Source organism: Camellia sinensis, chromosome 14 (genome assembly GCF_055761805.1).
Source record: "Camellia sinensis isolate YWXY chromosome 14, ASM5576180v1, whole genome shotgun sequence".
NCBI classification, from domain to species: Eukaryota; Viridiplantae; Streptophyta; class Magnoliopsida; order Ericales; family Theaceae; genus Camellia; species Camellia sinensis.
In genome coordinates, this window is record NC_138974.1 from 86,632,325 (window position 1) to 86,704,413 (window position 72,089).

At 35.6% G+C, this 72,089-nt stretch overlaps 2 protein-coding genes, 1 long non-coding RNA gene and 1 pseudogene across 4 annotated transcripts; 2 read left to right on the forward strand and 2 right to left on the reverse strand.

The window, feature by feature from the left end:
* The first annotated feature begins 3,900 nt into the window (after positions 1 to 3,900).
* LOC114289643 (serine carboxypeptidase-like) lies at positions 3,901 to 15,554 on the forward strand (annotated as a pseudogene). Its single transcript, XR_014350294.1, has 10 exons — positions 3,901 to 4,187; positions 5,429 to 5,600; positions 5,718 to 5,837; positions 6,836 to 6,979; positions 7,078 to 7,228; positions 8,431 to 8,525; positions 8,628 to 8,762; positions 14,325 to 14,429; positions 14,913 to 15,048; positions 15,128 to 15,554. The product of XR_014350294.1 is annotated as a serine carboxypeptidase-like (transcript).
* Positions 15,555 to 23,024: 7,470 nt separating this feature from the next.
* On the forward strand, positions 23,025 to 34,629 carry LOC114289637 (serine carboxypeptidase-like). Its single transcript, XM_082905592.1, has 9 exons — positions 23,025 to 23,419; positions 24,725 to 24,896; positions 28,673 to 28,792; positions 31,268 to 31,411; positions 31,510 to 31,660; positions 33,047 to 33,141; positions 33,244 to 33,502; positions 33,979 to 34,112; positions 34,194 to 34,629. The coding sequence occupies exons 1-9, from the start codon at positions 23,073 to 23,075 to the stop codon at positions 34,335 to 34,337; spliced, it is 1,566 nt and encodes a 521-aa protein (XP_082761718.1). The 5' UTR covers positions 23,025 to 23,072; the 3' UTR covers positions 34,338 to 34,629.
* Positions 34,374 to 37,814, reverse strand: LOC114289644 (uncharacterized). The gene is made up of 2 exons (XR_014350501.1): positions 37,365 to 37,814; positions 34,374 to 34,973 (listed from the first exon to the last, which is right to left on the reverse strand). It is a non-coding gene; the product is annotated as an uncharacterized LOC114289644 (long non-coding RNA).
* A 24,179-nt stretch (positions 37,815 to 61,993) lies between these two features.
* LOC145807147 (uncharacterized) lies at positions 61,994 to 62,608 on the reverse strand. Its single transcript, XM_082905083.1, has one exon. It carries the CDS (start codon positions 62,606 to 62,608, stop codon positions 61,994 to 61,996), a length of 615 nt encoding a protein of 204 aa, XP_082761209.1.
* Between the last annotated feature and the right edge of the window lie 9,481 nt (positions 62,609 to 72,089).

A 72,089-nucleotide genomic window follows, 5' to 3' on the forward strand; every position in this document is an offset into this window, starting at 1 on the left:
ATTTAATTTTCAATACTACATTTTCAACATTTAATTTTCAATTTTATCTTTTTTCGGTACATCGGAAATGGAAAGAAGAAACAAAATAGCAGTAGGAAAGGAGAGAAAACAAAAGAACAAATCTAGGAGAAGCAGAGCAGGTCCTAAATTCTTCGATAGGCCATCCCGATCATATCTGCCACAACTTGGCTCTGAACTCCATCAGGAGGATCATCAATTAACACCAAACGCTCCAGTTGATCAGCCCCCAAATTTGCAAGGAAGTCAGCACATACCTTCACGCATGATATGGCAGATGGTGCAGTTACACCTATGGATCAAATGCCGAGAGTCCTCCACAATGCTGCGAAAAGAGCAATTCTGGGGAGGGCCTTTAGTAAGGAGAGCTTCAGCCGAAAAAGAATCAGTTTCCATGATAACTTCTTGCATTCCCTTTTCGAGCACAATCGTAAGCCCTCGATAAATACCCCACATTTCAGCTTCAAGACTGCGACAAGAATCCAATTTCCCAAAAAATCCACAAAGCCAAACACCAGCTTCATCTCTAAAAACACCTCCAAACCCACCTTCCCCCGGATCACCACGAGCGCATCCATCGGTATTAAGCTTGATCTTACCTGCAGGAGGGGGAGTCCAATTAACCAAAATAAAAGATGACCGAAGAGGATGTAAATTTAATTCAAAAGCTAGTTGAATCTCATTAACATAGTTATAGGTATAATAAACTGTATTTTGCCAAGAAGGATCCAGATTATCAAAGATTTTCCGATTTCTAGCCTTCCAAATTTGCCACACTGCCATCGCAAATATTAAACTCCAGCTAGAAGCCACATCAGGTTGAGGACGCAAATTCCTTTTAAGCCAAGCAAGGAAAGACCCCTGCTGATTAGGAACCAAACCATGTCTGCCAACCAAATGATCCCAAACATGTTGAGAGTGCAGACAACCACGAACCAAATGTTCAACATCTTCCAGATGGTGATTACACCTGGGACAGCTAGCATTATCCGATAATCCTCTCAACAATCTCAAAGCGTTGGTAAGCAATTTATCATGAAATACAAGCCATAAAAAACCTTTGAGCTTTTGGGAAAGTTTAAGCTTCCAAAGCCAGTCCATACACACTGTATTCTCCACAGAATGAGAAACAATGTGATAAGCTGAAACAGAAGTGAAGTTACCACTAGGGGATCCATTCCAAAAAGGCGTATCAGGAAATGTAACAAATTGGGGTAGATGAATCTTAAGCACCTCAGCAGAGAGAGCTCTCGGGAGAGAGGATTCAATCAAATTCACATCCCAATCCCCTAAACCATTCATGAGCTTGTCCACCGTGTCCATATTAATGGAAATATGATTCGGATATTGGGATGCTAAAGAAGCCTCCCCACACCACCAATCATGCCAAATAGAGATCTTGGAGCCATCTCCAACACCCCATTTAACAGCTTTTCTCAAGACATCTCTAGACTTAAGAATACCCCTCCAAGTGAGGGAGGAGCTCCTTTTGGAAGAATAGGACATGAACTTATCATTAAGCAAGTATTTATGCATCAACACCTTCACCCACAGGCTAGAGTCCTTACAAAGGATCTTCCAGCCTAACTTGGATAAAGGAGCACTGTTTTGGAGCTTAGCTTTACGAAGACCAAGCCCCCCCAATTTCTTGCTACTACAGACAGTAGTCCAGTTCACAAGATGAACTCTTTTTCTACTATCACAATCACCCCACAAGAAATTACGGTTAAGCTTATCAATAACCTTGCAGATACTAGAAGGGACAAGCATGATCTGCATAGCATAAGTGGGGAGAGCAGAAGTAACAGACTGAATTAATGTAGCTCTGCCTGTTAATGAAAGCAAATTAGCTTTCCAACCAGATAGACGACTTTGGATCTTATCAATAATGAATTGAAAGTGATTCCGATTACATCTGCTATGGAGCAAAGGAATACCGAGATATCTGCCCAAGTCTTGAGTGAGAGAGATGCCACACAGATCACTCAAGACCCTGGCTTTAGAGGTAGGCACATTAGGAGAAATGAAAATTTTAGACTTCAAAAGATTCAGCTTAAGACCTGAATTGAAGCGCAATAGCAATTTAACAAATAAACAAATAAATAAATAAATTTAAATTGCGAGACCTGAATCAATGGGTAGCCTAAAGCTAAATCCGCCTTTGACACTAGAAACATTTCGAAATTACTACTTGGATCCACGTTAATAACGAACAAATAAGCACTAGTAGTCTTACCTTAAACGACTTCGGCTTTGTTTGGGAAGCCAAATTTTGAATTTTTTTTTTATTAAAATAATCGTAAAAAGTAAAATATGTTTTTTAATTACAAAAAAATAAAATATCACATTCAATCCATAATCATTCCATTCTTTCTCTTATAAAAAAGTCAAAAAAATCAAAAAAAATCAAAAACCTTTTCCAAACGAGATTTTTTAGCCCCAAATTAAAATAGTTAAAAAAATCAAAAAATTAAAAAACTAATTCACTTCCCAAACGAATCTTTCACCTTATTTTCTTATTATATGACCCAAGAATGAAACATATAAATATTAAAAACTTTCTAAAGAACGTATGTATTGGCTGGATTATTGTAATGAAAAAGGTTTCGGAGATAAGGAAATTATGCACCCAAACCGGCACGGGATCACATGTACCAATTCCGCGTCCCATTTTCCAATCCCAGTGTCTCTCTAGTGCCATGTGTCCAACACCAAACGTTCAATTTAACTCCGTTAACTCTCTGTAAGAAAACTCACAGCACCAATGTCAATTTCCTCTGTTCCTCTTCCCTCTTTTCTTTCTTCTTCTATTTTCGTCTCCTTTATTCCTAGCAGCCACAAAACACAACCGACACCTCTTTTTCTTCTATTTTCTCTCTGCCACAGTGATCTCCTCTTCTACTTTATCCTTCTCTTCTTTGTTCCCTTCTTTTCTTCCTTTCCCTTTGGACATAAACCCAACTCAAACCAAAGTGTAAAACCACCCCAAAGATATATCTATATCTATCTATCTATCTATCTATCTATCTATTATAAAGTGAACACTTCCTTATGGTGTCTTGAAACATTTGTTTCTTATGCTGCCACGTGCCCACTTTTTTTCTTTAAAATAAAATTGAAAATTAGATAAATGAGTGAAGGGGACTTGAACCTTAAACTTATGTCAAGTGAATAAAACTCTTACCACTTAACTAGTCCACAACATATAATAAATATTTTACTTTATTTTTATTTATTTGAATTACGTGTGGCAACGGCTAGCACCTATTTTGGTGTCTTCAAACTTTCTCTCTTTATGCCGAACGGTGTCTTCAAACTCTCTCTTTATGCCAAGAACCTAATTTTCTATTCACAACAAGAAAAAAAAAATTATTCACAAAAAAGAAAATATATATCTATCTATCTTCTATCTTCTATCTTCTATCTATCTATACTACTATTATAAGTGAATACTCCCTTATGGCAACCACTAGTGTGTATGTGTGCGTGTGTTTGTGTTTGTGTTTGCCTCCCCCTTCTCCACGTCCTCTCTTTTCCCTTCTATGCTATTAAAACCCAAATCAAACCTAAATACACCCAAATTGAGTCCCAATTTTTAATTTGTTGATTCGTTTGTCGTCGATGGGTTCCAGTTACATCCAAGTCATGGGTTCAAGAATTGGTGCAGTGAGAGATTAAAAATACAAAGAAAAAGTTGCTCCTGAATATGGCGTACTGGATTTTGAAGATTCTTTGTGTAGGGTTTTGATTGCATTGTGTTTGTCCCATTGGCATTTGATCTAGTACCTATTCAAAATATTCAATTGAACCCTGTAATGTAAAACGAGGGTGGTTGTTCTGTCGATCGACAAAAAGGTGGTGGTTGTAGGCAAAAGGAATACAGGAATAAAGGGACAGACAATTGGGACAGAAAGTTGGGACAGAAGATCCCAACCCAAAGAAACCAAACCATCACTCTTATCTCTCAGGTCAGGACAGCACACAGCAATGGCACCAACTTTCTCTTGCCTCTGTCTTTCTCTTCTCTTCCTTCTTCTCACTCACTCTCCTCATCTGCAAGAACTCATTACACCAAACCTTGCCAATCTTTGTGACCCTGCAAATAATTCTACTCAATTCTTGGGTCACCATGCTGGTTATTATCGCCTTCCACACACCGTAGATGCAAGGTATGTTCAATTGTTGATTTGATTCTGATACGAATAAATGAGTCTTTTTTTTTTTTTTTTTTTTTTGGCAGTAAATTTTGTCTGTTTGCTGATGACGATCAATGAAACAGAGGACGGACGGACGGTCCTATATTTAGGAGTGTAAATTATTGCGCATGATTGAGTTTTATATTGGATAGAAATGACAAAGTGGTGTTAATAATTCTTTTCTAACTAAATTTTAATGGAAATCCTGTACATTATTAGGTGTCTTTATGGTTTTTTTTTTTTTTAATCCATTTTATAATACTATTTCTCTGATTAACGCTGTACTAAATTATTGGTATTCATTAACGTTTTCAAGCTATAGGTGCTCAATGCTTTTCTTTTTCTTTTTTTCCATTTTTTTTTATTATTATTATATAAAATTTTGAACTTTTGAAGTCAATTCTTGTAGGTTTCAATTTGTAATTGATGGAAAACCATTTTTCCCAAAGTTATTGCTGTCTATGGAGGCCCCCAAGTATTCTTATTTTGAAATAACAAATACAAAATTAGTCACATTTTATGGGTTTAAGAACTATAATTGGCTCATTTGTCCCACTTACAGAATCGTGTTGTTTTTAATTTATTTTATTTATATAAAAATAAAAAAATCATATTGGCAGTCAAGCACTAGAAAGAGGACCTATAATTGGTCAAAGAGCAATACTATAATTCCACATAAAAATCTAAAAAACACTTAGAATTTTACATGAATTAATGATTTAAATTTACTAATGCTGTGTTTGGTTGGGGGATTTGGGGAGGGATTTGAAAACGGAAAGAGAAAAAATGTGTGAAACTAGGTGAAATATAGGCATGTTTTATTTACATTTCACCTACATTTTTCATTTCTCTTTCCAAATTTCTCTCCAAATCCCCTAACCGAACACAACATTAAGGTATGAGCTCACAACACTCACTTTATCAATCATAGATTTGTTTTCCTCTTTTTTTTTTTTTTTTTTTTTTTTTGAGATCATGGAATTATTGTTGGTCAAAATAATGGGTGAAAAAAGAAAGGTTATGTCCATATCATCCGTAACTAAAAAACAAAACAAAAAAATGTCCCATTTTTTTTAAAAAAAAAAATATAAAATAAATAACATTGATATTTATGATAATTTTTTTGAATATGTAGTATTACTAAAATATATATAAAAAATAAAAAATAAAAAATAAAAACTAAGATATTCAAATGATGGGGGTGGTTGGTGCAGGATGTTCTTCTTTTTCTTTGAATCAAGGAAAAGCAACAAGAGTGCTCCAGTGGTTATATGGCTGACTGGAGGTCCAGGGTGTAGCAGTGAACTGGCTTTGTTCCATGAAAATGGTCCTTTTCATATTTCTAACAACTTGTCTCTCATTTGGAATGATTTTGGTTGGGATTAGGTGTAGTATTCTTTCTCTCTCTCTCTCTCTCCCTCTCTCTCTCTCTCTCTCTTGTTACATATGACAAAATTTTATATACCACTTGTTATGACTTGTGTTTGTTTTTTGGCTTTGTAGGAATCAAATCTAATCTTCGTAGACCAGCCAACTGGAACTGGTTTTAGTTACAGTTCTAGTGCAAATGACACCCGCCACAATGAAGAGAGTATTAGCAATGATCTATATGACTTCTTGCAGGTTTGATTAATAATTGTCTCTTCTTTTTGTATGGCATGAATCAATTACAATGAATAACAATCTCATTAGTAGGAATAAATTTATTGTATCAATACTATTGTCTTCCCCATTCCCTCCCCCTTCTCTTTGTACCCAACCCATCTCCACCATCAAGAGAGAGCCAAGATAGCAAACGAAGGAGGTTGTTGTAGTAGGGTGGGGGTGGCAGCCAGAGGTGATGATGGTGGCTAGGGTGGTGTATGATTAAACTTTGGATATGATTGAAATTTTATGATAAAATTAAATTGTAATTATAAAAAATATATATGTAAAAAGATGAGGGTAAAAAAAAAATTGAGTGCTATTAGCATCACCCTAATATGGCTTATTTACATTCAACATCCAAAAGCAAAGAGACCATCGCTATGTTATGCAACTACAAAAATCCCATTGGCAAATTATTGTGTATGATTTTATTTATTTATTTATTTTTGCGTAGAACTTTTGTGTAGTCAGCAAATTTTCCTTTTGGTTAATTAAATATCTAGAGTGTCATTTATTTTTCTTGTGGACTAAAGGTGCTCCAAAAGATTTTCTCAACTTAAACTTGATTCATATTTATCTCTATCATGCGTCTATGGTTGCCAACCAAACACCCTCTCAAAACAAAACTTCACTATGCTTTTGATCTATTCTAAAGTTTGGAATTAGATTTGTTAAGGGTGGGAATAAAGTGGCTGATAAATTTTTTTTTCTTTTTTTTTTTAATTTTTTATTTTAAAGGTGAGAACAAAGTGGAGTTATAACTCGCAAGGCCACTCAATGGTTGAAGGTTTCATGTTTGACTCACTTATATATAAATATTTAGACTTAATTGATATATGTGGTTTACAAGTAATTAAGTGTATTAAAATTTATTCATAAAACCCCTACGAGATGACGGAAAAAAATGGTAGAAGTTCTCCATCAATTAAAAAATAAAAATAAAAAATGCTAACTCTCCCCGTGTGTAATGTTAGGTATTCTTCAAGCAACATGGTGACTATGCAAACAATGACTTCTACATAACTGGAGAATCATACGCGGGTCACTACAGCCCAGCTTTTGCTTCTCGGGTTGACAAGGGTAACAAAGCCAAAGAAGGAATTTTCATTAACCTCAAGGTATATATATACATGTCTATATGAGATTTTTATTATGGTTTTAAATTTTTAGATTTTAGGTGATTGAATGAAGCGTGGGAATAAATGGATGAACAAAGGGATTTGCAATTGGGAATGGGCTGACTAATCCAGCAATCCAGTTCGATGCATACGCTGATTTTGCTTTGTACATGAAACTCATTAACCAATCTGAATATGACAATGTTACCGATTTGGTTCCTCCATGTGAACAGGCTATCCAAGCTTGTGGTAATTCTTCCATTTCCCTAAGTTTCTCTCTTCTTCCTTTTCTTTTTCTTCTCATTAATTTCATTTTCGAGTGTCGAGGAGTATTTAGTGTAAAAAAAAAATAACCACTACAATAGTTTAGAATATAAAAAGACAACCTGAGACTTCTAATAAAACGGAATCTACAGACAATAAACTGTATACAATCTTATTCTCATTTTCAAAGTTGTTTTAATGACTCGGACACATGCCATATGTTGTGCTAAAATAGCATGTCATTATTTTCTGTGTCAAATTTATTACAAACAATAAAACATATACGGCATATTTGGCCAACTAATCTTTTTGATGAAAATTATATCAATGTTATTATAATTGGAAATTAATTCATCACTAACTACAACTTTGTCATCTCAAGATAAATTAAGTGTGTGAGAGTTAATTTAAAATGAATAAATTAAGATAAATTAATGTGAAGATGAAAGTTACATTTGTGTACAAGTCAATTTATCTATTTTGTAAATTTAACATAAATTAATAAGTTAAGCTTATTAAAAAAAATAAAAATAAAAAAGGATAAATTACACTCACCTCGCTTGAGATTTAGAGAAAATATAGTCAACTCTACTCTTTTGAGATAATTACAATAACCCCTTTTTGTATGGATAGAGCTACTGAAACTAATGTCAATGATAGGTTGACACTAAAATAAACAAAGATTAATATATATTTAATATCATTTTTTTTATTTATACGATTAATGAATTACCGATGAAAACTGATTTAAGTGTTTTGAATTATGACCTTGAGGAATATCAGTATAATTACGTCGAAAGTGTAAAACTAATTGTATTTTCTTCCAATCTTAGGAGATGTGAGTCTAATTTACCTTTTAAAAATGATGCTTGATACGAATTTGGAAAAAAAAAATAGCATAGAAAATACATGGGCAGGTATTGAGTTTTCAGGGGCCCTAAGCAAAACCCTGACATTATATATTCACCTATGTTTAACTCCTATATATCATAATATAAAGTATATTTTTATTGTACTAAAATACCACAAAAAATACTATATCTTAATTGTTTGCCGAAAAAATTTGAAAATGTGACAGACATTTATACAACATGTTCAGTTTGTAGTATACTATTTTTTTTCATTTCATCTTGCAATTGGTAATTATTACCATTGTTTAATTAGTGTGAATTTTTTTGCATTATCAGCTACATGTGGATCAACTTCAACTTGCACAGATGCATTCAATGTTTGCATTGACATAAAGGATGAGGTCTTGCATCTCAATGGCAATAACCTTAATGTAAGAACCCCACACTATCCCATTCTAACGCGTTGTTTGGGTCATGCGATGTTACACACGCTTTTATAAATTATAACATTTGTGATGTTGATCTGTGTGCAGGTCTATGATATAAGAAAGCAACGCGAGGGGCCACTGTTCTACGTCTTCTCAAAGGTAGTTGAATTTCTGAATCAGAAAGCGGTTTGAGAAGCTCTTGGGGTTGGAGACATTCAATTTGTTCCGTGTAGCAACAGTGTGTTGAGTTGGCTACAGATTCTGGCCATGTGAAGGAAAGTAGCAGCCAGCTACAAGGTGGGGAAGCCATGAGGCCATGTGAGTTGGCCATGAGGCCATGAAGCCTCAATCTGAAAAGCCACCGAAATGGGCTGGCAGCCAGCTCAATTAATCTTGCATTGTAATCTCTATATATAGAGAAGCTAAGGAGAGTTGTAGTACAGCTGAGATAGCAGAGAGCAAAGAGAGAGAGAGAATTACAGAGAGTGTTGTAATTCTTACAATTTTGTTCAATATAGTAAATCTGCTGCCCGTGGACGTAGGCGACTTGCCGAACCACGTTAAATCTTGTGTGTTATTGCTTGTTTGAGTTCCCTGGTGTGCCCCCGATCCGCAACAATTGGTATCAGAGCTCGGGTTGCGAAAAATCGAATTTTTCCCGAAAGTGCCCAGATTTCGAAGTGCTCAAAATCCACTTTTGACCACACCAGGAGGAAGAACTCCCCGAGAGGAGTCCAGAACAGCAAAAACAGAGCCCAGAAGCCTCCACACGCGCTCTCACGCGCTCTCTGAAAAAGGCGCGTCAGCCCCAGTCTCGGCACGCGCCACCACGCGCCGTGAAGGCACCCGGCGCGTGATCCCAGTCTCAACCACGCGCCACACGCACGTCTCCAGGAAGAAGACGAGCCACGTGGCACCACGTCAGCGCCACGCCAGCACCGCGTCAGCGCCACGTCATCCTGCCACGTCAGCGCCCCGTGTCCGACAGACAGGCCACGTGTCAGACACGTGTCAGCCCAGTCAGCCTGAGCCGCTGACCAAGCCGCGTTGACCAGCCGTCAAGCCGCCGTTGACCGCGCCGCCTGCGCCGTTGACCGAGCCGTTGACCAGCCGTTGACCGGAGAAATTATCTGGTGCATCTCAGCGCACCAGATTCTGCAAATCTGACCCGTCCAAAGTGTTTTTGGCAGATCGGAGCCATTCGGAGTCCGTTTTTGACGATCCAATAGTGGTTCCCAACTATTTGGAGTACTCCGGACACATCTGTACGGTCAGTTTTTTGAATTGAAGTTTCTAAAAAATGACAGAATCTAGATCAACCGAGTCCGTAAGTAATCCAGCCAGTACAAGCACTTCTAGGCATTGGACCCCGGTGTCCCATGCCAAGTTCAAGGTAGAGAAGTTCGATGGAAGCAGCAACTTCGGCATGTGGAGATGCGAAGTTAAGGATATGCTTGTCCAAATGAACCTGCACTTCACTCTGGGAGACAAACCAGATGACCTGGACGAGATAGAATGGGAGAGGGTGAATCTCCTGGCCTGCAGTTCCATCCGACTTTGCCTTGCAAAAGAGGAGAAGTATGCCTTTACAGAATATGATATTGCGAAGAAGCTTTGGAAGGCGCTGGAAGATAAGTTCATGACAAAGAGCATTGAGAAACGGCTCTACTTGAGGAAGAGGTTGTTTCGTTTCGACTACATTAAAGGTATTTCGATGAACGAACACCTAAATAATTTCAACAAAATTATTACGGATTTGAAGAATTTGGATGATGACGTTGGTGATGAAGACAAAGCACTGTTATTGTTAAATTCCTTGCCTGACTCGTATGATCATCTCACTACTACTTTACTGTACGGTAAAGAGAAGATCAAGTGTATTGATGTTGCAAACGCCTTGGTGAACAATGAGTTCAGAAGGAAAGATAAGTCTGCAAACAGGGACTCAACATCCGAGGCATTAACAGTCAGAGGCAGAACAAATAACAGAAGAAATACAAGGCGAGGAAAGTCTCGCTCAAAATCTAGGGGGAAACCTTCAGACAAAAGACGTCTTGCAAAAGACGAGTGTGCAGCTTGTCGCGAGAAGGGACATTGGGCAAAAGATTGTCCAAATAAAGACAAGACAGAAGAGAAGGTGAATATTGCACGAGATGGAGATAATGATGAAGGAGGAGCCTTCACAGTTTCATCATATGGCCAGTCGGATGAATGGATAATAGATTCCGGATGTTCATTCCATGTGTCCTAACAAGCAGTGGTTCTCGAGCTTACGAGAGTTCGATGGAGGAGTTGTGCTGATGGGCAACGACCAAGCTTGCCAGACAAAGGGGATTGGAACAATTAAACTGAAGATCCATGATGGAACAATCAGAATTCTTGAAGATGTACAGTATGTACCAGATCTAACCAAGAATCTCATCTCAGTGGGAGTTTTAGACTCCAAAGGTTACAGAGTAACCATGGAAGGTGGAGTCCTTAAAGTTGTTCGAGGAGCATTGGTTGCAATGAAGGGTACTCGACAGGAAAATTTATATTTCCTAGATGGCTCTACAGTCACAGGGAGAGTGGCTATCTCCACCAGTTCCAGCTCAGAAGATGATGCATCAGACACTTCCAAACTTTGGCACATGCGCCTAGGGCATGTCGGTGAGAAGGCTTTACAAGGGTTGGTAAAGCAAGGCCTGTTGAAAGGCGCCAAGACGGGGAAGCTTGAGTTCTGCGAGCATTGTGTATTGGGCAAGCAAACAAGAATCAAGTTTGGTACTGCAATTCACCGTACCAAAGGGATTCTAGACTACGTCCACACCGACGTATGGGGTCCTTCCAAGATTGCTTCGTTGGGAGGTAAACACTACTTTGTGTCGTTCATTGATGATTTCTCTAGAAGAGTTTGGATTTATACAATGAAACACAAAGATGAAGTCTTAGACATCTTTCTTACGTGGAAGAAGATGATTGAGACCCAGACAGGCAGACGGATCAAGAAGCTCAGATCTGACAATGGTGGAGAATACACATCAGATCCCTTCTTTGAGGTTTGCCAGAATGCAGGGATAGTGAGACATTTCACAGTTCCTGGAACACCGCAGCAGAATGGAGTTGCAGAACGCATGAACCGCACTTTGGTGGAGAAAGTCCGGTGTATGCTGTCACAGTCTGGATTGAGCAAGGCATTTTGGGGCGAGGCATTGAACTATGCTCGTCATCTTGTCAACAGACTACCTACTGCAGCATTAGATGGGAAGACTCCCATGGAGGTATGGTCAGGAGTCCCAGTTACTGATTATGATCAGTTACGTATCTTTGGATGTCCAGCATATTTTCATGTTACAGAATCTAAGTTGGATCCAAGAGCCAAGAAAGCCATCTTCTTGGGCTTCGGTGACGGTGTCAAGGGATACAGACTGTGGTGCCCTGAATCAAAGAAAGTTCTCATCAGAAGAGACGTTACCTTTGATGAGTCTGCAATGCTGAAGCAACCAGATCCTCAACAGAATGAGGAAGCATTGAAGAAGTCAGTGCAGGTGGAGTTTGAGACTCCAACAAAGACTAGTCAGCCAATCAACCATCCTGAAGGAGTCTCAGAGGATAGCTCTGAAGAGAGTTCAGATGAAAATGAAGATCCAGAGGCTCCGCAACAATCAGAACCCATTGCAATCAAGAAAGGAAAAAGGGTTACTAAGCAACCCAGTTGGATGACTGATATGGTAGCCTATGCACTTCCAATCATTGAAGACAATATTCCTTGCACTTTCAAAGAAGTCGTGCATAATGCAGAAAGTGTCAAATGGAAGGAGGCTATGGATGAAGAGATCGGGTCACTTCACAAGAACCAGACTTGGGAGTTGGTGCAACTTCCAAAAGGCAAGAAAGCAATTGGGTGTAAGTGGGTTTACACCAAGAAGGAAGGCATTCCAAGAAGAGACAACATCAGATTCAAAGCTAGATTGGTAGCTAAAGGCTATGCTCAGAAGGAAGGAATAGACTACAATGAGGTATTCTCACCTGTTGTGAAGCACGCGTCTATTCGCATCTTGTTAGCTTTGGTTGCACAGTTTGATCTCGAGCTCGCCCAACTCGACGTCAAAACTGCCTTCTTACATGGAGATCTTGATAAGGAGATATACATGTCCCAGCCAGATGGTTTCAAAATTACTGGAAAAGAGAATTGGGCCTGTAAGCTGAACAAATCGTTGTACGGATTGAAGCAATCCCCGAGACAGTGGTACAAGCGATTTGATCGGTTCATGATGAAGATAGAATACACAAGAAGTCAATTTGATCATTGTGTATATTTCCGTAAGCTTCCCGACAGTTCATTCATCTATTTGCTCTTATATGTAGATGATATGCTGATTGCATCTACGAGCAAGGTGGAGATTGACAAACTCAAGGCACAGTTAGCAAGGGAGTTTGAAATGAAAGATTTGGGAGAAGCAAAGAAGGTTCTTGGCATGGAGATCAAGAGAGACAGGAAGAAGGGCACGGTTTGTCTGACACAAACCCAGTATCTGAAAAAGGTGTTAGACAGATTTGGCATCAATGGGAAAACCAAAGCTGTAAGTACACCATTGGCCCCTCATTTCAAGCTTAGTGCTTCGTTGTCTCCACGCACAGAAGAAGAACGGAAGCATATGGCACAGGTTCCATATGCAAATGCAGTTGGTGCATTAATGTATGCTATGGTTTGTACACGGCCTGACATCTCGCATGCTGTGAGTATGGTAAGCAGGTATATGCATGATCCAGGAAAAGATCACTGGCAGGCAGTGAAATGGATCCTAAGGTACATACATGGCATGGTCAATCTGGGATTGAAGTTCGAGAGAGATAACCGACTCGGGCAGAATTTGGAAGGATATGTGGACTCAGATTATGCTGGTGACTTAGACAAACGCCGGTCAACAACAGGGTATTTATTTACGCTTGCTAAAGGGCCGGTAAGTTGGAGGTCAACGCTTCAGTCAACGGTGGCTTTGTCTACTACAGAGGCAGAGTACATGGCAGTGACGGAAGCCTTTAAGGAAGCTATTTGGCTACATGGGTTGATTGAAGACTTGGGAATTGTTCAGAAGCACGTTAAGGTATTTTGTGACAGTTAGAGTGCCATTTGTTTGGCAAAGAACCAGGTCCATCATGCCCGCACCAAGCACATTGATGTCCGTTTCCATTTCATCCGAGAAATTGTGAATTAAGGGGATATTCTGCTTCAAAAGATTGGTACTGCAGATAATCCGGCCGATATGCTCACAAAGGTAGTTTCTGGGATCAAGTTCCAACATTATTTGGACTTGGTCAACATCTCTCGGAACTGAGCACCTTCGGGTGCATGGCAGTGTTGATCGATCACTATGTTGGATAAGAGAATCCTCGCCAAGGTGGAGATTTGTTGAGTTGGCTACAGATTCTGGCCATGTGAAGGAAAGTAGCAGCCAGCTACATGGTGGGGAAGCCATGAGGCCATGTGAGTTGGCCATGAGGCCATGAGGCCATGAAGCCTCAATCTGGAAAGCCACCGAAATGGGCTGGCAGCCAGCTCAATTAATCTTGCATTGTAATCTCTATATATAGAGAAGCTAAGGAGATTTGTAGTACAGCTGAGATAGCAGAGAGCAAAGAGAGAGAGAGAATTACAGAGAGTGTTGTAATTCTTACCATTTTGTTCAATATAGTGAATCCGCTGCCCGTGGACGTAGGCGACTTGCCGAACCACGTTAAATCTTGTGTGTTATTGCTTGTTTGAGTTCCCTGGTGTGCCCCCGATCCTCAACACAGTGTCCGCTGCCATGATTCATGAAGGCCAACTGGATGAAGATTCTGGAAGTTGGGATTCCTGCTCTCCTTGAAGATGGAATCAATATGCTCAATTTATGCTGGGGAGTATGATCTCATGTGCAACTGGCTTGCTATACTTCTTCAAATTATATTTCAATCTTATGTTCCTTTAACGAGACCAGACACAAAGTGATCTCTTATCAATAAATGAATAAACAAACAAATTAAATTGTTTGAGTTAGGCTCAATTTGATTAAAAATCATTCAAGATCGATTCAAAACGTAAATAAGTCAAACTTGAATATATTTCAAAACTCTTCAAGATTAATCATTCAAACTTAAATAACCTACTATTCCGCTGAACTTGACGTAGCTAATTTACAATCCAAGTTTGAAGCCTGCCAAGAGTTCCGAGAATACCACATGACCGTGCACCACTTAATAATAAAGGGTATGTGCCCATTTTTTTAATTAAAGCAATAGAAGTAATTACATGACCGTGTGCCATAACACAGGCAAATAATTATGTACCTATTTAATAGTTTTTGCTTGATAAACAGGAAAAGTGTCTCTTTGGCTGCATTTGCAATCATGGTGTGTTTTGGTTTGGGCAGGGAATTATAGATGGGTTAATCTCATGCAATGGTCTGGTCAGAACAACTTCACAACTGCTGCTGCTGTTCCATTTGTTGTTGATGGTGCACTGGGAGGAATCATGAAAAGCTATGGGTCCCTCACTTTCCTCAAGGTCTCTCTCTCTCTCTCTCTCTCTCTCTGTGTTACAAATTCCAAATTTTGACAAATTTCTTTGTTGCAACATCAATCAGGCATTTAATGCTGGTCACATGGTTCCAATGGATCAACCCAAAGCTGCACTAGAAATGCTGAAGAGGTGGACACAGGGCACACTTACTGTGGCAGGGGATCAATCTAATATTCCCATCTCAGACTTTGGTTCTCTTCATTTTTGAAAACAAGATTCATTAAACCCCACAAAATTCACGAACTTCTCTGTTTTAGTTCAAATACCAACCACAACGAGCAAACAAAAGAAGCTTTATTTCCTATTGATCCTCCTACAATACTGAAAATGGTCATACTCAAAACAAACCCAAATAGCATTGTCATTAGATTCTTCATTTCCAGAGTCAATAATCTGGACATGATGTTTAAGTTTTTTTTTTAATTGTTGTACTTAAACTGTTTCTGATATTATGTCGAAAAGGCTCAACAAAATAAGATTTATTTGAACTACATTGAAGCATACAATTTGAATAATAACATGTTATGAACCAACTGTTAATACAATTCTCTCATGGTCTCAATTGCAGGTTGGAAACCAGAGCGCAAAGGAACAACAGATACAACTGGCTGATGCTGTGCGTTACCATTCTTTGGTTTCGATAGCGCCACTCTCAACATTTCTACCTCTAAGACTTTAGCGGCAGTCTCGACTAGATAAAAACATCCCCAATCAAAAATAGAGCCAATCCAAATCAGTTCTGGAATATGGAAGGGTAATATAGAAGTAATCTTCACACATGAATGATTTCTTTCATTATCACTATTCCATTTTCTAGAATGCAACATTAATTCAAAGGGCTGTTTTCAAATTTGAAAATTGTTTTCACACACATACATACTGTGGGGACATAATTTTTGAATGAAAATACGTGGCCGAGGTTTCACCGAAGTGCCAGCCGAGGTGTCATGTGTCTTGGTCATGATTGGAGATGATCTCGGCTAGGCCGAGATTATCTGCGAAGAAACCGGAATTCGGGAAAAGCGGATAAAAGACAAGAGTTTTAGAATGAGAGAGGATTTCAGTTTGGGTAAAGATAAGACTCTTAGAGAGTTTATCCCAATCCTATTGGGAGTTCAAGATTAGCAGTAATCCTAAGTCCATTGAAGTTAGGTTTGTGTTGGCTATAAAAGAGAGGCACCCTCATGGGTCTAAGGTCGTTCGGACTTAATCTATTCTGTCAGTGTTCTCCAGCTGAGTGCTTGATTGGCAGTGTGGTCGGAAATTTGACACACACAATTTGGCGCCGTCTGTGGGAAAGAAAGGAGAATAGATGGCCAACGACGGACAGAAAGAGAGGGCTGGAGAATAATGCTTAGGAGTTGAAATTTAGAAAATTTTTAACACTTGTTGAAATTTTAAGAAAAATTTACAAGTTGAAGTTAAACCGAGATCATATTTAACACTTGTTGAAATTTTAAGAAAAATTTACAAGTTGAAGTTAAACCGAGGACATGTTTAACACTTGTTGAAATTTTAAAAATTTACAAGTTGAAGTTAAACCGAGATCATGTTTAACACTTGTTGAAATTTAAATTTACAAGTTGAAGTTAAACCGAGGTTAAACCGAAGTCATGTTTAACACTTATTGAAATTTTAAATTTACAAGTTGAAGTTAAACCGATGACGTATTTAACACTTGTTGAAATTTAAATTTACAAATTGAAATTAAATCGAGGACATGTTTAACACTTGTTGAAATTTTAAATTTACAAGTTGAAGTTAAACCGATGATATGTTTAACACTTATTGAAATTTTAAATTTACAAGTTGAAGTTAAACCGATGACGTGTTTAACACTTGTTGAAATTTAAATTTACAAGTTGAAGTTAAACCGAGGTTATGTTTAACACTTGTTGAAATTTTAAGTAAAATTTATAAGTTGAAGTTAAACCGAAGTCATATTTAACACTTGTTGAAATTTTAAATTTACAAGTTGAAGTTAAACCGATGACGTGTTTAACATTTGTTGAAATTTAAATTTACAAGTTGAAGTTAAATCGATGACATGTTTAACACTTGTTGAAATTTTAAATTTACAAGTTGAAGTTAAACTGAGAACATGTTTAACACTTGTTGAAATTTAAATTTACAAGTTGAAGTTAAACCGAGATCATGTTTAACACTTGTTGAAATTTTAAGAAAAATTTACAAGTTGAAGTTAAACCGAGGTTATCTTTAACACTTGTTGAAATTTTAAGAAAAATTTACAAGCTGAAATTAAACCGGGGTCATGATTAAAGGAAGGAATGACATAGGTTCAATCGCCTTAGGATGCCGAGGTAATGGAACCTAGGGGGCAGTTGTGGGAACATAATTTTTGAATGACAACACGTGGCCGAGGTGTCACCAAAGTGCCAACCGAGGTGCCACATGTCTTGGTCATGTTACCGAGATGATCTTGGCTAGGTCGAGGTTATCTGCGAAGAAACCGGAATCCGGGATAAGCAGACAAAGGACAAGAGTCCTAGAATGAGAGAGGACTTCAGTTTGGGTAAAGATAAGACTCTTAGAGAGTTTATCCCAATCCTACTAGGAGTCCAAGATTAGCAGTAATCCTAAGTCTATTGAAGCTAGGCTTCTATTGGGACTAGGTTTGTGTTGGCTATAAAAGAGAGACACCTTCATGGGTCTAACGTATGCTTTTTATGCTTTGAATAGTGAGTTGAGCACTTTTGCTATCTTTGAGAGATAACTGATTTGATCGTCGGAGTGCCCCCGGGTGGACGAACCACCACCGGAATCTCTCATTTTTTGTGATAGGTCATTCGGGCAATCGATTCTGCCAGTGTTCTCCAGCTGAGTGCTTGATTGGCAATGTGGTCGGAAATTGACACACACACATACACACAAAAAAAAATGTAAGTGTTTTTGGACTTCTTATTGATTTTGTTTCTAAAAACACAAAACAAAAACAAAGAAAACAAAAATGATAAACAAGCCCACATTTTCTGCTTTAGTTGTTTTGAAGAAGTGTGAAAGAGAAAAATGGAGAGAACTATAACTTTAAAGAGACCAAATTTCCTTTATAAATCAGCAAACAAATGTAGGGAAACTTTGGAGGTAAGGAAATCAAGTTTCAGAACTTCCATTATTTTTCATAGTTATTGCGGTTAATAAACAGAGACATTTCACTAGTCCTTTTCATTCTTATTGATTGCTAAGAAAATTGCAGGAAAGAAAAAGATCCGGACCCCCACTAGGGCATGAGGATCCTCTAGAGTGATCTCCTACAGTGATCCATCGGAGGGTTAAGATTCTCTCTCTCACAAAAACAACGTCGTTTTGGTGTGTAATTTGAAAAAGAATTTTTTTTTCAGATTTCAAAACAGAGAGAAGGACTGAGAGAAGAGAGAGAGGGGCTGAGAGAAGGAGAGAAGAGGAGGACGTCGCCGGCATGACTCCGCCGCTGCCCCGGAGATCTGGAAGATCTTCTGTCAATGCCTTCATCTTCGATCTCTTCTGCCACCGCCGCCGCCGCCGCTCCAATACCTTTGGTTCAATTGCATTTGCAAACCACAGATCTGTCGACAAGCTGAACCCTAGTCACACCGTCATCTTTGATCTCTATATCCATTGACCGAATCTGCTGATTCTGTTGCTCATTTGATTTTAATGATGATGGGTCCTGTAAATCTATGGGGTCTGTAAATCTTCTCTCCTATTTGCTAAATAATAATTATAAAAAAAAGTCATATTATAATAAATCAAAATTAGAAGATCAGTTGATAGTTTACACATAATTTTTAAATTAATTTTATTTTTTTCTTTGAATCTTGTTCCCAATATATATATATATATACACACAGTTTGAAGCCTCTTTCTTTTTGTTCTATAACACAAACACCCACCTGTTTATTGATGTAAAATTATGGAGTTGATATGATTAATGTTGTTTTTATTTCCTGCTCTATAACACAAACACCCTCCTGGTTATTGGATTTTTTTTTTCCCACTCAAATGAATAGCATATTGTTTACTTTCTGTTATGATCAATGTTTATTGTTTATGATCAATGTTTATTGTTTATTTCCTGTTCTAAACCTTAAAACCAAATGAATGCTTCAGATACACAATGCTCTGTTTTTATTTCCTGTTCTAAACTTGATTTGGGTTTTTTTTTTTTTTTTTTTCAGGTTTATTTTTATTTCCTATTCTAATCTTTTTTTTTTTTTTGTCACTCAAATGAATAGTATATATCATGGACCATGATCTGTTTTTTTTTTTTCCTTCAAATAGACTCTGTTTTTTTTTCTTTTTTTCCTGACCAAGCATTTTTTCAAACAGTTTTTTCCAATAGATTTTAGAGTTATCTTTCGGCGATGGATGGAGGCAGAGGGGAGGGGGAAAAGATGGTTGGTCGGAGGAGGGTTAGGGAGCAATTGGAGGCGGTCGGTGAAGGTGGGGGACCAGGTGGCCGCAACCTCTGAGGAGGGGGGGTTTGGCCATGGAATCTCTATCTTCTCTTCTCTCTTCTCATTCTGTTCAAGTTTTTTATTTCTTTTTTTTTTTATTTCCTCATTTGTCGTTTTGGTAAGAGATTGATCTCAACCCTTAATTTCATTAGTGGGACAGGTGTCTCGCTCATCTCCTTTACTGTAGGAGATCACTCTAGAGGGATCACCCTAGAGGATCCTCACGTCCCACTGGGGGTCACCCCTACGACCCCTACTGGCCTTTGATTGGCCTTTTTTTTTTTGTGTGTGTGTATGTGTGTGTGTGTGTGTGTGTATGTGTGTGTGAGTTTTTTTCTGCTCCAATCACCAATCCCCACTTGTGTGTGGGGGTGGTGGGGGTGGAGGCTTGAGGGGGTCTCGATCACTTCTGTTGCAGGAAATACATTTGTGGAACCTAAGAAGGCAAAACCTGAAGTCAATTATAACCCAATACAAATTACTGATAAAAATATCATTTTTAGAAAACAAGATACCCTAAATGCAATTTTTTTTTTTTCAATCAACTACATCAACATTAAGTATGAAAGAATTGTTTGGGTCAGCAAAGTAATTGAACCTGTCCAGTGAACAAATTTAAAGAATTAAATTCACGAATACACCCTCACAATGTTACTTTCAACGACACCCTAAATTGCATTTTCATTCAAAAAACCAGATAAAAAATATCAGGAGGAATTGAGATATGAACAATTATGGTTGTACCTAATGCTATAGACATTTGTATTAAAAGCCACAAACCCAAAATTGAGAACACTCATAGTCTACACCCTTCTCCTAATCCTAGAAAGTTTCCCTGTATTCTCTCAGAAACCAAACAGACCACCAAGAAAATTATCACCCATAAAACATAATTATGAAAAGAAACTATTTTTTTGAGGAAACATTCAAGTCATTACCAGTGGGGAAGAGACGACAAAGAAGAAGAAAAGGTGTAAGTGTTGGAGTTGGTGGTGTCAGCTAGTGTCCTGTCCCAGACAGAGCAAACCTTGTAACAGAATTTGGTGAGTGGTATGGCCACCACCGTACACATTAGCGTTGATGCCTCATCACCTTCCATATGAGTTCCCTTCTGGGGTTTTCCTATGGCCCTTCGGGTAGGGATGTGGGTGGTGCGATTTGTTATAGTTTGAGAACAAAATTAAAATCAACTTGTGAATAACAAAATGAGGATAAAATTAAAATCAAATCCCGATATCAACGTGTTAGTTGATTGAAGAATAATTTTAAACGAAACGAAACAAAATCAAACCAAACCAAACTAAACCTTAAGTCCCATCAAATGAGATCGGCTACATGAATCCTTTGTCTCCAAACAGCCCTATCAAAGGCCAATCCATTAGTCAAATTAAGTAGATCCATATCTCTATTTACAACGCTAGCCAACGTTAATTTAGGCATACCCCGTCCCCTAAACCTTCCATCTACCGTTACAGTATCGCATCTCTTCACTACTGTCTTTGTTGGTCTCCGTTGGATGTGACCAAACCATCTCAATCGATTCTCTCTCAACTTATCTTCTATCAGTGCTACTCCTACCCATTTCCGAATACACTCATTCCTAATTCTATCTTGTCTAGTCTTGCCACATATCCACCTTAACATCCTCATCTCAACCACACTCATCTTATCTACATGTTATTTCTTGTTTGCCCAACACTCTGTCTCATACAATATCGCTGGTCTAATAGCCGTTCTATAGAACTTACCTTTTAGTCTCATGGGTATTCGTTTATCGCACAGTATCCCAGACGCACTTCTCCACTTACACCATCCCGCCTTAATCCTATGGGCTACATCCGCATCAATCTCCCCTGCTATTGTGATAATCGACCCTAAATAACGAAAATGTTCACTGTTAGGCAGTTCTTGGTTCTCAATCCTCACTTCTCCTCTGCTTTCATTGTTACTGTTACTAAATTTACACTCCATATACTCTGTCTTGGTTCTCTATACTTTTCTATTACTCTCCTCAAAAGATAGATTACTTCCATTATTGACCTGCCAAGCATAAATCCAAATTGATTATCTGACACCACTGTTATATCTCGCAGTCGGCGTTCCATCACCGTCTTCCACATTTTCATTATATGACACATGAGCTTGATTCCTCTATAGTTATTGCAATTCTGGACATCTCCTTTATTCTTATAAATTGGCATTAAAATACTCTTTCTTCATTCATCTGGCATATTCTTAGTCAATAAAATTTTGTTAAACAACCTAGTTAACCAAGCAACCCTCTTTTTACCCAAACACTTCCAAGCTTCAATAGGGATATCATTAGGTCCTAAAGCTTTATTTGATTTCATCTTCTTAAGTGCAATATCCACTTCAAAGTTCCTAATCCTGCGATAGAATCTATAGTTTTGGTTTATTGTATTACTGGTTATTTCTTCCCTATTGACGTACCTTCATATTCCTCATTTTATAGGTGGAGATTTTAATAGCCATCTAGGCATAGATAAACTAGACTATGAAAGGGTGCATGGTGGATACGGTTTTGGTAACAGAAATGAGGCTGGAGAGAGTATCTTAGATTTTGCGTGGACTTCTGACTTGGTGGTGGCCAATACTATGTATAAGAAAAGGGAGGAGCATTTGATAACCTTTAAGAGTGAGTCAGTTAAAAGCCAAATAGATTATTTCTTAGTGAGAAAAGTGGACCGCCTAAAATGCAATGATTGTGAGGTAATTCCTAGAGAGAACCTGACCTCTCAATATAGGATTTTGGTACTAGATTTATGTTTTAGAGGGCAATACCAAGCTAGGAAGGATGGTGGGTGTTGTAGGACGAGATGGTGGGACCTAAAAGGGGATAAACTAGAAATATTTAAGAATAGAATGGTTGATGAAGGTACTTGGGACTTAGTTGATGATACTTAACGCTATGTGGACTATGTGGAACTCGATGGCTAATTGTATGAGGAGAATCTCAAAAGAAGTGCTTGGAGAGTCGACTATCTCTCAAAGATAACAAATAGTGATTAACTCACTAGACAGAATATCAAAAGCCTACCTTAGACCCACGAGGGTGCCTTACTTTTATAGCTAGCACTAACCTGATCCCTGTAGAAGCCTAGCTTCAATGGACTTTGGCTCAATGCTTATCTTGGATTTCCAGTTAGATAGAGATAAACTCCCTAAGAATTTTATCTCTTTCCAGACTGAGGTCTTCCCCTATTCTTAGACTCTTGTCCTTTATCTGCTAATCTCGGATTCCGATATCTCCGCAGATAACCTCGACTTAGCCGAGAACATCTCGGCATCAGGACCATGCCACGTGGCACCTTGGCTGGCACTCCAGCTTCACCTTGGTCACGTACTGTCATTCACAAAATATGTCCTCCCACACGCCCCATTGCCCTCCATTGCCATCCCTACCCAAATTCTTAAAATAAAATAAAATTGTGGATTACATTATTAATGTCCAAACGGTCTATCACACCCTATTATATATATCCAAGAGACCAAACCATCACTCTTATCTTATCTCTCAAGACAACACACACAGCAATGGCACCAACTGTCTCTTACCTCTGTCTTTCTCTTCTCTTCCTTCTTCTCACTCCACTCTCCTCATCTGCAAGAACTCAATACACCAAACCTTCCCAATCTTCAAAAGTAGTCAGTTCCCCAAAAACACCGGCACAAACACTCATCCAGGCCTTTAACTTGTCCCCCAAACATGCCTTCAGCACGGGCAGCCCGGTACTGGAGGAAGACTCATTGATAGATGCTGCACTAATGGTGGAAAAGACTTTGATCTTTCCTAATGTCCTTGGTGACCCTGCAAATAATTCTATTCAATTCTTGGGTCACCATGCCGGTTATTATCGCCTTCCACACACCGTAGATGCAAGGTATAATGAATTGTTGATTTGTTTCTGATATGTATAAATGAAACCTTTTTTTTTTTTTTCTTTTTTTTGTAGTTAATTTTGTTGGATGAAGATGATCAATGAAACAGGACGGTCCTATATTTTTTGGGTGTAAATTATTGTGCATGATGGAGTTTAATTTTGGATGAAAATGACAAAGTGGTGCTAATAATTCTTTTCTAACTAAATTTTAATGGAAATCCTGTACATTGAGTTGTCTTTTTTTAATCTAATTTTGTAACCGCACATTGTGATTTATGAGGTCAAAATTTCGGTGTCTTTATCTTTTCTTGGCTTTTTTGAGAAAACGATTTTTGTTTTGTTTTTAGTATCCATTTTATAATACTATTTCTCTGATTACAGCTGTACTAAGTTATTGGTATTCATTAACGTTTTCAAGCTTTAGGCGCTCAATGCTTTTCTTTTTTCTTTTTATTTTTTCCATTTTATTATTATTATTATTTAAAATTTTGAACTTTTGAAGTCAATTCTTATAGGTTTCAATTTGTAATTGATGGAAAACCTTTTTTCCCAAAGTTATTGCTGTCTATGGAGGCCCAAGTATTCTTATTTTGAAATAACAAATACAAAATTAGTCACATTTTATGGGTCCAAGAACTATAATTGGCTCATTTGTCCCACATACAGGATCATGTTGTTTTTAATTTATTTTATTTATATATAAAATAAAATAAAAAAATCATATTGGCAGTCAAGCGCTAGAAAGAGGAGCCATAATTGGTCAAAGAGCAATACTATAATCCTACACATAAAAACCTAAAAAATACTTAAAATTTTACATCAATAGTTTAAATTTACGTAACTTTATCAATCATAGATTTGTTTTCCCTTTTTTTTTTTTAATATTTTTTTTATCTGATTTCATTTCTGAGATCATAGAATTATTGTTGGTCAAAATAATGGGTGAAAAAATAAAAGTTATCTCCATATCATCGTAACTAAAAAACAAAACAAAAAAAGGTCCCATTTAAAAAAATATATATATATATATATATAATAAAGTAACAACATATAGGCTTTGATAGGCTTGTTTTGTTTGTGCTAGCCAGATATTTGCTAGCAGTTGGATGGTTTTGTATAGCTTTGGTAGGGCTGGGGTATTCCCCTTCTATTCTTGGAAGTTTTCTTGTTTTATTTTATGATTTATTCACTAAAAAAAAAACATTTATGATAAATTTTTTGAATATGTAGTATTACTGGGAAAAATAAAAAAACAAAAAAAACAAAGTTTGGTTTAAATTCAAATGATGGGGGTGGTTGGTGCAGGATGTTCTACTTTTTCTTTGAATCAAGGAAAAGCAACAAGAGTGCTCCAGTGGTTATATGGCTGACTGGAGGTCCAGGGTGTAGCAGTGAACTGGCTTTGTTCTATGAAAATGGTCCTTTTCATATTTCTAATAACTTGTCTCTCATTTGGAATGATTTTGGTTGGGACCAGGTGTAGTATACTCTCTCTCTCTCTCTCTCTTTACGTATGACAAAATTTTATATACCATTTGTTATTGTTAGAATATAATATGTAAAGTGTTTAATAATTATGTTTTCTTCTTTCGGCTCTTTTGGCCCCTTTGTAACACTCTCCCCTCTATAAAAGAGAGAGTTCATTACTCTTTGTAATTAATACAAACAAATCAATAATACATCATTTATAACATGGTATTTATAACATGGTATCAGAGCTAGGTTAACAACCTAGTCATTCTGCTTCACCGGCGGGCGGCAGTCTCGCCTTGGCCGCCCGCCGGACCTCTACACATATCTGAGATCGGACTCCGAAGCCTTGAAGAAATGAGCAGATACCTCCGGTCCTATGAAGAAAGTGACGTTCTTGTTCAACAACTTCAAGGTGAACACACTCCCCTGCTTCGGATACTCCTCCCTCCACATCACCACCGGTCCTCCCAAGAATCGGACCAGCCCTCCCACCACCGGCCACCGCGTTTTCACCACCGGAGGGAGCCGCCGTTTTCCAGATCTCGAAATTCCGAATGCAGATGTCAGTTTTGCCACCACGATTGTCGCAACAATCAGCACACCCACATTCTTTTCCGACCTCTTTCTAGCAACAGTTTTCCGATCACCGTCGGCCACAGATTTCTCGAAATTCCCAGGCAAAGGGGGTTTCTTGGTCATGCTTCTCTGCAAATACCGCTGTTTCTATGTCCGACCCGTCATCACCAGTGTAGATGGGACTGTTTTTCTCAATCCCCCGAACCTCTTCGAGTCCCTTCTCTTCGCAGATTCGCCTTTAACACCGAGATCATACAGTCTTCTTCTCAATCCCTGTTTCCCCCTTCTTCCTCTTCAGCCCCCGTTGAACCATCAAGCAAAGTCGAATCCAGAATCCCAGCGTGGAGGGGACCTTCTGCCAAAGCTGTGACCCATGCCCTTAGATGCCACTGTTTCTATGGCTATAGTCTGCCAAGTCCCTTAGTTCTAGTGCCATCTCTCATATTCTTCTCTCCAACACTTGTGTTCTCTTCCACCGTTTTGTTTGCACAACAAGAAACTCTGTCAGAACCAGAGCAACAGCTTGTTCCATTCAACAAGCCACAGCTATTTTGTTGAAGCTTCGGTTCTTCAAATTTCTTCCCTTCACTGTTCAATGAACCCATGTGATCCCACTATTTTTTTTTTCTTTATTTTATTTTATAATCCTGATTTCTCTCTTCTTTCCACCGAATTTCACTCACTTTGTCTCCCTCCACTCAAGGACACCATCTAAAAAAAAAAAAAAAAAAAAAAAAAAAAAAAAAAAAAAAAAAGAGTCAGCAGCAGAGGGAAAAGGGCCACCCACACACACACAACACCCACGTCATTTCCCACTTTTCTTTTCTTTTAATATATATATATATATATATATATATATTTTTTTATTACTATTATTATTATATTTCATACTCACTGCACTCCACTTTCTTTTCTTTTTTTTATCTTTCTTTTATTCCATCTTTTGCAAAGCCACAGCAAGTTTGCACACCCATTCTTCTTTTTCTTTTTTTATTTTATTTCTTTTTCACACTCATGTTCACCACTACCAACATACCTTCCCTTGATCTGTTTGTTTTTTTTTTTCTTTAATCTATCAACTTCCCTCCATTGATTTGCCCACCGCCCCACTGTTTAAACATATTATTATTCTTCTTCTTATTATTATTATGCTATCAACCCATTCATCTATTATTATTATTTTTTTTTTTTTTGCAAAACACAAAAAAAAAAAAAAAAAAAAAAAAACAAAAACAAAAAAACAAAGCCGACAACAGGCAGACGACGAACTGCATTCATACCCACTACACTCTTTTATTCACGTGGGGGTTCACCCCGTTCCACATTTTACAAACAAAAAAAAAAAAAAAAAAAAAAAAAACAACAAAACACCCACAGTGGGATTTTTCTTCTCTACTCTGCTGCGGGTCGCTTCTTCTTGCCTCCATCCTGGGCGGCCCTTGCCGGTGTTGCCTCCGTGTTTCCCACTCCACTGGGCACGATCACTACTCCCTGCTCCTCCACTGCCGCATATGGCGGTCCTCCAAATCGGAACATCACGGTGGCCTTCCGCTTCAGCTCCTTGTTTTCTGTCCTTAGCACGCTTATCTCTGCTCGCGCATCCTTATACATGCGTTGGAGCAGAGCCAGCTGGGAGTTTAACTGCTGCACCTCATTTGTCCTACTCTGCAGCCGGTGCGACAGGTTTGTGACAGCCGTCATGGACTCCACACATGCCTTCAACGTATATTGATTCGCCTCCACATCCGTTTGCCCTGCCATTTTTTGCTCCACCGACTGCATCGGGAAGTTCAACGGAGCAAACCCAGTGGTGTTTGGTTGAGGTTCACGGGACACCGCCCCAGTTCTCTCTCCTGTGGACTCGTTGAGGTCGGGAAAGAGGGTGAGCAGCCCACGGGAAGACGAGGCCATTTTCTGGGCAACAGAGTGTTACAGAATATCTCTCACAACAGAGTGTTACAGACTATCTCTCTCAGCAATCTCAGCAAAACTCAGCAATCTCAGCAAAACGACCTCTCTTTCTCAGCCAAACGAAGAATTTTTCAGAGGTTTCTCTCAGTTTTTCTGTCTCAGTTTCTGCCTCCTCTGCTTCGGTTTATAAAGACCATGACACAGAGGCAGCCACGCGCATCGCGCGCCTCCTCTGGCCGACAAACTGGCACGCCTTTTCATGGCACGCCTTTTGATGCATTCGGGCACGCCTTTTAATGGCACGCCTTTTGAGGGTGCGGGCACACCTTTTGAGGGCACGACTTTTGAGGGCTCGATATATATCTACATGTATATTTTTTTTTGGGCAGCCTCTCTACACACTCATACAGTGTCTTCTACACCGGTCAGCTTTATCAATCCCTTTGTTTCAACCTCAAATAGGTTTCTATCTTTACACCTATTTGAGTTTGAGGGGGGGTTATACACAGTATCATTCAAGTCACCCCATGGCGCACTCCCTAAGTCGCCCCCTTGGTGCACCACCACAAGCTTCTACAACGGTCCGACATGACCCCGTAAACTGTCCTGCTTCAACGGTCCGACATGACCCCGTAAACTGTCCTGCTTCAACGGTCCGACATGACCCCGTAAACTGTCCTGCTACATCGGTCCGGCATGACCTCGTAAACTGTCCTGCTACATCGGTCCGACATGACCTCGTAAACTGTCCTTCTACAACGGTCCGACATGACCCCATAAACTGTCTTCTACAACGGTCCGACATGACCCCGTAAACTGTCTTCTACATCGGTCCGACATGACCCCATAAATTGTCTTCTACATCGGTCTGACACGACCACACAGTGTCTGCTACAACGGTCCGACATGACCCCGTAAACTGTCTGCTACAACGGTCCGACATGACCCCATAAACTGTCTGCTACATCGGTCTGACACGACCATACCGTGTCTCCTATCCTGTTTTATTTTATTTATCAGTTTATTTTTCTGTTTTGTTACTCTCTCCAAACTCAAGTTGGCTAGTGCCTATCCTCCTTGAGTTTGAGAGGGGCTGTTAGAATATAATATGTAAAGTGTTTAATAATTATGTTTTCTTCTTTCGGCTCTTTTGGCCCCTTTGTAACACTCTCCCCTCTATAAAAGAGAGAGTTCATTACTCTTTGTAATTAATACAAACAAATCAATAATACATCATTTATAACATGGTATTTATAACAGTTATGACTTGTGTTTGTTTCTTTGGCTTTGTAGGAATCAAATCTAATCTTCGTAGACCAGCCCACTGGAACTGGTTTTAGTTACAGTTCTAGTGCAAATGACACACGCCACAATGAAGAGAGTATTAGCAATGATCTATATGACTTCTTGCAGGTTTGATTAATAATTGTCTCTTCTTTTTGCATGGCATGAATCAATTACAATATAAATAACAATCTTATTATTAGGGATAAATTTATTGTGTCAATATTATTGTCTTCCCCATTCCCTCCCCCTTCTCATCGTACCCAGCCTATCTCCACCATCAAGAGAAAGCCAAGACAGCAAATGAAGGAGGAGGTTGTTGTAGGAGGGTGGGGGTGACGAATCAGGATCCCCTCCTTACATTTTCTACTTGCAAGCCCATTGGGCCCACTTTGAGGCCCAATTTTGATAATTCGAACTGTTCATATTTTAAGATTTGTTCAGTATATCATACCTGTAAAAATTAAGTTGATCGGATATCAGAAAGCATGTGTTCGGAAAACTGTTTATTAAATTCTTTAAAAAAATAGTTTTTAGTTCGAGTTTTCTAAACACATGTTTTCTGATATCCGATCAACTTGATTTTTTACAAATATGATATATTGAACAAATCTTAAAATATAAACGGTTCGGATTATCAAAATTGGGCCTAAAAGTAGGCTCAATGGGCTTGCAAGTAGAAAATGCAAGAAGAGGATATCATGATTCGGGAGTGACCGTCAGAGGTGATGATGGTGGCTAGGGTGGTGTATGATTTTAATTGTGGCTACAGTTTGGATATGATTTTAATTGTAAATATATATATATATATATATGTAAAAGGATGAGGGTTAAAAAAAAAAAAAAAACTTGAGTGCTATTAGCATCACCCTAATATGGCTTATTTATATTCAACATCCAAAAACAAAGACACCATCACTATGTTATGCAACTACAAAAATCCCATTGGCAAATTATTGTGTATGATTTTATTATTTATTTATTTATTTTTGCATAGAACTTTTGTGTAGTTAGCAAATTTTCCTTTTGGTTAATTAAATATCTAGAGTGTCATTCAGTGTTTTGGTTTCAGTTTTTTAAAAATTAAATTTTTTGTTTTTCATTTTTTTTAGTGAATATTTTTTAAATTTTAAGCAATTTTTTTACTTTTTTAGATGTACCTTACCTAAATGTATCTAAATAGTAAATTATTTATGAAAAAATATTTTAAAAAATTAATAAATACACAAAAATACAAAAAATATATTGAATTTTCATTTTTTTTAATATATTTTTGGTATTTATTGAATTTTTTAAAGGTTTTTTTTTTTTTTTACAAATATTCTACATTCTAAGTGTATTTATGTTAGGTGTGTCTAAAAATTTTAAAAAAAAATATTTAAAAAATTTAGTGAAAACAAAAAAAATACAGAAAACAAAAAAGTAGATTTTTTTAAAAAGTGAATTCTGAAAATTGGAAACAAACAGAGTGACTGATTTTTCTTGTGGACTAAAGATGCTCCAATAGATTTTCTCAACTTAAACTTGATTCATATTTATCTCTATCAACTGTCACGAGCCGACTCCTTTGGAGGCGCAGCGGATTAATTTTCGCTCGTGTGGCGCTTAAACTCCACCAAGTTTAAGCCCGCCATAGCTCGTTGACAAATCGAGTGTTGATGGTCTCACCCGTTTGAACATTAGGGCCCAATGCTTTGTCAAGCAAAACAACTTCACAAGGAAGCCCCGTCTTCCCTTGGATGCCACAAGTAAGCCTAACGCCTCAAGTGTACCAAGCACGGCATAAGTCGCTTCATACCGCCAAGCTTACCTCAAGCAAGGTGCTCGCCCAACTTACGTTTGTGTCATCAAAGTGTCTAGCCACACAATAATGTGCTAGCGAAGGTCCTCAACTTAGCCGACAAGCCAACATTGCACGTTGGGTCTTTAATAGCATCTCGAAGTGTCGTAGGGTCAAGCATGCCTCAATAGATGCATATTGGATGGCCACTTGGTCATGCGAAGCCCACAAGCCACCGAGGGTCAATTTCTCGCCCACGGCATAATCCTCGTGCCAACACATGTGTTAGATTCCGCCTAAGGCCATTGCGCACCTTAGCGTTGCACCAACGTGTAGCATGAGTAAGGCAACATCTCAATCTGTGGCTTAAGCTAAGCGGTTGGAAGGCAACACCGCATATGTGGGCTATCGAATGAAGGCATCAAGTTACGTATTGACTAAGTCCATTGATGAACTACATTATGCTACCAAACACCCTCTCAAAACAAAACTTCAATGTGCTCTTGATGTATTCTAAAGCTTGGAATTAGGTTTGTTAAGGGTGGGAATAAAAAAAATTAAAAAAAAAAAAAGGTGAGAATAAAGTGGAGTAATAACTCGCAAGGCCACTCAATGGTTGACGAGATTATTTTTGAAGGTTTTATGTTTGACTCGCATAATATAAATATTTAGACTTAATTGATATACGTGGTTTACAAGTTATTAAGTGTATTAAAATTTATTCATAAAACCTCTACTAGATGACGGAAAAAAATGGTAGAAGTTCTCCGTCAATTATAAAATAAAAAATAAAAAATGCCAACTCTCCCCGTGTATAATGTTAGGATTTCTTCAAGCAACATGGTGACTATGCAAACAATGACTTCTACATAACCGGAGAATCATACGCGGGTCACTACATTCCAGCTTTCGCTTCTCGGGTTGACAAGGGTAACAAAGCCAACGAAGGAATTTTCATTAACCTCAAGGTATATATATACATGTCTACAAGAGATTTTTATTATGGTTTTAAATGTTTAGATTTTAGTTGATTGAATGAAGTGTGGGTATAAATGGATGAACACAGGGATTTGCAATTGGGAATGGGCTGACTAATCCAGCAATCCAGTTCGCCACATACCCTGATTTTGCTCTGTACACGAAACTCATTAACCAATCTGAATATAGCAATGTTACCGATTTGGTTCCTCCATGTGAACAGGCTATCCAAGCTTGTGGTAATTCTTCCATTTTCCCTATATTTCTCTATTCTTCCTTTTTTTCTTCTTCTCATTAAATGCATTTTTGAGTGTCAAGGTGTATTTAGTGTAACAAAAAATAACCACTCCAATAGTTTAGAACATAAAAAAGACAATCTGAAACTTCTAATAAAACGGAATCTACAAACAATAAAATGTACACAATCTTATTCTCATTTTCAAAGTTGTTTTAACGACTCAGACACATGCCATATGTTGTGCTAAAATAGCATGCTATTGTTTTTTGTGTTAAATTTATTGCAAAAAATAAAACATATACGGCATATTTGGCCAACTAATATTTTTGATGAAAATTATATTGGTGTTATTATAATTGGGAATTAATTCATCACTAACTACAACTTTGTCATCTCAAAATAAATTAACTGTGTGAGTGTTAATTTAATATGAATAAATTAAGATAAATTAATGTGAATATGAAAGTTACATTTGTGTACAAGTCCATTTATCTATTTTGTAACTTCAACATAAATTAATAAGTTAAGCTTATTAAAAAAAAATAAAAAATAAAAAAGGATAAATTACACTCAACTCACTTGAGATTTTAGAGAAAATACAGTCAACTCTACACTTTTGAGATAATTACAGTAACCCCTTTTTGTATGGATAGAGCTACTGAAACTAATGTCAAAGATATGTAGATACTAAATTAAACAAAGATTAATATATATTTTAGTAGAAAAGAGATGGCAACATCATTTTTTTATTTATATGATTAATGAATTACCGATGGAAAATGATTTATGGTGTGTTTGGTTGGGAGATTTGAGGAGGGATTTGGAAAGGGAAAGGGAAAGGGAAAAGGGGTGTGAAACTATGTGAAATATATATATATTTTATTCACATTTTACCTACCTTTTCCATTTCCCTTTCAAAATCCTTTCCTAAATCCCCCAACCAAACATAGCATTAGTGTTTTGAATTATAACCTTGAGGAATATCAGTGTAATTATGTTGAAATTGTAGAACTAATTGTATTTTCTTCCAACATTAGGAGATGTGAGTCTAATTTACCTTAAAAATATTATGGTTGATACGAATAGGGGAAAAAAAAATAGCATAGAAAATACATGGGCGGGTATTGAGTTTTCAGGGGCCCTAAGCAAAACTCTGACTATATATTCACCTATGTTCAACTCCTATTATAATATAAAGTATATTTTTATTATACTAAAATACCACAAAAAATACTATATCTCGATTATTGTTTGCCGAAAATATTTGAAAATGTGACAGACATTTATATAACATATTCAGCTTGTAGTATACTATTTTTTTCATTTCATCTTGCAATTGGTAATTATTACCCTTGTTTAATTAGTATGAATTTTTTTGCATTATTAGCTACAAGTGGATCAACTTCAACTTGCACAGATGCATTCAATGTTTGCATGGCCATATTGGATGAGGTCTTGTATCTCAATGGCACCAACCTTAATGTAAGAACCCCACACTCTCCCATTCTAACGCGTTGTTTGGGTCATGCTATGTTACGCACGCTTTTATAAATTATAACATTTGTGATGTTGATCTGTGTGCAGGTCTATGACATAAGAAAGCAATGCGAGGGGCCACTGTGCTACGACTTGTCAAAAGTAGTCGAATTTCTGAATCAGAAAGCGGTTCGAGAAGCTCTTGGGGTTGGAGACATTCAATTTGTTACGTGTAGCAACCCTGTGCATGATGCCATGCTGGCCGACTGGATGAAGAATCTGGAAGTTGGGATTCCTGCTCTCCTTGAAGATGGAATCAATATGCTCATTTATGCTGGGGAGTATGATCTCATTTGCAACTGGCTTGGTATACTTCTTTAAATTATATTTCAATCTTATGTTCCTTTACGAGACCAGACACAAAGTGATCTCTTATAAATAAATGAATAAATAAACAAATTAAATTGTTTGAGTTAGGCTCAATTTGATTAAAAATCATTTAAGATTGATTCAAAAAGTATATAAGTTAAATATATTTCAAAACTCTTTCAGATTAATCATTCAAACTTAAATAACTTACTATTCCGCTGAACTCGACTTAACTAATGTACAATCCAAGTTTGAAGCATATTAAGAGTTTCAAGAATATCATATGACAGTGTATCACTTAATAATAAAGGATATGTGACCATTTTTTTTAATAAAACAATAGAAGTAGTTACATGACCGTGTGCCATTACACAGGCAAATAATTATGTACCTGTTTAATAGTTTTTGCTTGATAAACGGGAAAATAGTCTCTTTGGCTGCATTTGCAATCATGGTGTGTTTTGGTTTGGGCAGGGAATTATAGATGGGTTAATCTCATGCAATGGTCTGGTCAGAACAACTTCACAACTGCTCCTGCTGTTCCATTTGTTGTTGATGGTGCATTGACAGGAATCATGAAAAGTTATGGCTCCCTCACTTTTCTCAAGGTCTGTGTGTGTGTGTGTGTGTGTGTGTGTGTTTTACAAATTCCAAATTTTGACAAATTTCTTTGTTGCAACATCAATCAGGCATTTAATGCTGGTCACTTGGTTCCAATGGATCAACCCAAAGCTGCACTAGAAATGCTGAAGAGGTGGACACAGGGCACCCTAACTGTGGCAGGGGATCAATCTAACATTCCCACCTCAGACTTTGGTTCTCTTCATTTTTGAAAACAAGATTCATTAAACCCCACAAAATTCATGAACTGCTCTGTTCTAAAGTTCAAATACCAACTGCAACGAGCAAACAAAAGAAGCTTTATTTCCTATTGATCCTCCTACAACAGTGAAAATGGTCATACTCAAAACAAACCCAAATAGCATTGTCATTAGATTCTTCATTTCCAGAGTCAATAATCAGGACATGATGTTTAAGCTTTTTTTTGTTTTTTTAATTGATGTACTTAAACTGTTTCTGATATTATGTCGAAAAAGCTCGACAAAATCAGATTTATTTGAACTACATTGAAGCATACAATTTAAATAATAGCATGTTATGTACCAACTGTTACTCAATACAATTCTCTCTTGTATTTGGTTGGGAAATTTGGGGAGGGATTTGGAAATGGAAAGGGAAACAGTGTGTGAAACTAGGTGAAATGTATGTATATTTTATTCTCATTTCACCTATCTTTTCTATTTCCCTTTTCAAATCCCTTCTCAAATCCTCCAACCAAACAACAGGTTGGAAACCAGAGCGCGAAGGAACAACTGACACAACTGGCTCCTGCTGTGCGTTACCATTCTTTGGTTTCGATAGCGCCACCCTCAATATTTCTCCCTCTAGGACTTTAGCAGCAGTCTCGACTAGATAAAAACATCCCCAATCAAAAATAGAGCCAATCCAAATCAGTTCTGGAATACGGAAGGGTAATATAGAAGTAATCTTCACACATTAATGATTTCTTTCATTATCACTATTCCATTTTCTAGAATGCAACATTAATTCAAAGAGTTGTTTTAAAATATGAAAACTGTTTTCACACACACACACATACTCACACAAAAAAAAAATGTAAGTCTTTTTGGACTTTTTTTTTGATTTTGTTTCTAAAAACACAAAACAAAATGAAGAAAACAAAAATGATAAACAGGCTCACTTTTTCTGCTTTAGTTGTTTTGAAGAAGTGTGAAAGAGAAAAATGGAGAGAACTTCTATAACTTTGAAGAGACTAAATTCCTTTATATATCAGCAAACAAATGTATGGAAACTTTTGAGGTAAGGAAATCAAGTTTCAGAACTTCCATTATTTTTCATAGTTATTGCAGTTAATAAACAGAGACATTTCACTAGTCCTTTTCATTCTCATTGATTGCTAGGAAAATTGCAGGAAATACATTTGTGGAACCTGAGAGGGCAAAACCTACAGTCAGCAGTAACCCAATACAAATTACTGATAAAAATATCATTTTTAGAAAATAAGATACCATAAATGCAATTTTTTTTTTTTCAATCAATCACATCAGCATTAAGTATGAAAGAATTGTTTAGGTCAGCAAAGTAGTTGAACCTGTCTAGTGACCAAATTTTAAGAATTAGATTCACGAATACACCCTCACAAAGTTGCTTTCAAAGACACCCTAAATTGCATTTTCATTCAAAAAACCAGAGAGAAAATATCACGAGGAATTGAGATATGAACAATTATGGTTGTACCTAATGCTATAGACATCTGTATTAAAAGCCACAAACCCAAAATTGAGAACACTCATAGTCTACACCCTTCTCCTAATCCTAGAAAGTTTCCCTGTATTCTCTCAAAAACCAAACAGACCACCAAGAAAATTATCACCCATAAAACATAATTATGAAAAGAAACTATTTTTCTGAGGAAACATTCAAGTCATTACCAGTGGGGAAGAGACGACAAAGAAGAACAAGAGGTGTAAGTGTTGGTGTTGGTGGTGTCAGCTAGTGTCCTGTCCCAGACAGAGCAAACCCTGTGACAGGAATTGGTGAGAGGTAAATGGCCACCACCGTACACATTAGCGTTGATGCCTCATCACCTTCCATATGAGTTCCCTTCTGGGGTTTTCCTATGGCCCTGCGGGTAGGGGTGTGCGTGGTGCGATTTGTTATAGTTTTACAATAAAATTAAAATCAACTCCTGAATAACAAATTGAGAATAAAATTAAAATCAAATCGCGGTTTCAACGTATTAGTTGATTGAAGAATAATTTTAAATAATTATTCACTACCCATTCTTTCCAACTAATCACAGGATGTTTTCATATTTATATTTCCATAATATATAATACTAATCTGCATAATATTTTTCATATACATAATACTAATTTGCACCAAATTCTACATCTTAGATCCCTCTCACACTTATTTGTACTTTAATATTTCATTGGAGATATAAAAAATAAATATGTATTAACTATAGCGGGACAGAATGATTTTAAAGAGAACTATGAATTTTAAATCACGAATCAACCAACCCACAGTTAACAGACAAATTGGTGTAGATTAGGCAATTTTAAAAGATTAAGCCCTATTTTATACAGTCCTATCTTTGAGTGTCTGGCATGAGTCAATTTGTTCACTTGAAAATAGAAACTGCTAAGAGCATCTCCAATGGTTGGTTTGCCATTGGAGCTGCCATTGCTATAATATAGCAGCTGTGTTGAATTTTGATGCTCCAATGGCAAAACATAGCAGCTGTCAAATTTGAGAAATGCCAAAGCTTGTGTCAAATAGCTGCCATTTATGCCAACTCAGCCAAAACCAACTGTTTCCCTCCCTCCCTCCTTTCCTTAACAACTGTTTCACCATTTTTGTGTTTCAGAATTCACCAAAAAATTTCATGAATAATGCAACATTTTACCATTTTATCTGAAATCAAATGGTAAAAAAACAAATTCACAAAAAAAATTACAGATTCAAAAATTACAGATTCATCAAATGATTCATCAAATTCAAACAGGTTCACAGAAAAAAAAAAAAAAAAAAAAAAAAAAAAAAAAAAAAACTAGTTCAGAATTCAGATTCAAACAGTCACAGAAAAAAGAAAAAAAAAACAAAACAAAAATTCAAACAGATTCAGAATTCACCATTTTACCCGAAATTAGCACATTCAGATACACAGAACAGATTCACAGAAAAAATTTAAACAGATTCACTGAAAATGAGAAATACCTTGTTTTCATAGTTCAAAGTAGAATTTAAACAGATTCACTGAAAATGAGAAATACCTTGTTTTCATTGTTCAAAGTAGATCTGGTAGATCGAAGACAGAGAGATGAGAGACAAAAGACAGAGAGATGAGAGATCAAAGAAAGAGATCTGGTAGACGGTCGCCGATCGTCTTTTTGAGCATATACTGTCGCCGATCGAAGACAGAGAGATGAGAGATAGAATGACAGTGAAAGACAAGTAGATTTGGTGATCAGTTTTTCCATTCTAAGACTGAGAGAGACAGAGAGATAGAGACAGAGACAGAGAGGAGTGAGAGGGGTATGGGTAAATGGTGGCCGATCATCTCTTCGATCTTGTACTGTCGCCGATCGAAAAGAGATACAGAGAGAGAAAAGAGATAGAGAGATGAAGATGATCTCAGAGAGAGAAAAGAAGAGATACAAAGATGAAGATGATCTGAGAGAGAGAAAGAGAAGAGTGTCCATCTTGCAAGGGAAAAGTCGATTAGTATGTGTTAGTATATTATTCTATGTAGGGTATATTTCTTTTCCTTTTACTTTACTTTATTAGTGCCTCTTTCGGCTCCTCTCCTATATAGAGGAGTTCAACTGAACCTTTGTAATATCAATCCATCAACAACATTCAATACATAAATCAATAATATTTATACACAATTTATTTCTCTCTCTATCAATTTATCTTACATGGTATCAGAGCTAGGTTAAGAACCTAGTAATTTCGTTCCACCGGCGGGCGGCAATCTCGCCCTGGCCGCCCGCCGGACAAACCCAAATTTTCCTAATTTCTTCTTCAATGGCAGATTCTTCAACAACACTTCACCACCGCAGCACCAGATCCGATCACATAGTTCATTGCCCTCACTGTCTCTTCGATCGGCGTCGACGAATCAGGACGATGACAATAGATCACATCCACATAGTCCATCTCATCTCAAGCCTCTTGAGCGAGGCTTTGGTGCCTTCGATGATGTGTTCTCTGGACAAGCCTTTGTCGTTGGGTCCAGACCCGCCCCAGCAGATCTTGGTGGACACGACGATGTCGGATCGCTTCCAACCCAGTTCGCGGATCGCCTGACCCATGATCTCCTCGGCTCGGCCGTTGGCGTCGACCTCGGCGTTGTCGAAGAAATTGACGTCGTTGTCTCTGCAGCATTGGAGGAGGGACTTGGCTTCCTTCACATCAAGCTGGTTCCCGAAGCTGACCCATGCGCCGTATGAGAGTTGGCTCACTTTGAGCCCTGATCGGCCCAGATACCTGCACTGCCTCTCTTCTCAAGGATCTCATCTCTCTCTCACTCACTACACTACCTTTCTCGGTGGGACGACTTTCATGGCTAATCTGATCAATATCTTAGCCATGGTGTGGACTTTGTGTGTACTTTCTATGGTAGCTCTGTGATAGTTCAACATGGGAGATTGAGATTTAAGAGAAAGCATGGGTTTGCGCAATCAACTCTATTCACTCCGAAACAGTCCGCTCTATTGTCGCCGGCCAGGACTCCCGCGCCGCCATCGTTTCGCTTTTACTCTGAGTTTACTAACTATTATATATATCTACACCAAGTTAGACTCTTGCTTCTCTCTCCGAGTTGCTTTCAGTGTTGGGAGTTCGTCCTCTTTCTTCATTTGCCTAGCATTGTTGATGTCTATAATGTGTCGATTTTCCATCCCCCTACACATGCCTGCCTCGAAGTTCTCTCTCTCTCTTCCTCCAACCCACCAATTTAGCCGCTTTTGTCCCCCCACCAGTTAGCCATTTTCCAGCAGGAACAAAGAGTTGTGACCCACCATCTGCTCCATACTGGCTCAACTCATTCACAGCCTTTTGAAATGCCTTTGTGTTTGATGTCTCTCCATCACCAACTCCACCATAGTCTGTTATTGATGCACTGTGAGCTCTGCAACTTATTGCTGAGTACTCAAATGATGATGAATCCAAAACCCTTGCCTTTCTACTCTCTACTCTTCTACCAAGGCTAAACACTCCAAACAACACTGAAAGTACCCAAATCACCCGAAAGCTTTTAGAGTTTCTCCACAACCGCCCCTTTGTTGGGAATGTGAAATATGGAATGTGTTTGGTGGTGGTGGTGGAGTGTTTAGCCTTCTTCCCTACCGACGCCGAGCAAACGTTCCACGTTGGTCTTCCCCACCTTCTTCCCTACCTCTTCTTTGATAATTGCCTCCCAAACAGTGCTTTTTTCCAACCCATCATCCACTACCATATCCACCAAATTTTGTCCCCTTTTCTTTCAGTAGACCACAGCACTTTTTTTATTTTATTTTATTTTATTTTATTTTATTTTACAAACTCTCATCATTGTCCCACCGAAAGTGAGCAAAACCCCAGCTGGAATGTCATAGTGGGAATCATCCTGTCGGCTCCAGCACCAAGACAGGGCAGACTGCATTACCCTTTTCTCTCTCTTCCTTTTGGCAGTTTGAAAACACATGGGCATGTCTCTCCGCCCATGCTCCCATCATTTTTTTTTTCTTTTTTTCGTATATATATTTATTCCATTATCTTTTATGTTTTATGTATCTCTCTACATATATATATATATATATATATATATATATATATATCTATGTACATTTCACACACTTCTGATTTTTCAACATTTTCTTTTATTTTCTTTCCACCAAAAAAAAAAAAATAAAAAAAAACAAACAAACAAACCAATTTCTTCCAAAAAAAAAAAAAAAAAAAAAAAAAAAAAAAAAAAAAAAAAAAAAAAAACCACACCAAAAGATTTGTTTTCTTTTCTGCAGACGGCCTACCACCGACCTCACTTCCACTACTCTGCCGCCGGTCTCTTCTTTTTGCCTCCGTCCTGGACAGTCCTTGCCGGTGCTGCCTCCGTGTTTCCCACGCCACCGAGCACCTTTACTCCCTGCTCCTCCACTGCCGCATATGGCGGACCTCCAAAACGGAACATCACGGTGGCCTTCCGCTTCAGCTCCTTGTTTTCTGCCCTTAGCACGCTTATCTCTGCTCGCGCATCCTTATACATGCGTTGGAGCAGAGCCAGCTGGGAGTTTAAATGCTGCACCTCATTTGTCCTACTCTGCAGCCGGTTCGACAAGTTTGTGACCGCCGTCATGCTTTCCACACATGCCTTCAGCGTATACTGATTGGCCTCCACATCCGACTGCACAGCCATTTTTTGCTCCACCGACTGCATCGGAAAGTTCAACGGAGCAAACCCAGTGGTGTTTGGTTGAGGTTCACGGGACACCGCACCTGCTATCTCTCTTGTGGACTCGTTGAGGTCGGGAAAGAGAGTAAGTAGACCACGGGACGACGAAGCCATTTTCTCTCGCAACAGAGTGTTACAGACTCTCTCTCTCAGCACAACAGTGTTACAGCCTCTCTCTCTCAGCACAACGCAAACTTCTTCAGAGGTTTCTCTCAGTTTCTTGTCTGAGCCTCTGCCTCGGCCTCAGCTCCGTCTTGGTTAAATAGCCGAGGCAGCCACGCGCATCGCGCGCCTCTTCTCGCCGACAAACTGGCACGCCTTTTCATGGCACGCCTTTTGATGCATTCGGGCACGCCTTTTGATGGCACGCCTTTTGAGGGTGCGGGCACACCTTTTGAGGGCACGACTTTTGAGGGCTCGATATCTACATCCATGTATATCTTTTGGGCAGCCTATATACACACTCATGCAGTGTCTTCTACACCGGCCAGCTTTATCAATCCCTTTGTTTCAACCTCAAATAGGTTTCTATCTTCACACCTATTTGAGTTTGAGGGGGGGTTATACATGTATCATGGTGAGCATGGTTACACACCATGGGAACCACTCAAGCCACCCCATGGCGCACTCCCTAAGTCGCCTCCTTGGTGCACCACCACAAGCTTCTACAACGGTCCGACATGACCCCGTAAACTGTCCTGCTACAACGGTCCGACATGACCCCGTAAACTGTCCTGCTACATCGGTCCGACATGACCCCGTAAACTGTCCTGCTACAACGGTCCGACATGACCCCGTAAACTGTCTTCTGCAACGGCCTGACACGACCACACAGTGTCTCCTATCCTGTTTTATTGTATTTATCAGTTTACTTTCCTGATTTGTTACTCTCTTCAAACTCAAGTTGGTTAGTACCTATCCTCCTTGAGTTTGAGGGGGGCTGTTAGTATATTATTCTATGTAGGGTATATTTCTTTTCCTTTTACTTTACTTTATTAGTGCCTCTTTCGGCTCCTCTCCTATATAGAGGAGTTCAACTGAACCTTTGTAATATCAATCCATCAACAACATTCAATACATAAATCAATAATATTTATACACAATTTATTTCTCTCTCTATCAATTTATCTTACAAATGGAGAACAGATATAGAGAGAGAAGAAAGTCAGAGAGTATGTAGGGAGATAGACATATGAAGATGATCTCAGCCGTTGGAAATGGGAGATAAAATCTCAATCGTTTGAAATGGGAGATAGAGTGTCTTGGAATTTGTAATATGAGCCCAACGGCTCTATTTGGATCAGAAAGTAAAAAAATGAGCATATAATAATTAAATGGCTATAATTAAACGGTTATTTTTCTTTCAATTTGAGTAGTATAAATATACATACCTTGTTTTACCATTTTCAGCTCACAGCAACAATTTTTATTTTAATTATACTTTTCTCTTTTATTTTCCACACAATCAGTATGGAAAGTTCATTAAAAACAAAAGAAGAAGATCATTTACTATTCAGGAAGATGTGTCAATTTGTAGAGCTTGGTGTCACATTACTAAAGACCCAATTGTTGGAAATTTGCAATCGCATGCTCATTTTTGGGGAAGAATTTTTGAAAATTATTGCTTGCTGCAGAATGATCAGTCAAGAACACAAGTGTCTATCTCATCTCGATGGGGTGTAATCATGAAATGTTGTAAAAAAATTTGTGGGTGTCTAACGCAAGTCGAAAATCTACATCCAAGTGGGGCGTCACAAGTTGATATAGTAAGATTTCATTTTCATTTATTATGTTAGTTTTTTTATTTTATTTTATATAAAAATTAACTAATTAATTAATTTAATATTTTATTGCCATATAAATGCTTCAAGCAAAACTATTATACCATCAATATGAAAACAAACATTTTGTTTTTGAACATTGTTGGCCAATCTTGCAAATAATATCAGGTGGCAAGATGTAACTCCTACGAACATGGTGAAGTCAAGGATACGTACACCGTTTTTCCCTGATTCAGCCCCTAATTCCCCTATGGATAACCATATTTCTTTTGAAGATGACACCAGTGTTATAGCGATCCTAGTTGTCCCTTTACTGTTCTATTGTATTCCGGACTTGGTTCCGTGAAATTAGTAGTTGTATCTATCTTGTTGTCGTCCTTTAATTCCACTTGATTGAGTTTTAGGATGTTTCGGGCAAGGTTGTTACAGGTTGGTTGGGCCTTGGTTTCAATTCCTTATTGCCCAGTTTTTAGGCGGTCCGCTCGAGCGGTCCGCTCGAGCGGGTCTTCTTGCGGTCGAGCGGGGTTTACACACTTCCAGTATTTCGTGGCCCTGCAAAAATTCTACAGGTGTGTTTTCTACGCTCGAGCGGGTTTCTTACGCTCGAGCGGTATTGTTGGCGCTCGAGCGGATAGTCCTTTTCCTGTAAAGTTCTGGGAGATGAAAATCTGCGCTCGAGCGGACTGGTTTTCACGTTCGAGCGGATGTGTTTTGCTTTTGTTTCTTGGCGCTCGAGCGGTTATCTATGCACTCGAGCGGGACCAGATGTTTGTGCCTTACGCTCGAGCGCTCTATTCTACGCTCGAGCGGGTTATGCATATATGAGTTATCCTCTGGGTGATTTTAAATCACTTTTTACTTTTCTTTCTCTCTCCTACTTTTTTATAAAACCCTTTTTGAGAGCCTCTCTCTCTAGAAACTCCCTTCTCTCTAGGGTTTGATCTAGTTAGAGTGTCTTCATTCTCTTCGGCCTTTATTAAAGTTGTGTTGATCGTTGAGGGCGTCGTTTTGATCCGAAAATCTTGGCTTTTGGAACACTTTGGTTTTGGTCTCCTCTCCATCCGAGCTCTAACTTCGAGGTAGGGATAACCTACTCCTCACTATGGGTTTTGTCTTTAAATTTTAGCATTTTGAGATGTTGGGGTTAGGTTGGTAATGTTGTGAAAGTTTGGGGCTTTTGTGTAAATTTACAAAAGTTGGGGTTTTAGCTATATAAAACCTAGATGCATGTTTGGCATGAAAAAGTGAAATTAATGTTAAAATATTAATAAAAATGGAACCTAAGGATTTTAATATTAATTACGGAAAATGCCCTAATTACATTGGTTAATTAATTCGCATAATTAATTATGAGGAATGAGAAATTGATTTGGGAATGTTTGGAATCAAATGATGTAGTTGGATTATTTATCACTTACCTGGTTGAAATGTTGATTATATATCCATTGTTGTATTTATTTTCTGTATAGAAATAACTGTTTTGGGCTATCGGTGGAGGATAGTCTTGATTGTTGTAGACAATACATGATGATTAGGCAAACTGAAACTAATCACTGAAATGTGTCATTTAGTATGACGGTTGAAAGAATACATTAAATTTATGTGTTGTGCGATGATGTGTATAATTATTGTTTATATGTATTGTGTCGTGTTGGAGGAGATAGGGGATGTACTCCACGGTTTAGAGGATGATAAGGGATGGACCTCTAAACCGGATGTTGGGAGAAGATAGGGGATGGACTCCATGGATAGAGCTCATATGCTTATCTAGTAATGTGTTGACATAACTCATATGCTTGTCTTTGGAAGTGTGATAGTGCTCTTATGCATATCTATGAAAGTGATGATATAGCTTGTATGCTTATCTGTTGATGTGTTGATATAGCTAGTACGCTTATCTAATATGAATTGGGAAGAAGATTAATATGAGTTACTGTCTCATATAAGTTGTTTGGCCAGGTTCTGAGCCATGGTTATAAATTGAGAATTGAAAAGAATTGGAAAATGGATTGTAACATGGACTTGTAGGTCATGAAACCGTAAAGTGTGATAAGGGAAAGTATCAGTGTTGGCCATCTATCAATTGCTAATCTTTTAGTCATTGTTCATATTTGGTTTAGTATATTTCTGCTGGGCTGTGGCTCACCCTATATGGGAATATCATTTTCAGGTACAGGTAGCATGCCACCTCCAAGGACGTAGCTTGGGAGGCTAGAGGCGGGCAGACTTTTGTTGTCTAGTTTCTTTGATGTATTACATGTATATTCAAGCCAAGGGCTTAATGTGTAAATGAGTTAGCACTCTTTTGTTGTAACCAAGTGTTAACTTGGAAAGCTGTAAGCCTTTAGGGCATTTGCTTTTGTCGTTAACATGTAATACTTTTTGGTAATGGAACACTGATGAATAGAAGAATGTGGAGCTTTTATATATCAATGCATGTCTATATTGATGAGTTTTATGTTATGATTTTGAGGGCGTTACACCAAGTATTGGTAATAATCCAACTATTGGTAAAGGCAGTGCCACTGCAAAGGATAAAAAGCCTATGGGTAGGAAAACTGCAAAAGAATTATTTCGGAGAAATCAAGGCGTTGAAGCTGAAGTCCAAAAAATGAGTATACAATTGGAGACATTTAACCAACACCTTGCTGAGAAAGAAAAGAAAAAAGATGAAGGAGAAGAAAAAATGATTCAAGCACTGTAGGAGATGAAAGAACTTGAAATCAGAAAACAAGAACATGAGATAATGACTACGGAAATTTTTTATTTGGACCCTCAGGAGAAAGCGTATTACACAATGCGAAAAAATGAGATTTTCGCCAAGTGGTCCTCAAATGTTAGTAGCCCAAATTACTATTTCCCCATGCCTCCTGATAAATAATTACGGGATAATGTATTTTTTTGCAATGTCATTTATTTTTTAATGTAATCGGTAGTTAAAAAAATTTATTAAATATGTAGTGATATATTTTTTTGGTGGGGTGAATTATATTTTTTTTTTTCCAATTTTTCAATTTTTTTCATTTTTTATATTTGTCTAGTCAGGAATAATATAAATATATAATTTTTTTTACAAACAATTAAAAAAAATCCACAAAAAACAAAAAATAAATAAAAATAAAATCACAAAAAAATCTATATCTAAACACCACCTACAAACTTGAAGGGAAAGTTGGTTGAGATTTGCCAAAATAGCAAATGACCATTGGAACACCATTGTTATAATTTGACAAAATAACACTATTCATTGTCAAATTATAACAATAATAATGACAATATAACAATAACCATTAGAGATGGTCTAAATAGTTCGCGATATCACCAAACTCTCATGAGAAATATTATGTACTCAAAAAAATTGTACACAGAATGCACAAATACTATTTAGATAGAAAATATATATACAAAAATAATAAATCTGTATACGGAATGTATTGAAACTCTCACAAAAGAGTGGATCGCGCGCCCTACTTTCATGTGAGAGTTTCTTTGCATTAAATTATGCACAAATTTTCAGTGCTGGTAACATTAATAATCTCTCATTCGTCAATGGTAATTTTCAACTTTTAGTGGTGATCTACAACTTTCAGTAACTTGTGTTTGAACATTACGACCTTATTTCGTTTGTTTTCAAGAAATTAAAAAAAAATTGAATTTTTTTTGAAAAAATAAAAATTAATTTGATAAAAATAAATATCAAAAAATATTGTAAATATTTAAAAATTATTCCTGACCTCCCAAAAAGATAAAATTATGTAAAAATGATAAGTGTTTTTTATTTTTATTTCTATTATGAAATTAATTTTTATTTTTAAAATAATTTCCTGAAATAAGTTTCTAAAAATCAAATCAAGCATTTCTCAATTCACATTATTTTTATTTTAAAATTTAACTACAATTTTATTCTTTAATTACATTTCAATATTTACTTTCCAACGTGTAATTTTTTCTGTTTTATCAAACCACAACCTAAGTGAAGCCAACCCTTGGTCTTGAATTGAAGCACAATAGCAATTAAAACCGAGGAAAATTTACATGGACGTCTTATTAAGTAGATTTATTATCAAATAGATTCTATAATAATTAATGATATTTTTTATTATATATTATTAAAAAATATTATTAATTGTTAATTTTTAGTTATAGTTTAAAAATTTTGTCAAAAAAAATGTCACTAATTATAAGTTTTAGCGACAGTTTAAAAAAATCGTCACAATAAAGTCTCTAAATTTTAACTTTCAGCGATAGTTTGAAAATTTTGTCACAGAAAAACGTCACTAATTATAAGTTTTAACGATAATTTATAAAAATCGTAACAAAAAAAAGTCACTAATTACCAAATTTTAGGGACATATGTAAAAAATCATACCATACACTATTAAAAAATGTTACTAATTGTTAATTTTTAATGACAATTTAAAATTTTTATCACAAAAAATTTCATTAATTATAAATTTTAGCGATAGTTTAAAAAAATTGTCACAATAAAAAGTAACAAATTTTTAACTTTCAGCGATGGTTTCAAAAATTTGTCACAGAAAAACGTCACTAATTAGAAGTCTTAGTGACAATTTATAAAAAATCGTAGCAAAAAAAAGTCACTAATTATTAATTTTTAGTGACATGTAAAAAATCATCACAAAAAATTATTTTTAGCAATGATTGTACTAGGACTTATTTTTAATAAGATTTGATAAAAATTAAGTCCAACTATTATGACTTATTTATACTATATATTAAGCAAAAGGGGATTTTTAACCCTAAGCCTTGTGGAAGCTCCAATCTTTCAATCTAAATTTCTTGATTTTTTTATTTAAAAAAAAAATCTTAACATTTATTAATTTCTCCCAACTCCCAAGTCTTACCCTCATCATAACACTTTAATGCATTAAAAACAATCATAAAAAAAAATTCTTTGAAATCCCACATATATGAATTCATTAAAAAGTCCCAACACATATAATTATTATCCCTCATAATAACACTTTAATGCATTAAGAACAAGCATAAAAACAATTTCTTGAAAAGTCCAACACGTATGATTATTATCAAAATATTAAACTTTAATATAATATAATAAAAAAAAAGACATTTAATTCTTTGAAAAGTCCAACATATATGATTATTATCAAAATATTAAACTTTAATATAATATGAAAAAGGAAAAAAAGAAAACATTTAAATTTATATTTTTGATTTCCTGATTTTTTGATTTAAATTAAAAAAAAAAACTTAGCATTTATTAACTTTTCCCAACTCTAAGCCTTACCCTCATAATAACGCTTTAATACATTAAGAACAAGCATAAAAAAAATTCTTTGAAATCCAACACATATGAATTCCTTGAAAAGTCCTAACACATATCTATCTATCTATCTATACTATATATTAAGCAAAATGGAGTTTTTAACCCCAATCCTTGTGGGAGCTCCAATCTCCCAATCTAAATTTCTTGATTTTTTCATTTAAAAAAAAAAATCTTAGTATTTATTAACTTCTCCTAACTCCAAAGTCTTACCATCATAATAATACTTTAATACATTAAGAACAAGCATAAAAAAAAATTCTTTGAAATCCAACAAATATGAATTCCTTGAAAAGTCCCAACATATATGATTATTATCCCTCATAATAACACTTTAATGTATTAAGAACAAGCATAAAAAAATTTATTAAAAAGTCCAACACATATGATTATTATCAAAATATTAAACTTTAATCTAATATAATAAAAAAAAAGACATTTAATTCCTTGAAAACTCCAACACATATGATTATTATCAAAATATTAAACTTTAATATAATATAAAAAAGGAAAAAAAGAAGACATTTAAAAAAAACATTTAAAAATCACAATTTACATATATAGATAATTGTAAACACAATCCGTGCATAGTCTATACTATATATTAAGCAAAATGAGATTTTTAACCCCAAGCCTTGTGGGAGCTCCAATCTCCTAATCTAAATTTCCTGATTTTTTGATTTAAAAAAAAAAAAAAACTTAGCATTTATTAACTTTTTCCAACTCCCATGTCTTACCCTCATAATAGCACTTTAATGCATTAAGAACAAATATAAAAAAAATTCTTTAAAATCCAACACATATGAATTCCTTGAAAAGTCCCAACACATATGATTATTATCCCTTATAATAACACTTTAATGCATTAAGAACAAGTATAAAAAAAATTTCTTGAAAAGTTCAACACATATGATTATTATCAAAATATTAAACTTTAATATAATATAATAAAAAAGAAGACATTTAATTTCTTAAAAAGTCTAACACATATGATTATTATCAAAATATTAAACTTTAATATAATATAAAAAAGGAAAAAAAGAAGACATTTAAATAATAAAAAAAAGACATTTAAAACTAGCAATTCACTTATATAGATAACTAGCCCATCACCCGTGCTATGCACGGGATAATTATAGATATTTATATTTGTTTTAGATTTTTTTTAATATATAAATTATGTTTTTTAATATTTTTTATAAAAATAATTTAACAATTTGATCGCTAACCAAAATATATGTGAGAAGTTGAAAATGGTACTGTAGTAACTATACACGAATTGTATCTATAATTATTTGTATGAGGGGATTTTAAATGCTGATCAGGAGATTTTGACCAAATCAATAAATGCAGGCATGTGGAAAGACATGTGAATTGAAAAAAGTTAATAAATGCTGATCAGGGGATTTTGACCAAATCAATAAATGCTGAGTTTTTTTTTAAATAAAAAATAAAAAATTTAGAAAATTCAGATTGGAATATTGAAGCTCCCACAGGCCTTGGGGGGTTAAAAACTCCCTTTTGCTTAACACGGAATAATTATAAATATTTATATTTGTATTAGATTTTTTTTTAATATATAAATTATGTTTTTTAAGATTTTTTTATAAAAACAATTTAACAATCTTATCACTAAGCATAGTGTATGAGAGAAGTTAAAAAGGGTACTGCAGTAACTATACACGGATTGTATCTATAATTATTTGTATGAGGGGATTTCAAATGCTGATCAGGGAATTGTATCAATAAATGCAGGCATGTGAAAAAATATGTGAATTGAAAAAAGTTAATAAATGTTGATCAGGGGATTTTGACCAAATCAATAAATGTTGAGTTTTTCTTTTTTTAATAAAAAATATAAAAAATTCAGATTCGGATATTGAAACTCCCGCGGGCTTTGAGGGTTAAAAACCCTTTTTTGTTTAATATATAGTATAGATATAGATAGAAAGATAGATATAGATATAGATAATATAATATAAATAGATAGATGTGTTAAAATTTTCAAGGAATTTTGTTTATGCTAGTTTTTAATGCATTAAAGTTTAATTATGAGGGAGTTTTGACCAAATCTCCCAAGAGGCATGGGGATTGGGAGAAATTAATAAATGCTGAGATTTTTTTTTTTTAAATCAAAAAATTAGAAAATTAGGATTGGGATATTAGAGCTCCCACAAGCCTTGGGGGTTAAAACCCCCTTTTGCTTAATATATAGTATAGATTATAAATATATTAAGAAAATGAGGGTTTCTAAACCCCAAGCCTTGTGGGAGTTCTAATATCTCAATCTTAATTTTCTAATTTTTTGATTTAAAAAAAAAATCTCAGTATTTATTAATTTGGTCAAAATCCCTTGTTCAGCATTTATTAACTTTTTCCAATCCACATGCCTGCATTTATTGATTTGGTCAAAATCTCTAATTAGCATTTAAAATTCCCTCATACAAATAATTATAGATACAGCCCGTGCATAGTTACTGCACTAGCCTTTTTAATTTCTTCTGTACACTATGGTTAGTGATAAGATTGTTAAATTATTTTTATAAAAAAATTTTAAAAACATAATTTATATATTAAAAAAAATTAAAACAAATATAAATATCTATAATTATCTTGTGCATAGCACGGGTGATAGGCTAGTCTATACTATATATTAAGCAAAAGGGAATTTTTAACCTCAAGCTTTGTGGGAGCTCCAATCTCCCAATCTAAATTTCCTGATTTTTTGATTTTAAAAAAAAAAAAAAACTTAGCATTTATTAACTTCTCCCAACCCCCAAGTCTTACCCTCATAATAATACTTTAATGCATTAAGAACAAACATAAAAAAAATTCTTTGAAATCCAACACATATGAATTCCTTGAAAAGTCTCAACACATATGATTATTATCCCTCATAACAACACTTTAATACATTAAGAACAAGTATAAAAAAAATTCTTGAAAAGTCCAACACATATGATTATTATCAGAATATTAAACTTTAATATAATATAATAAAAAAAAGACATTTAATTCCTTGAAAAGTCTAACACATATGATTATTATCAAAATATTAAACTTTAATATAATATAAAAAAGGAAAAAAAAGAAGACATTTAAAAAAAAAAGACATTTAAAAATCACAATTTACATATATAAATAATTGTAAACACAATCCGTACATAGCACGGGTGGTAATAAAAAATTAAAAAATAAAAAAAATAAATAAATAAAAGTGGTGGTTGGGTGCTGGTGGGGTGGTAGCGATAATGATGGGGTAGAGAAAAGGAGAAGGAGGCAATAGTGATGGTAGTAATGGTGGGGTTGTAGAGGAGCTAGAGGTAGAGGTGTGGCGGTGAGGAAGTAGAGCGGTGATTCTGGAAATGATAATGTGATGGCATTAGTTTAAGTAAATCTTTTGTGTTGTTATTTTCTATATTTATTCAAATCTTTTCATAATCAAAATAAGGATGAATGCATGAATACATTTATTGAATACTCGTGTATTGTGCTTTGCATGTATATATACATCTATCTATCTATCTATACTATATATTAAGCAAAAGAGGATTTTTAACCCCGAAGGCCTGTGGGAGCTTCAATAATCAAAATAAGGATGAATGCATAAATACATTTATTGAATACTCGTGTATTGTGCTTTGTATGTATATATACATCTATCTATCTATACTATATATTAAGCAAAAGGGGATTTTTAACTCCAAACCTTATAGAAGCTCCAATCTCCCAATCTAAATTTCCTGATTTAAAAAAAAAAAATCTTAGCATTTATTAACTTCTCTCAACTCCCAAGTCTTATCCTCATAATAACACTTTAATGCATTAAGAACAATTATAAAAAAAAAAATTATTTGAAATCCAACACATATGAATTTATTGAAAAGTCCCAACACATGTGATTATTATCCCTTATAATAACACATAAATATATTAAGAACAAGCATAAAAAAATATTCTTGAAAAGTCCAACACATATGATTATTATCAAAATATTAAACTTTAATATAATATAATAAAAAAAAAGACATTTAATTTTTTGAAAAGTCCAACAAATATGATTATCCATACTATATATGAAGCAAAATGGGGTTTTTAACCCCAAGCCTTGTGGGAGCTCCAATCTCCCAATCTAAATTTCCTGATTTTTTGATTTTAAAAAAAAAAAATCTTAGTATTTATTAACTTCTCTCAACTCCCAAGTCTTATCCTCATAACAACACTTTAATGCATTAAGAACAACCATAAATTTTTTTTTTTTGAAATCCAACACATATAAATTCATTGAAAAGTCTCAACACATATGATTATTATCCTTTATAATAACACATAAATGTATTAAGAACAAGCATAAAAAAAAATTATTGAAAAATCAAACACATATGAATATTATCAAAATATTAAACTTTAATATAATATAATAAAAAAAAAGACATTTAATTTTTTGAAAAGTCCAACACATGATTTTTATCAAAATATTAAACTTTAATATAATATAAAAAAGGGAAAAAAAGACATTTAAAAAAAATTAAAAATCACAATTCACATATATAGATAATTGTAAACACAATCCGTGCATGGGAGCTCCAATCTCCCAATCTGAATTTTCCAAATTTTTTATTCAAAAAAAAAAAACTCAACATTTATTGATTTGGTCAAAATTCTCTGATCAATATTTATTAACTTTTTCCAATCCACATGTCTTTCCACATGCCTGCATTTATTGATTTGGTCAAAATCTACTGATCAACATTTAAAATCCCCTTATACAAATAATTATAGATACAACCCGTGCATAATTACTGCAGTACCCTTTTCAACTTCTCCCATACACTATAGTTAGAGATAAGATTATTAAATTATTTTTATAAAAAATCTTAAAAAACATAATTTATATATTAAAAAAAATTTAAAACAAATATAAATATCTATAATTATCCCGTGCATAGCACGGGTGATAGGCTAGTCTATACTATATATTAAGCAAAAGGGGGTTTTTAACCCCAAGCCTTGTGGAAGCTTCAATCTCCCAATCTAAATTTCTTGATTTTTTGATTTAAAAAAAAAATCTTAGCATTTATTAACATCTCCCAACTCTCAAGTTTTACCCTCATAATAACACTTTAATGCATTAAAAATAAGTATAAAAAAAAAATTCTTTGAAATCCAACACATATGAATTCCTTAAAAAGTCCCAACACATATAATTATTATCCCTCATAATAACACTTTAATGCATTAAGAACAAACATAAAAAAAAATTCTTGAAAAGTCCAACACATATGATTATTATCAAAATATTAAACTTTAATATAATATAAAAAAGAAAAAAAAAAGAAGACATTTAAAAAAAAAAATTAAAAATCACAATTCACATATATAGATAATTGTAAACACAATAAAATAGGGGGCATTCATGTCTATACTTTTTTTTATAAGATCTCTTCCATTATAATAAGATGGCACTTTATTTCTCTCATCTTATAATCTATATATGTATATATATATATATTATATATTATCTGTACTATATATTAAGCAAAAGGGGTTTTTAACTCCCAAGGCCTGTGAGAGTTTCAATATCTCAATCTGAATTTTTATTTTTTATTTAAAAAAAATCTCAGCATTTATTGATTTGGTCAAAATCCTCTGATCAGCATTTATTAAATTTTTTCAATCCACATGTCTTTCCACATGCCTGCATTTATTGATTTGGTCAAAATCCCTTAATCAGCATTTAAAATCCCATCATACAAATAATTATAGATACAATCCATGTATAGTTACTATTGTACCCTTTTCAACTTCTCTTATACACTATACAAATAATTATAAATACAATCCATGTATAGTTATTACAGTACCATTTTCAACTTCTCCCATGCACTATGGTTAGTGATAAGATTGTTAAATTATTTTTATAAAAAATCTAAAAAAACATAATTTATATATTAAAAAAACCTAAAATAAATATAAGATATCTATAATTATCCCGTGCATAGCACAGGTGATAGACTAGCATTATATAAGGAAAATGGAGTTTCTAACCCATAAGCCTCGTGGGAGCTCTAATATTCCAATCTCAATTTCTTAATTTTTTATTAAAAAAAAAAAGCTTCAGGATTTATTGATTTCTTCTAACCCTCAAGCCTTTTTGACTTCTCTCATATCTATTGTTGCACCATTTTCAATTTCTTCCATACACTATAGTTAGTGATATGATTGTTAAATTATTTTTATAAAAAATATAAAAAAAATATAATTTGTATATTAAAAATATATCTAAAACAAATATAAATTTTTATTAAATCTATCTATCTAAAAAATAATTTGTATATTAAAAAAAATCCAAAACAAATATAAATATCTATATTTATTTATCTATCTATATATCTATACTATATATTAAGTAAAAGGGGTTTTTTAACCCCAAGCTTTGTGAGCTCCAATCTCTCAATCTAAATTTTTTTATTTTTTTATTTAAAAAAAAAACTTAGCATTTATTAATTTCTCGCAACTCCCAAGTCTTATCCTCATAATAACACTTTAATGCATTAAGAATAAGCATAAATTTTTTTTTTTTGAAATCCAACACATGAATTCCTTGAAAAGTTTCAACATGTATGATTATTATCCCTCATAATAACACTTTACTGTATTAAGAACAAACATAAAAAAATTTTCTTAAAAAGTCTAACACATATGATTATTATCAAAATATTAAACTTTAATATAATATAATAATAAAAAAGACATTTAATTTCTTGAAAATTCCAACACATAAGATTATTATCAAAATATTAAACTTTAATATAATATAAAAAAGGAAAAAAATAAGACATTTAAAAAATAAAAATAAAAACATTTAAAAATCACAATTTACATGTATAGATAATTGTAAATGAAATTCGTACATAGCACGGGTGATGTGCTAGTTGATAATATATTTTAAAAAATATCTATATATATGTGTAGAGAGAGAGAGAGAGAGAGAGAGAGAGAGAGAGAGAGAGAGAGAGAGAGAGAGAGAGAGGCAAATGAAACCAACGAGCACGATTTTGACCCGGTAAGTTTGTCCTATACTCAATCAGTAATTGGCTAAATGTTGATTCTTACAACCTTTTCTTATCACTGCTTTCAATAAAATAAAATAAAAAATTATGAAAACAGTTTCCAAACCAAACAAGTTAAAATAAAAAAATTTGAAAACAGTCTCCAGATAAAAACAACTCACTTTCTAAAAAAAAGAAGATCAATAACAACTCTTTCTTCCATTAAATATATTTTATTTAAGAGCAAGACAAATATGACCCGGACAAAAGATCTTTGAGACACAACCAAACAAACAAACAGAGGGGTTCAAATTCATTGTTCTTGTCATCATGCACTTTCGAGTTTTTTAAATCTAAACTTTTCAATAAAAAATATTTCAAGAATATTATGTACCTATCTAGAAAAAAAATTATCACAGAAACAAAATTTGGAATTTTGTTGATTTAATTTCTATTTGCTATCTGTGAATTTGGAATTTTTGTTTGCTTTTATCATTTATTTATTTTTTAAATTAAACGTTAATAATGCTATTTTAGTTTTTCAATTTCTTTAGCTCTCCATATTATGTATTTTTTTATATAAATTGAATATCTCTCGTTTTAGTCTATCTTTGATTGTATCGACTGCGTTGGAGAACTACTCTATGTTCACCAATTGTTTGGGAAGTCTAGATTTTTGCTAATCGAAGCTGCAAAACTAGTTTGAAGGGCACCCAGCCGATGAGTGCGTTCTAGGTCAAAGTGTCTAGAGAGGGAAATTGAAACCCTTCCCCTTCAAACCAATCTCTTTTCGAACCCTCTCTCTTCTCCCTCTCTTCTCGATTTTGCTATTCTTTGATCAAATTTCTACATTCCTTTATGATTAGAACCCATTAGAAGCCAAAAAGTCAGTGTACTTTGATAAAAAAAAATTTGGATAGTACTATCAATACGTCTCAAAAGTTGAACTTAATTTTTATAAAATCTTATTGAAAATAAGTTCTATTACAATTGCCGATAAAAAATAATTGTGTGACCATTTTTTACATATGTCGCAAAAAATTGACAATTAATAACTTTTTTTTATCACGATTTTTATAAATTGTCGTTACAACTTACAATTTGTGACTTTTTGTGACGAATTTTTCAAACTATTGTTAAAAGTTGAAAATTAGTGATTTTTTTTTGTAATGATTTTTTTAAACTATTACTAAAACTTATAATTAGTGACATTTTTTATGACAATTTTTAAATTGTCGTTAAAAATTAACAATTAGTAACCTTTTTAATAGTGTATGATAAAAAATGTCATTAATTATTATAAGACCTATTGGATAATAAGTCCACGTAAATCTCCCCTTTTTTTCTAATATATTTTTTGATGATTAGCGCTAAACTATTTTATTTTGGGAACTTACGTATAGGTCTTAATAGATAGACTTATTATCTAATAGGTTATATGATAATTAATGATATTTTTCATCAAATACTATTAAAAAACGTCACAAATTGTTAATTTTCAAAGACAGTTTAAAAATTTATCACAAAAAATGTTGTTAATTATAAGTTTTAGCGACAATTTAAGAAAATTGTCACAAAAAAAGTATCACTAATTTTCAACTTTTAGTGATAGTTTTAAAAATTCGTCATAAAAAATTTCACTACTATAAGTTTTAGCGACAACTTTTAAAAATCATGACCAAAAAAGTCATTAATTATCTATTTTTAGGACTTATTTTCAATAGAACTTGATGTGAATTAAGTCAACTATTAGGATTTATCGGCAGTTAACCTTTTGTTTTGGGGTTTTTTTTTTTCTGCCATACCATTCACGACATAAATTGTGCGCCGTAAAAAGTAAAATATATTTAACGGCTAGCATACGTGTGCCGTGTATTGTTGATATATTAACGGCATGCCATATGCATATTATAGAAAGTATTGTACGCCGTAAAAAAATCATTCCTGTGTAAATTATCAATAGGTCTTAATATTTGGACTGAATTTCTATCAAATCTTATTGAAAATGGTTCGAAGCGAGGAAGTTGGATTATTGTAATGAAAATAGGTCCAAGTTGGATTATTGTAATGAAAATGGTTCGAAGCAAGGAAGTTATGCAAACAATGATTTGTAATTGTTTTCTTTCTCCTGTCTTCTAATTTCAGCTAAAACTGAAAGGTCCAAAATGGTATGAAAAAAACAAAAACAAAAAACACATTCCCTTGTGTTGATCTACTTGGTTGACATGGGAATGGATATTTTTGCATAATTTTTTAACCCCTTAAATATAGCATATTGTATGTTGTCATGGTAATAACTGTCAATGGACAAACTATCATTGTAAGATTCAATAGGGAATTTTATGTCAACTTATTAAAAAATTTCAATGAAAATATAGAAATACAATTTTTGACACGAAATATATATCAAAAATCAATAATAATGTTAGAAATTAGGGGTGTACGCAGTGCGATTCGGGCGGTTTGAGAGTAAAATTATAAATCAAATGGCGGTTTAGAAAATTGCGATTTCAAACGGATTGGCAGATTAAAAAATATTCTTAACCAATTATTAAGCATTTGCATAACATATAATACTAATTTACATATTTTTCATACATATAACTACTAATTTGTAATAAATTTCACATCTTAAATCTCTCCCATATTCATTTTTACTTTGATATTTTATTAGAGGTTAAAAAATATATATGTATTAACTATAGCGAAGCGGAGCAGTTTCGAAGGTGGATTATAAATTTTAAAGTTTAAATCGCGATTAGTGGATAGAACGGTGTGGATTAATGCAATTTTAGCGAATTTGGCGATATTTTGGCCTACGCAATAGACATACCGTGGTTAAAATATTATTTACGACATGCAAAAAATGAAAGTTGTAAAAATGAAAAATTACAACTTGTGTTTATCGTATGCCGTTGATGTGATGCGATAAAAATTATGGGTCCTAACTTTAATTTTTTGGACAAAATTCGTTTGAATCTTTTCAAATTCTTGCGAGAAAAATTTTGAAATCCTCAAATTTTGCACCAAAATTTCAAATTCAATTTTTTCGCCTCGTTTCTAAACCGGTACTGTTTCGGTTGCAACTTTCCGGCCATGTCTGAACAACCACCAGGGCCTACTCGAACAGGTGCATGGTTGACTATAAACAGCTTGCCATTCCAGATTTTCAATCCATCCAATTTTTTTGAGCATTTCTTCATTCTTCCTTCTTTTCGTCCTCTTGTCTTCTTGCATTTATCAAGCATATAATCTTTAGGAAGATAAAGAAAGAGTTATAGCATAGTTTTGGTTTACCAGACTTGATTTTGTAGTGCTGCAAATTAAGTAGTAGTCATTGCATCTTGGGAAGTAGACGCTAGTAAATTACACCGGAGCGAGGGCGAAATCTACTTTAAAGAGATTGTATCCAACACAAGCCTCGACTTAAAATTTCTGTAAGCAATTAATTTAGAACATAATCTATTTAATTATGTTCTGAATTATTTAATTTTTGTTGCTCATTTTATTTACATTTTACACACACACAACTACTAGGAATAACAATCTTAAAGTAAATTTTTGTTTTTTTTTTATTTATTTGTGTGTTAGACAGATTAATATTTTGTTTACTGTTTAATTTCTTAAATAGTAGTAAAATATTGTGTAATGATTTCTTTGATAGCATGCTAATAATATACTGTTTATCATTAGAATTTTGTTACAAAATATTGTTCTGTCTGTTTTGTGTGTAAATTATATTCTGTATAAATATGTGATTATTGCTTTATTATTTCGTCAGAACTATGATTACTGAAACAAACAGTACTGAGACTGTTCTTACTTCGACTAGCACACCCGTTATGCCAGTAATGACTTCGGTAGTACCAGTAAATCATAAGGAGAAGTTAGAAAAATTCAATGGAAATGATTTTAAAAGATGGTAACAAAAGATAATATTTTATCTTTCTACATTGAATTTGACTCGCTTCACTCATGAAAAAGCTCTAGCATTGAACGAGGAAGAAACTGATCAACAAGTAGTTGCCACAGTAGATGCATGAAAGCATGGTGATTTTCTATGTCGAAATTATATCTTCAATAGGTTGGACAATACACTGTACGATGTGTATAGTGTCAAAAGCACTGCAAAAGAATTGTGGGAATCTCTAGATTTGAAATATAAGAGAGAGGATACCGGTACAAAGAAATTTGTTGTCGGTAATTTTTTGGATTATAAAATGATGGATTCCAAGACAGTTATTAGCCAGGTTCATGACCTCTAATTAATTCTCTATGACATACATGCGGAAAGGATAATTCTCAGTGAATCTTTCCAAGTAATGACGATCATTGAAAAATTATCACTATCCTGGAAAGAATTCAAGAATTATCTAAAGCATAAGCGCAAAGAGATGAAATTGGAGGAACTAATAGTGTGGCTCAGAATTGAGGAGGACAACCGTGGTATCGACAAGAAGTCGGGAAACTATATCATGCAGGTTAAAGCAAATGTTGTGGAACAAGGACAAGGGTCAAAATTCAAAAAGAAGAAACGGAAGCATAATAGCAATGGTCCCAAATAGGGATCCACTAGTAAGATCAACAATGGGTTCAACAAGAGGTTCGAAGGCAAGTGTTTTGTGTGCGGCAAAAATAGACATCGCGCTAAGAATTGTCACGTTCACAAGAACGAAAGGAGTCCAAGCAAAAAGCCAGCACAAGCCAACATAGCCGAGGATTTTTATCTTTTTGAGGAAGTGGCAGAAATCAATCTTGCTACAGTAGTCTCTGAAGCTAATTTGGTGGGCAATCTCAAGGAGTAGTGGGTAGATACTAGAGCAACCTGTCATATTTGTGCAAATAAGAAGATGTTCACAACCTACAAAGTGGTGGAAAATGGAGAATAGGTTTTTATGGGAAACTCCTCCACATCAATTGTGGAAGGATAAGGAAAGATTATGCTGAAAATGACCTCGAGAAAAGAGCTCACTCTTAACAATGTACTCCATGTGCCGGAGATTTGCAAGAATTTGATTTCTGGGTCATTTTTTTTTATTATCAAGAATGAGTTCAGATTAGTCTTTGAATCTGACAATGTTATACTCTCCAAGAGTGGAATGTATATGGGGTGAGGTTACATGAGTGATGGGCTTTTTAAGATCAATGTACTAATGTTGTACCCAATTTGGCTATTAATAATAAGAACACATCTTCTGCTTATATTGTTGAGTCTTCTTTATGGCAGGGTAGATTAGGACATGTAAATTTGAATTCTTTGCGTATACTTGTTTCTTGGGAAAATTACAGAAATAGTCCTTATACTTTACCCCGTGTGTCATTTTGGTCTCTGACATTTCCAATTGCGTGATTTAGCCCCTCAATTTAACGAAGTATGTCAATTTCATCCAATAATTGACGCCGGTTTGAAATTTTGGACGGAAAGCTAGCACCTGCCTCTCACGTGCTTCCTCTAGCAATTACTGAGGAGCACACTCGTCTTTTCACCTCAAACCCTAGTTACCTCCCGCCAAAACCATATATGTCATCTCTAGCTCCATTATATACAAATACAGACTCCAATATTGATAGTAGACGAAGGACGGAATAAGAGGATGGATCATGTACTATGCCGATGCAGCATGGAAGCTCAGTTGAAGACTTCGTGGACAGAGAGCAACCCTGGATGAAGGTTTTTAGGATGTCCTCAATACGGTGTAAGTGTAGATGAAAAAAAATTGGGATGTCGTTTTTGTTGTACTGTTTGTAAAGGCAACTGAGGTGTTTGAGAAAAAATATTGTAGAGCAAGCATGCATGTGGATTCTTTCTATGGGTGGATCCTCCATTGTGTCCTCGTGCTCCAGAGATCATACTTGGGTTGCTGAGGAGAACCACCATGCTTGAAGAGCAATTGAAGATGCAGAGAGTAAGACAGAGGAAGTTGATTACTTTGATGGCATTATCATGGCTCATTTTTTTGTGTTGGAACATGATTAGAGATAGTTCTGCAGCTGCTTCTCTTTCAACCATTGGGAATGACGGAAATTGAAGCATGTAAACAGGGAATGAAGTGGGGTTTTTTTTTTAAATTTTGTAAATTTTTTTGTTTTGAAGCTTCTGGACTGGGAATGGAGTAGGAATGAAAGGGGCCTTTTTTTTTTTTTCCTATAATTGATGCTTATGGACTACTGGGAATGGATTTTAGGGTTTGATTTTGTTATGTCCAGACATGTTTTGAATGACACTATATTAATGTGGAATGAAGCTATAGCAATGTTTTTTAATAAACATTTGTTTGTCAACTTTTGATTCAATGTTGAATTTTGCAATGAATGTTGAATGAACTGTTTTTGTTTATTAGTTTTTTTCAATCACACTGTCTTATGGTGCATTGGTTTGTTCATTTTTCCTGCTTTTGTTCACCTTTGCTGCATTGGTTTGTTTCACTTTTAGCAAACATGATGCAACCTATAACAAGACATAGACATAGACATAAACATTGTAGACATGGTTCAAACATGGTCCAAACATGTTCCGCTACAAAAAACAAATACTTCAAATAACACAAAGAGGCCAATCAGTTGGCAAATCCAACAAAACATTACTTCAATTAACAAATACTTCAAACATGGTCCAAAATGGCAAATCCAACAAAACATTACCATGTTCCAACAAAACATAAAAAGCCCAAATATTACAAAACATAATGCATAAGATTCTACAAAACAAACTATTGTCTACTATTAGGTAACTACTCCTTTAACATTTAATTGCTTCCATGTTTTGGTAGTGAAGACAAGGTCACAAACTTCTACCCCTTTGACACATATGTTATTGAACCCCTTTATGGACCTGCAGATGTGTTTGGCTCAATGAATGTGCTTGTTCTAATGAAACCTGGTGGAGGTCCCCTAATGTTTACCCCTTGCAATGCTGCTCTAAAGTTGAAGCTTGGTTGACTACCACTTGCTTTAGGCCTTACTGAAATGCTTACCCTACTGCCTTGTTGACTACTAGCTTTAGTGGTTGCTTGGTCTCTTGGTTGACTACTGGGTGCTTGACTGCTTCTCTGACTATTTCTCTAGGTGTTTAACTGGCTGTTTGTCACCTGCAAATTGTCAGTTATTAAATGTATGAAGGACGCATAACAAATGAATTGAATTTATGAAGATGTAACAAATTGTGTAGGGTTACCTTTGGTGCAATAGGCTGGCCTTTGCATCCTCTTTTGTTGTGCCCAAGCTTACCACACAAGCTGCATGTAGTTGTTGTGTTTCCTCTGTGCATCTCATAAGGATTCTTAGGCTCCTCTGCTTGCCTTTTTCTCAACTTTCTTGGCCTACCAGGTTACTTCTTCACTTTTGGAGGCAATAATCCAGGCAACACAGACTTTGGCCACATTTCAGAACCATTTATTAGGTATATCATTGGGTCATAGCTAGCCAAGTATGTCTCATTATTATACCAATGAGCCACATAATCTTTAGGTTGCTCATGTTTGTCATATATGGTTGAAATGGCATGACAACATGGTATGCCAATTAGATCCCACTTTTTGCATGAACAGGTTAAATCACCCAAATCAACTACAAATTGCTGGCCATTGAAGCAATTGATTTGGTACCTCAAACCTCTTGCCCACATAGCAATACAATTGCTTGCATCTTCTTTCCTTTTCTCCAATGCTTGTTGTATGTTAAGACAAATAGGTCTTGGGTAAGCCCACATTACTTCCCTTTTCACCTGCAGCCTCTTCATCAAGATACACCTAATAACCTCTAACAAAGGGATTATGGTTTTTCCTCTAGCATCTAGGATCAAGCTATTAAAGCTCTCACACATTTTGTTGTCTAACATATTAGACTTAATTGTAGGTGTGAAATGAGATCTAGACCAGGTGCTTGGGGGTTTTTCAACTAACCAATTGAATACATCTTCATCAGCTTCCTTCAACTCTTCCATATGAGCCTAAAATGCTTGTACATAAGAAGCCTTTGCAGCTTTGTACACAATAAGTCCTTCAGGTGCACCTCCTTGAAGCTATCTCTGAAACTGGTGTAAAGATGTCTGATGCAGAACCTACACTCTGCCATGGGTGCAACCTCTACAAGTGCTGGACACAATCCTTGCATTTGTAGGGGGGGAAAAAAAAGTTACACACATTAAATGAACTAAACAGTAAAAATAAATGCATGAAACTTCCAATAAGCATTTATCTTTTGCTTGTCTAACATAAAGGTCACTCCTTGCTTGTTGAACCACCGAAGAGTGTCACACAAAATTTCAAAAAACCATTTCCATGAACTCTTTGTTTCTCCTTCAACAACTACAAATGCCAATGGACAGCTATTGTTATTCCCATCCAAACCAACAGCTTGCAACAGTTATCCCTTGTATGACCCTTTCATATGGCAGGCATCAACCCTAATGAATGGCCTACATCCTGCCAGAAAACCTTGCTTGCAACCTCTAAAGCATACAAAAATCCTTTGAAACCTAGGCTTGCCTTCATCTATTTCATGTTCTTCATTTTCTGCATCTTCATCATCTTCCTTGACTATGATAGTTGTCCATGGATTAGTTCTTTTATCTCTTCACAGTAATCCCATAACTTGGCATATTGTTCCATGAGGCTTCCCTCTATCAATTTTTGTGCTTTTCTCTTTGTCTCATACACTTGGCTCCTAGATATCCCAACTTTGTGCTCTTTTTGCACAGCTTGCTTGAATGACTGCACTGGAATAAATGGATTGGACTTCAATGTCTCCAAGTACTTCTTAGACAGCCATGTAGAATTCACTTGTCTATTATAAAAAATTATGCCACAATTATGAGTGGGGACATATGTCTTTATCTGGAATGATGGTTGTCCTGGTATCTTTGATGCATAAAGCATGCACTCACATGGTGGCTTACAGGTGGCCCTAACCCTTATGCTATTATTTTTGACTAACTTAATAGCCTTCCCAATCTTAATACCATGCTCCTTAACAGCAGCTTTCAATATTTTGGCAGTGCCAAAAACCATGCTAACCTTGAACTTTGGATCTGTCATATCTGTGTTTGGATTAAACTCTTTGTATCTAACCCTGTTGCTTCTAGCCTCTTCATCAGAAGATTCATTAATGCTCTTGAGGTCATTAGATGTAGCATCAGGCTCTAGGCAGTCAATATGAGGTACCTCAACTCTTTTTGCATTATGTTTCTGCCTCCCTAACCCATGTCATTCAACATTCCTATCAACATTAGCATCAAATAGTATGTCATCCTCATTGAAATCATAGTCACTATCCTCAAAGTCCTCTAGATCTGTAGAATAGTTGGATGAATCATGACTTTGCCTTTCATCCTCACCTTCACCTTCACCCTCACCCTCACCCTCACCCTCACCCTCCATATTACTTGTGCCACTTCCAATTTTCTCAATCACAACTGATGCATGGTGAAAGTAATTAAACTCTTCAAGCTCAAGCAACTAATCACCAAGGATGTGCTCTAAATACACTTCAATTATCCTACTTACATGCACCCATTTCACCATATCCATTGCATCACTATCATTCCTAAGTGGCCTTAATCCATAATTTAAGTCTCTATCAGGCACTCGATAATGGTATGAAATGAATTTAGTATAACCTAACTTCTGAGCTATATCCCCTATCTCTGTCAACCTCATTTTGTCAGCATCACAGTTGTCCCAAAATGATAATTTCCCCCTACGTAAGCCCTATTTACTAAAGACTTAAAAACCCCACCATGATGCATTTTGATAATGAAATAATCACCATCTGAATTTGAAAAAGAAGATGACATATTTATTATATGAACAATACAGGACAAGGGAGACCACAACACATTATCTATACATCAATTATAGATATTGATTTATTTTTTTGTCAGTGTGCAGTGGTGTAGATGTGTCGACATGTGTGAATATATAAACATATATTCACCTCGTCACTTTCAAACAAAGCAAAGCAAAGCAAAAGTAGATTCTTTGACCCACCCAATGCTTCAACTTGCAGACAGATAAAATAAAGCAAAATACAAAACAAAAAAAGAAGAAGTAAAGAGTACTTTTTTGCTTACCATAATCTGGTATTTCATCACCAATCCTCACAATCGCCATGCTCGTCTTTTGACCTCATCAATCGTTTTCTTCTCTATCCACGCCAATTTCAGCAGATTTACAATCAAACAATTTTTTGGTAACTCAAAACCCTAGAAACGATTAAATTGTGTAGAGACAAAGAGAATAGACTTGCTGATTTGGGAAAGATGCAAGTATAGGGACAATGGAGGTAACTAGGGTTTGAGGTGAAAAGACGGGTGTGCCCCTCAGTAATCGCTAGAGGGAGCACGCGAGAGGTAGGTGCTGGTTTTCCGTCCAAAATTTCAAACAAGCATCAATTATTGGACGAAATTGACACACTTTGTTAAATTGAGGGGCTAAATTGCGCAATTGGAAATGTCAGAGACCAAAATGACACACAGGGTAAAGTACAGGGACTATTTCTGTAATTTGCCCTTTATAATGTTTGCCAAACTTAGAATTTGATCCTAATCATAAATGTGAGATTTGTGTTTGTGCAAAACTCACTAAGGCATCATTTAATAAAGTAGAAAGAAATACTGAACCTCTAAATTTAATTCACACAGATATCTGTGATTTAAAATTTGTTCAAACTAGAGGAGGTAAAAAGTACTTTATTACTTTTATTGATGATTGCACTCGATATTGTCATGTTTACTTATTGGGAAGTAAAGATGAAGCCTTACAAGCTTTTAAACAATATAGCTTGAGGTTGAAAATCAACTTAGCAAAACTATTAAAGTAGTGACGAGTGATAGAGGTTGTCACGACCCAAACCCGCCCTTATAGGTTTAGCGTCATAACCGGCCAGTAATCATGGATTACCAAAGGCCTCTAAATAGAATAACTTATAAATAGGGGCTGCGAAAAAAAATATAGAAACATACATAGTTCATTGAGTTATGGAGACATATATGGGACAAAAATTTTAAACCTATTACACTTATACGTGACGTCATAATGTATGTCTTACGTTACATTCAATACAGATGTAGCCAAAATGAGACTTAGCCCAATATACACATAACAAAAAACTTATTCATAATTCAAAGAAGACAAGGTTTAAACATATGCCATTTAGACTTGACTCGCTCACAAAAGGGAACCTCATCGGAAGCACAACAGATGGCTGACAAAAGTGAGACACTAGGTCCTCAACCCTGAGTCTGGTCACGCGCCTGATCACCTACATACATAACATAAATAATGAGCGGAAGCCTAGTGAATAATAACAAAGTAAAAGGTTTAAATGAATATTGTCCATAACAGTTACAGAAAACAGAATTCAGTAGTTATTGTAAATGGATTCATAATCATATTCAGAAATTGTAGTTCATAACAGATACAGAATTAGAATCATATTCATAATCAGAATTTGTAGTTAATCATATGTGGTACATTCATTAGCACTAGCAGAAACAGTTGATCCATAAAAGGTCGGCCATAAAGGCATACAGTTGACTCACATGCACAGAGACAGTACAGTTAGCTCATGAGACGTACAATTGACCCATAAAGGGACGTATATAGACGGATCCATAATAATTGTCTCATGAGATGTACAATTGGCCCATAATTGGGACGTAACAGAACAGATAACAGATGTCATCTGAAACTAATGATGCCACGAGTACATTTTATAAACATTGAACAACCATTCATTTATACAGAAAATAATATTTCAAAAAACAGATCATCTTATATCATTCAAAAAACACTTATAAATTGAACATAACTTTACAAAGTTATTACTCACAGATAGCTCCAAAGTAGATGGACAAAACAGATAACCAAATAGCCTACAGTGCGTAACCTACACAACACATAACATATATATATTTGAAACATACGCTCAAGATATACTTTACTCATTACGTTCCATTCTTAGCGTGTTATCAGCCTTTATCCTCGTTATTGAGTCTTAATCTTGGCCTAGGAATGCCTAGGATGCAATGAGGATGCAAAAATGTATTTGAAAATACTTGGTCAAAAATGCTGAAAATAGGGGCCCCGCTCGAGAGGACATGTAAACATGCAAGGGGACGCTCAAGCGCAACTTTCTTCGCTCGAGCGGTTTGCAAACTTTGAAAAAGTACTGGTTATGTGATTTTCATGCACAACGGACGCTCGACAATCGCTCAAACGTGAGACTCAGGTCCTCGCTAGAGCGCGACTATTGTCGCTCGAGCGGTCTGCAAAAATGTAAAACTTCTGGGAGCTTGCATTTCATGCTTGAGCGAGATTCAGGTCACTCGAGCAGAAGTGTAAGATCACAAAGTGGTCGCTCGAGCGGAGAATCTGTCGCTCAAGCGAAGAAGTAGAATATGGAATTTCCAAATTGCACTCCCTAGGTCAAGACTTGAATTCAAAGCTGAAATTCATGATCTTTTGGGCCAAAAACTGAAGGGAACTTGTACAAACTTATAAAACATGGTGAATTCAAAATCATTTCACAAAATCAAGCCCAAAAGCTTTGCCAATTGAATTAAACCAAACTTAAAATGGTGAAAATCATAACATTACACATCATGCATGTAAAAATGCAAGTTTAAAGCTTTCAAAACATGATCAAATGAGATAAATTGATGGAAAACAAGATGAATTCTCAAAGCTAAGGTAGAATGATAACATGCATAGGAGAATTCTTTGAAAACTTCCTCAAGATGCCATGATATAGACATTCATGCATGGTATGATCTATATTCTTTCATTTTAGCTCAATTCTAGCATTACACAACTTAATTCTTTGAATTTATGTGCTAAGTGACTCAATCCCAAAACTAGAAGGTTGAATTCTTACCTTAGATGATCAATTACACTCTAAATGGTTAATTGTTTGAAGTCCCAAGCCAAAACCTCCAAGTTCTCTAGAAATTCCCTTGTTGATCACGTCCCTCTTGGTCTCTCTCTCTCTCTCTCTCTCATGTTTGTAGGCTCAAGAGATGAGGAAATAAGTGTGTATATAATATTCTTGAGTCATTTCTTGGCCTTGTATAGGCTTGATTAGAGAATATCATTAGTGGCTAATTAATTGCTATTAATTATTCTAATTTAATTCGTTCCGAATCGAATCTTAATGAAGCCTACCATAAAATTCTAAAAAATCTAACTAACACGTAATTCAAGTCAATTTCGCGATCGGATGCCAATAAGGCCTTTAATTCACAGAACAAAACAGAAAGACAAACAAATATTTCTACGATAGACAAATAGAAACACAAATAATGTTGTACACACATGCAAATAAATTCAGAATGTCATCTTAATTCTTCGTAGGCATAATTAATCATGGATTAAAGGCTAATCACAGGTCAGGGTTGTTACAGAGGTGGTGAGTATGATGCACCATTTGGGAAATTTTATTCTGAACATGGTGTTATTCACCAAACTTCTGTACCCTATTCTTCTCAATCTAATGGAGTTGCTGAGAGAAAGAATCAAACTCTTAAAGAGATGATGAATGCCATGCTAATTAGTTTAGGGTTACCTCAGAACTTGTGGGAGGAGGCGATTTTGTCTGCTAACTTTATCCATAACAGGGTATTCTACAAGAAAATCAATCAAACACCTTATGAAGTACAGAAAGGTTGACGACCTACCTATAACTACCTCAAAGTGTGGGGGTGTTTGGCCAAAGTGGCAGTCCGTAGTCCTAAAACAACTAAGATAGGATCAAAAACCGTTGATTGTGTGTTCATTGGTTATGCAAATAATAGTAGTGCATACAGATTCTTAGTTCATAGATCTAAAAATTCTGATATGCATGTAAACACTATTATTGAGTCATGGAATGCGTCGTTTTTTGAACATATTTTTCCTTGCAAGGAAACTAAAGAGACAAGTTCAAATAAAAGAACTTTTGATACTGTTATGGGTGATAGTGAAGACTAAAATGATAATGAAGCAGATGAACCTAGATATAGCAAGAGAGCTAGGATCTCAAAATCATTTGGTGTAGATTTTCTAACATACCTGTAAGAAAAATGAGCCTCAAAATTTCAAAAAAGCAATGTTAAGTCTTGAAGCTCCATTATGGAAAGAGGTTGTGAATAGTGAAATTGAATCTATTTTGCAAAATCATACTTAAGAACTGGTGGATCTTCCAACAGGATGTAAACCTCTTGGGTATAAATGGATATTCAAGAGAAAAATAAAAGCAGATGGTTCAATAGATAAATACAAGGCTAGGTTTGTTGTTAAATGATACAGGTAGGAGGAAGGCCTTGATTATTTTGATACCTATTCACTAGTGACAGCGATTGCAGCATTGTATAATCTAGAGATACATCAAATGGATGTTAAAACAACATTTTTAAATTGCGAGTTTGATGAGGAAATCTATATGGAACAACCGGAAGGGTTTCAAATTCCCGGCCAAGAGAAAAAAGGTTTGTAAACTTGTCAAATCCCTTTGTGGATTAAAATAAGCTCCGAACGAATGGTGTAACAAGTCCGCGGGGGACCTCGCTACAGCTCGGACTCGATTTGTGTCACGGTTCTAAGTCTGAACCAAAGAGTCCAAATCCGGCAAATCGTTTTGAGAAAACAGATTTTTGAAAGAAGTGTCAAACATGGATTGCTTTGCCAGATACAGAGTCGCCACCTAAATATTTTATTTTGGGAAATTTAGGAAACCCTGACTCGGTGCCAAAGGCCACGTGTCCGTCATCACCAAAGTTGCCTCGGCTCGAAAACTTGGGTACGATTGAGGAAGGTCACTTCGTGAGCACCCCCGCTCGCTCGATCAAAGATCGACCTCTACTAACCATGATATCTATTTTTGAAAACATTGTGTATTCTTATTCCGGTTATTAGCCTAGGTTACTATGTGATGCGCGCAGCATACAAGTATAGACTGAGTCGCCTGAATTGGAACAAAACATTTCATGTTTGTTTGTTTTGAAAATGGTTTGCTACCCGCAGGTAGGCTTAAAATGCAGATTTTGCCACCCTCGGGTGGGCTTAAAAAAGATGGTTTTGCCACTATCTAGTGGGCTTAAAACTCACAGTTGATGATTTGTTCCAATCCAAATAACACAACCTTCACCCACAGGCATTCAGGCAATTATATCACATAAGCAAATAGCCTCATGGTAAGCATGCTATCATGGCAATCACTCACACGCATGCAAGGATGCTAAAGCATAAAACTCACCGAGTACTCCAAGCCAAAACAGAAACCACTTTAGAAATCATGTATGATCCTAAGTATACGGAAATGCCTAATGCAACACATGCAAAAATGCAAACTATAGCAGGCTCGGCTATTCTAAACATGGCATATGGAATGCTACAGCTAACATGTATTCAACTTGGAATTGAAATACAAATGCAGTTAGTATGATGCGCCGAGCCCGGTGCATGCAATACAGATGAATGAAATGCAAACATGCTGTCATACTGTATGCTAATTGAAATATGCCCTAATCTAACCATCATAAGCGGATAAATAAAAGGGAGAAAGACGTGGGGTTGGAAGACATACAACACACACACGCACACTTATTACAGTTGTGCCCTCGCGCAAAGGGTCCGAATAAATATACAGTCCCGAATAAAAGAATATTACAGTCCAAATATTACAGTCCAAATAATATACAAATTCCTAATTAATTAATAAATTAACTAAGAAAATAAATAAAATTGGCATGCAAGCCAGGGACTGCCTTGCTTCTGATGAATGTTGTATGTTTGGGCTGCTTCGCGCGGAAATCCACCGGGATGCCCCAATTAGCCTCTGTTTAGCAGTTATTCTTGGAAAGCGTGCCAATCTCTGAAAAGTTGCTGATTCTTCATTTTGCTGCAACAGAGAGCAGGAAAGGGGCATAGCAATGTATTTTCACAAATATATGCATGCCTCGATCCTCGTGCCACCAATCACGCATATCGAGACATGATGGCCGAGGAGTCGAGTTATGCAACTCAATATAGGATGAATGCACATGAAAACACAACAAAAACCTAACTCCATCATGGATAATCCGGAGTGTCGGTGACTGGGGAATTGAGACACGTTCCGTCACTCAGAGTATGGAACGTACCTCGTTTCCCGTGCCCGGGCTAACTCCTATCCCGGACACGATGCAATATGTATGACATGCATGAAATGCAACTAAGATACAATCCTAACATACACAATGTCATGGAATGGCATACACGCTATACGAGGTAATACACAACCGAGCATACACAATGCTATGGATGAAATGGCATACGCAATGTAATAATGGACTTACACCAACATGAGAGAGCCTCAGCCACACTCACATAGGAGGCCATCAGGTGAAAACAAGATGACTCGAAATGCGTGCACGCGTGCACGCAAACCGAGGACCGACCCTCAGGCACTGAAATGCCACTCTAATGAGACATGGAAAAGACATGGGATATGATATGTAAATATGCAAAAAAAAGTAGCAAAATGAGGGGCAAAACAGCCCCGAAACAAGGCGAAATGACACCCGATGCATGAAACTTCTCCCGAAATGCAAAACTAGGTACACGAAATGGCTTACAGCTATACAAAAAATGCATAATTGGCACATGTAATGAAAATACAGAAGCAAGGCAGCCCCAAAACAAGCATTTTCACAGTTCAAAGCATGGCCAAACAGCAAACAGAAACAGGGAAAAACCAGCATGCAAAAATGGCCCTAAATGCGAGACAAAGAAGCAACTCACAGCTGCTGTCTCCAAACAGATTAGGGCCCTTCAACAAAGTTGAAGAGGGGCCCAAAATATGATCTTTTACAGTTCTGAAAATATCCCAAAAACAAACACAGACATAGATAAACTCTCATGCAAGAAATGGGCCAAAAGATGGCCAAAGAAGCAAGTGAAGGATGCTGGCCTTAAACACAAACGGACCCTTCAACAACATTGAAGAGGGGCCAAAAATAATACACTTTACAGTTGATGGCCGGACCCAAAACAGTATGAAAACAAGCCAAAAATATCATGCAAAATATGGCCAAAAAAAGAGATATAACACAAAGTATATAAATTATGCCTCAAACAGTGAAATACCCTTAATGAAACATGAATAGGAGGCTAAAATAAGACTTTTCCAGTTCTGAAAATCGCCCAAAAATAGAAGCACAATAGGCTAATAAATCATGCAAGAATGGGGATTAAAAGAGAGATATAACACAAAGTATAGGAAGGGTGCCTCAAACAGTGAAGGACCCTCAATGAAACATGAAGAGGATGCCAAAATAAGACTTTTTTCAGTTCTGAAAATCGTCCAAAAATGGAAACACAATAGGCTAATAGATCATGCAAAAATGGGGACCAAAAAGGGGTATAATGACAAGTGGTACATGAAGGTCCCAAACAGTGATGAGCCCTTCT

Coding starts and splice junctions, on each gene's coding strand:
- LOC145807147 (XM_082905083.1), bottom strand. CDS start 62,608: ATGGAAGAGTTGAAGGAAGCTGATGAAGATGTATTCAATTGGTTAGTT.
- LOC114289637 (XM_082905592.1), top strand. CDS start 23,073: ATGGCACCAACTGTCTCTTACCTCTGTCTTTCTCTTCTCTTCCTTCTT. Junction 24,897..28,672: donor ATGATTTTGGTTGGGACCAG/GTGTAGTATACT, acceptor TTGGCTTTGTAG/GAATCAAATCTAATCTTCGT. Junction 33,142..33,243: donor TCAATGGCACCAACCTTAAT/GTAAGAACCCCA, acceptor ATCTGTGTGCAG/GTCTATGACATAAGAAAGCA.